The 70,510-nt window shown below is 40.2% G+C and overlaps 7 protein-coding genes across 10 annotated transcripts in view; 3 read left to right on the top strand and 4 right to left on the bottom strand.

Annotated features, from left to right (window-relative positions):
• Positions 1-5,838, top strand: part of LOC131879775 (protein disulfide-isomerase TMX3-like) — a gene marked incomplete in the record, with an annotated part of 20,709 nt that extends 14,871 nt beyond the window's left edge. Inside the window, 1 exon segment of the mRNA XM_059226189.1 lies at positions 5,400-5,838. Within this exon segment, the coding sequence (XP_059082172.1) occupies positions 5,400-5,425 (26 nt within the window).
• A 4,501-nt stretch (positions 5,839-10,339) lies between these two features.
• Positions 10,340-31,615, top strand: LOC131879777 (uncharacterized). 2 transcript variants are annotated; one of them, XM_059226192.1, is made up of 5 exons: positions 10,340-10,478; positions 17,814-18,203; positions 21,674-21,921; positions 24,963-25,250; positions 30,804-31,615. In XM_059226192.1, exons 2-5 carry the CDS (start codon positions 17,885-17,887, stop codon positions 31,095-31,097), a joined length of 1,149 nt encoding a protein of 382 aa, XP_059082175.1. In that variant the 5' UTR covers positions 10,340-10,478; positions 17,814-17,884; the 3' UTR covers positions 31,098-31,615. The 2 variants fall into 2 exon arrangements, with proteins under 2 accessions (XP_059082175.1, XP_059082174.1); XM_059226191.1 differs by lacking the exon at positions 10,340-10,478 and having other exon boundaries at positions 17,571-18,203.
• A 527-nt stretch (positions 31,616-32,142) lies between these two features.
• On the bottom strand, positions 32,143-35,236 carry LOC131879776 (pyruvate dehydrogenase (acetyl-transferring) kinase, mitochondrial-like). The gene is made up of 2 exons (XM_059226190.1): positions 35,116-35,236; positions 32,143-34,207 (listed from the first exon to the last, which is right to left on the bottom strand). Exon 2 carries the CDS (start codon positions 34,205-34,207, stop codon positions 32,897-32,899), a length of 1,311 nt encoding a protein of 436 aa, XP_059082173.1. The 5' UTR covers positions 35,116-35,236; the 3' UTR covers positions 32,143-32,896.
• A 673-nt stretch (positions 35,237-35,909) lies between these two features.
• On the bottom strand, positions 35,910-41,605 carry LOC131879768 (uncharacterized). Of its 2 annotated transcripts, none has more exons than XM_059226180.1 (4): positions 41,196-41,605; positions 36,589-36,740; positions 36,380-36,519; positions 35,910-36,148 (listed from the first exon to the last, which is right to left on the bottom strand). In XM_059226180.1, the coding sequence occupies exons 2-4, from the start codon at positions 36,731-36,733 to the stop codon at positions 35,990-35,992; spliced, it is 444 nt and encodes a 147-aa protein (XP_059082163.1). In that variant the 5' UTR covers positions 36,734-36,740; positions 41,196-41,605; the 3' UTR covers positions 35,910-35,989. The 2 variants fall into 2 exon arrangements, with proteins under 2 accessions (XP_059082163.1, XP_059082162.1); XM_059226179.1 differs by lacking the exon at positions 41,196-41,605 and adding an exon at positions 38,578-38,961.
• Positions 41,606-46,460: 4,855 nt separating this feature from the next.
• On the bottom strand, positions 46,461-53,950 carry LOC131879766 (PDZ and LIM domain protein 1-like). The gene is made up of 4 exons (XM_059226178.1): positions 53,712-53,950; positions 50,858-51,018; positions 46,942-47,110; positions 46,461-46,861 (listed from the first exon to the last, which is right to left on the bottom strand). Exons 1-4 carry the CDS (start codon positions 53,805-53,807, stop codon positions 46,709-46,711), a joined length of 579 nt encoding a protein of 192 aa, XP_059082161.1. The 5' UTR covers positions 53,808-53,950; the 3' UTR covers positions 46,461-46,708.
• Positions 51,904-54,113, top strand: LOC131879762 (uncharacterized). Its single transcript, XM_059226171.1, has one exon. It carries the CDS (start codon positions 52,081-52,083, stop codon positions 53,629-53,631), a length of 1,551 nt encoding a protein of 516 aa, XP_059082154.1. The 5' UTR covers positions 51,904-52,080; the 3' UTR covers positions 53,632-54,113.
• A 1,708-nt stretch (positions 54,114-55,821) lies between these two features.
• On the bottom strand, positions 55,822-64,274 carry LOC131879763 (regulator of G-protein signaling 7-like). 2 transcript variants are annotated; one of them, XM_059226173.1, is made up of 3 exons: positions 64,053-64,274; positions 62,535-63,815; positions 55,822-56,908 (listed from the first exon to the last, which is right to left on the bottom strand). In XM_059226173.1, exons 2-3 carry the CDS (start codon positions 63,302-63,304, stop codon positions 56,215-56,217), a joined length of 1,464 nt encoding a protein of 487 aa, XP_059082156.1. In that variant the 5' UTR covers positions 63,305-63,815; positions 64,053-64,274; the 3' UTR covers positions 55,822-56,214. The 2 variants fall into 2 exon arrangements, with proteins under 2 accessions (XP_059082156.1, XP_059082155.1); XM_059226172.1 differs by lacking the exon at positions 64,053-64,274 and having other exon boundaries at positions 62,535-63,995.
• Between the last annotated feature and the right edge of the window lie 6,236 nt (positions 64,275-70,510).

Below are 70,510 nucleotides of genomic sequence, written 5' to 3'. Positions count from 1 at the left end.
TCAAAAAGGTTTGGTTTGAAGGTATCTCATCAAGGATCGATTGTCTCGTAACAAAGGCAAAACAGTCTTACTTGCTGAGTCTTAACTTTGGAATCTTGTTCATTTTGATACAACTAAAACGAGGAAGAAAGTTGATTGCCTCAATGGAAAACGTAACCAAAGTTCTGTTGCTATGTCTTTTAATTTGCATTCAAGACGGAGGACAATGCAGAGCTTTGGAATATTATAGCCGGCTTGTCTACCAAAAATAAGCTCAAAATGGAGGGCCCTCGAAATGAAGTTTAAACTTTGTACATGGATCATTTCTTACAATTCAGAGGTCTGTTTCATATTTTGACGAACCTCCTATCAAGGCAGTTCTTTGTAATTAAGTGCTTTTTATAGTCAGCTGAACAAAAAAAATTCACAGATCAATGTCGTAATGATTGGTTTTGTCGGCGAACTTCATATTTAAACCCTTTTATTATAAGCGATCGGTTAGAAATCAAGTGGAAAGGGCTTTAAAAAACAAAGCTCGTAACTCTAAGAAAACAACTAAGGTTATCCATAGTACGCCCAAAACAATCGAGAGGAAAAACACAACCCAATAAGGGCCCTTATTTGCAACGTCACAGGGCCCAAAGAAAACGGGAAGAGGCACTGTAGATTGCTACATAAACTGCTCTTGCTTTGCCTTGAACGGAATTTGTTTTTCGGACAGTATGTGACCCGGGGCATTAGTTATAAAGAAGATTTTAATAGAATTAGCCAAAAATAACACAAACGCATTATAATTCAAGAAAAAGGAATCAGCCCAATCGGCCCTTTGTTTGTTAGAGGCTGAGTGACAAAGCGCCCTCTGATGTGCAGAACGTCAAGCATTTTTCGTGCAGCGTAAGGCGTCTATACTGACAATCAAATCTTTTTTCACCTAAGTAAGAACAACATAAGTCAGAAGTTGCTAAAGTTGTGACCCTTAAAGCAAGTTCCGAAAAGTGCTTTCAAAACAGCCCTACATGAGCCATGGAGTACTCCATGCATGAGCGAACAAAAATGTCTGACCTAATTCAATTATATCCTCAAAAATGTAAAGATTGAGTATTAGACAGTAAGTCAAGTTATCTCAGACATCATGCTTACCGATTCAGTGTTAGCTCAAAGGCTATTTGAGGGAGTATTTTTTGTTTGAAACAAAAACGGAAGCAACAGTTCTAGTCGAATGAATTTGTTTCGATTATCATAAACTAGTGTGTTAACTCACTTGAAATGCAAAAAACACTATTTTTCGTAAATATACTCCGATCGGATTGGAATTCATCTTTGGATGTGCGTATTACACTTGTTATTTCAAACAATAGTACCGCATATGAAATTGGTGACAAATTAAGTAATATGTTTTATTGTGGCAAGTAAAAATTCTATTTCAATGCAATGGGAAGGATATTGTTCCGATTTAAAACGATTATATGCATTCAACCCGAAAATCCTCCTACCAAACTCAATTTCAAAGTCGCCAATGTAATGCAAAATATGTTTTTCAAAACGAACAATCAAAGGTAAAAACGAGAATATAAAAAAGTATTAGTTCAATCTTTCCATTTGGTCGCTTAAGCAACAATGGCTTTTACTTTTGTAATTTGGGTGCTGGGGTTAGAGAGTTAAGCCTCGCCTTTTCAGCATTTCCAAATTTCAATAAGCAATGACAGATTCCGTATCAGATTAGTTTTCCGTTGTGGGTGTGTTTAGTGTCTTAAATTATCCTTGAGGAAGAAGGCCGGGGAGGAGGATCGAACCGGGGACCTCTCTCACATTAGGAGAGAGTGCTTACCACAACGTTACCTCTCCTTCCCATTTGGTAAGGGCAAAATGATTGTTTTTGGATCAAAGTACAAAAGAATAAAACTTTCGGATTGGTGCAGTTTTTTTATAATAGTCGATTTAAGCAAAAAATTCGGATTGGCGGAGAAAGAATTCTGATTCGTAACAGAAAAATTCGGAAGACCCTATTATATCGGATGTTGTGGTTTAGCTGCGAGGCTCGATTTCTTCTCGGATGGATGAAAATGGATTACTCAAAATGTAATTTTGGTCTTTTCCCTCTTCTATTTCTTATAAAAGTATGTACTGCGAGATTGCTATCGAACGGATAGCATACTATGATGAATATGAATAGAAAGAAAAACAAGCCTGGGTTGATAATGTTGTCGAATAAAAAATATTTGTTGTACCTCAGCCAGAGGGGATTTTGTCGTGATATGAGTCTTGGTGCGTCTCATGAATTGTATTTTGAAAAGTACTTTGTATTTAGTGCATGTTAAAATATTAATCGTCAAAGCACTTTTGATGGATGTTACTTTACAAAAACACGTACGTACATATACACTACTGAAACTTGTTTTGCTCTTACATCTGACCCCTTCAAGGACTTATCGTGTTTTGCTTGACCAGCTCTAAATTCCATCTGCACTTTATGAGGAATGAAATACGTGTTTGTACTCTTGATATTCAGTACGTTTTGTATGTAGAAGCCTTTAGAGGTGTTATCGAAAAGCTTTGATAACGGAACAAGCTGAGCCTGTTTTTACGGCGATGCATTTTTCAACATGTGCTTACTCTTCCATTAAGATCGTTCTAGACAGGTAAACAATTGGACATGGCATACATATTCACTGACGATCAAAAGGCCTAATCAATAAGAGTTAAAAATCCCAAATTCTCGTCACATTTTAGGTTTAATAATGCTTAAGATGTTATTACCTGTAAGGGAAAAAAATTAACAAATGCCCGCATTGATTGAAATCGATGTTCTTGATATTTGAGGCCCATTTTTTATTAAATCAACTTGGTCTAGGTTTTTTTGGGGGTGTAAATTTGAAGGGGATGAGCCAATTTTAGACATATTGGCTCAATTCGGCGAGATGCTTAAGTTTGCTTGAAGCAGATGTATTTCTTAACCAAAGATCAAAGTACGTCTTTGTTCGAAAGGCTTCGGTTTGGTAAACCACTTTGTTAGGGCTTGACATATTTGACCCGAAGTGACGAATACAGTTCTGTAAAGTACATGCGTGTTATCCAGTCGGTCATCTAATATGGAACGACAAGGTTAATTGATCTACACTCTCCAGTGTTGTTAGAGATCATGAAAGATAGATAAGACCACAAGCTTTTAGAAATATGGACTATGAACGAGCTTCCCGCCAAATCAGCTTGCTCATAGAGACTCTGAGCCACTTTTCGAATTAAAGTAATCAAATAAGAAACGTAGATCTCTGCAATTAAAAGCCGTTCATTTATCATTTACTTGTAAAGTGGATTGTTTCAAAGTTATGTTGTCAAAAACTGACCAAGAGCAGGCCGAAAATTCAAATTTTATGTAGTGTTTACTAAATAACTTTGACCATATCTCCTGAGTTCCCTAAGCATAGGTTTAGGTTCAAATTTGGCCAAGTTCATCTATTCAACAAGATCTTGTGGTCCTATCAATTGCTTATATGGAATAAAGTGAAGGATTTGGGAGATAAAAATGTTTTCTTTCGTTCGTGGTCCACATCTCTTGAAGTCCGTGATAAGACCCAGTCAATCTGTTATTCCAAATCAATGTGCTTTATACTAGAAATGGACAACCTCCTCTTGAACATTGTATAAATTCAACAAAAACAATTTTACCATTTGATGTGGTTACATCAAGAAGCACTGTTTAGTTTAATTACTAGTAATCGCTAAAGTATATACAACGTTCGATTTTAATGCCGTTGAGTTACTCCATGAAGCAAAGCTTCAAGTTACCGAATCAGTTACAAATTTGTGAGGCACAATTTGATCAAAAGTACACGTTGAACAATGCAAATAAACTGCAGAATATTTTTTTGCTGACTTCCTTTCCGGTACTGGGATTGGAATCCCAACAGTTCAAGACGAGAAATTTATTTATTTTGCTTAACTTTTAATTATGTATATTGTTCGATCGACCACCGAATTAGAGTTGGCTAATCTGGCTAACCCTTGAATATAAGGTTGATCGGGAATTTTAGTCAAAAACTTACCCAAATCTGACTTAAATCCTGCTACTGGATCAACTGATCAACTGAAACGGATCAATTTTGCCATTATTTGTGTAAAATGATCGAGAATTAACATAGTGACTAGCCAAATATAATGGATATCCAATGCTTTGAAGGTTTAAATTGACAGTTCAAGTCATGACAGTACGATTGTACAGGGTTGATCCAATTTAGAATGCTAAACGAACGAAAAAAATGCTGTAAATACCATGAGCAAAAATGTTTTTGTTGACAATATTTAGGAAAGAAAAGTACGTTGAAAACATTCCATCAAAGTATTTTGCTTATTGGTTGATTGGTTATGAAACTATGCACCTTGTTCAGGAATTTTATTACCTCCAATAGTGCGCTCGACTTTCGAAAAAAAAATCTTTTTCCTGGGAGTCCCTTTTATTGGAATATGTTTTACTTAAAAAGTCATTTTTCCCATAACCTGAACCTTCTTAAGTACATCTATCAAAAACCAATGTTACGCATGTGTTTGGCCAAAAAATGAAACTGAAATCGATGACAACCTTGTACCATGATGGTTAGTCAGGGACTCAAGGAAAATAGAGACCTGGCCTACTGAAAGTACGTTCTTGTCTGCAGAATTCTAAATTGTCAGTCTCAACAGAGGAATCTCTTCGAGGCTCTTGTTTTACTCTGTCTATTGCCCTTCACTCTCCCAAGGGAGCAAGAGTCGGCTTGGTCCAATTCGAGAAAAGTTTGAAATACTACGCAAAAGCTGACCAACCGGAAAATCAAGGACTCTCCCAGTACTTTGCCAAGTTAATATGCTGGATAGGTTTACCCACATGGTCCTCACAATTGAGAAATAAACTTTGCGCTTTGATGAAGTATGCATTATATAGAGAACGTGAAAAAAAACTGGTCCAATATCGCTGAGACTTGATTCCACTTTCCTTATGGGGATTTGTTTCAGTCACCTTGATATACCGGAACAGTAAGGCCTGGTCTTTGAGTTCCTAAGCCTATGGACCAGGTGATCAAGGATAACCTTGGAACATATGTAACAGCAGCCATTAACTCCTCCCGCGAAATAACCGCGTCCCATGGGGTCTCGTTCCATGATTTTGATCCACCTAGTTTCCGCTCAACTCGGTCCCCTTCACACTCAAGGGATTTGGTGAGAAATGCACTAATAGGGTTCCTGTGGATGCCATAATGCACTTTTACCGTCTAACCCCTTCCTAATCCCATCTACCAAGCTCAATAAATTCTGACTCGCTTAACCAGCCTTTCAGCCTTCTTCTAACTTTGTAACTGGTTCAGGTGGAAAGGAACATAACTTGATCCTCACTTTCACTATCGTTTTGAAATACTTTACCTCTCATCGTGTTCTCTCTTTGCTTTCAGTGCTCCAACATGAGAAGACTGAGTGAATGAAGTTGTCCCACTTTTATGCCAACCAAGACCAAGGATTTCTGGTTAGGGATCATGGGAAAAAATATTTGTCGTAGTCGTGCCTGCATTTCAAATTCTAGTCAATTTGTCCTCAAGAAGATCCAGTTTTCTCAAACCAACCCAACCCATGGACATGTTCTCACTGACCTCAAAAATAGCTTCCTACGCATTCATTAGCTAGAACTTGTTCGTTTCCCGTTCGTCGAGAAAGAAAAACCTTGATTTAAGGGATTTTTTTTTCTTGGTAATCAACGATAAAAGAACCTCGCTCCTTTTCACGGTAATTACGATGTAATTGATTTTCGACAGAACTTGGTGTGCCTGTCTCATCTGGTTATTTGTCTGTGATGATTTCCATCATTGAAGTGTTGTAATAAAAAATGATCTCCTATGAACGTATTTTCTTTTTTTTTGCTTCATTGAAAATTGGGTCTTTTAGGGTCAGCACTTGCTAACTTGAAAGCAGTATGTCTACTACATTACTTAGGATGCGTTTGATACCTCCTTCCCTGATTCTGGATTCTTCCCCTCAGACAAACAATGGGAAAAGCAAAGCGTAATAAATGTTCATTTATGATCTTTTTCGATGGTTTTCTTCGATTTTGTAATATGCTTCAACGAAAAGAATGAAATAGGGCATGTTAAGTGAAGGAAATTCAAGAAAAATGTAGTGCAGCAGCCCTGATATTGAGCATTTTGAGGAAGACAAACATTACAGCCAACCTGCACCGGGCATAGACTGAATTTGTCACTTAAGTCAGTTTCCCGGCTTGTTGAAGCAAACGGTATTCTGATATTGAACCAAGAGTTTAGTACACTGACAGAACTGCGCAAAAAAGACATAAGTTTGAGTTATGTAACACAACTCACTCGACAGTTGAAAATTCAATTGGATTCAAGTGTCAATGTTTGTCTTCTTTTTCCCTTCTCAACATGCTGAAAATCAGTGTTGCCGCACTACATTTTTTTTAAATTTTCTTTCGTTCATATGCCCTATGCGACCGACAGAATAGGAGTTAAACTGGAATCTTCAGCTTTTCCGGCAAAAAATTGATTCAGTATAAGTTATCTCTTGAATGAGTTACCAGATACTTTAGTCATCTCTTTTTGTTCCAAAAGTTGATGCAGTGCTAAATGTACAGTCATCTTTCGCCTTGCAATTTGTAACTACTTTTCAACATTGGCATAACACATGGAACATGGAACCTCCATAGTGATTACTCAATGTTCCAAAAATTTAAAAGAACTTATCAAAAATCCCAGATAAAGCAAAATGGCAAGTTTTCATTTATTGCGCATTTGGGTGCACATACCGCCGAATCTTCGACTTTTCCCCCGGTAGTCTCTTCTCGTGAGAAAAGCCGATACATACTAGATAATCTCTTTCCCATTCATACCAAATCCCATAGACCTTCCAAGCCTTTCGTCAAAACGTACATGGCCTGTCTTGGAAACCAGTTTCCCTCATGTGCTGATTACTCCCATTAATGAGTTGTTCCATGAACGTTTCCATTTCAGGGCCCTCACATCAGACTAGCCTTGTATTCTAGGAATTAACTTTGTTACAGCCCTCAAAGGTAAGTAATGGTTCAATCAAATTTAACGGGAAGTGATCCTTCCTTGGCTTGATCAGGAAGGAGTTTGAATTGCTTCCGCTCAAACAATATACTCTCTTTGGGAATGTTCCGCTTTTGACTATTTTGCCATCCCATGAAAATCGTAATCGATCAAGAGAGACTTTTGGATATTTCAATAACTAGCAATGAATGAATCGATCAAAATCTTTTAAGTAAGCATAAATTTGGTGGCACAAAAGAGAGAAAAAATGTTGATAAGTTTCTTTAGGTGATGGGATGGACAAATTGGCGAGAAGACAAACTTTCAAAAAGGATACCTCTAGATCAGGGAAATTCTTGTAGCCCAGTTGATTAGTAACGTGCGACCGAGTTGTGTTGGGGTTCATGGGTTCGATCCCAGCCCCTCCCCCCCTTTATTGTTGTAGCGGATCATCGCCTCGAATGGGTGCTCATGGAACCCTAAAAATGGTCAGGTTGACAAAGAAAGATCTGTTAAAAATCTGTACAAGATATATGTACCAAATGAATGAGAAACATATTTTCGCAGTAAATATCTTTTTTCAATCTCTATCATACAACGGAAGGGCAACTTACTTATTTTTGGAGAAAGTCAGACAGAAGTGCTGTTAGCATTAACCAAAAATGTAGATTGTTAGCTTGGGGAATTTTCCACTTTTTTAATAAGTCTTGAAAAATTATGAGGACATCTAAAATAAGGCAGACGCGGTCATGTCATTGCCTAATAGATTGCAATCTCAACAATTCGCGAGCAACGTTGGACAAGAAGTGGCTACCTGGAATGCCGTGGAGAAGTCTCAAATATTTTGCCACCATTTGACATCACGAAAAAAGATGACATGAGTTCGAACTCCAAGAAACCAGGACTTTTTCCACTTATCTTACTTTTGGCGAAATATACATCACAAATATTCAATTTTTGCTTTAACTACTTTTGGAAAAATGAGAAAAACTGCGCGGCCGAAAGAGTTCCATTTTCCCATCATACCAACATTGGATGTTGGCACAATTTATTTCCAAATATTTGGATAAACTTGAGAGTGAATTGCAGTTTTCGCTATGCATTATGGATTGATTTAGTGTGCAAGTCCTTTTTGTTGCAAATCCTGCAGTGAATAGTGTTCAAAATCGCACTAAAAACTTCTCACCGTTTGGCCGGCTTTTTAAGAAGGTTATGGATCATTCTACTTCTTCCGAGTATCTCGCAACGGAATAATAGTTTAGGAGCAGAAAAAGATTGATAAAGGAGAGCTGAACAACGTGAAAGTAGCTTCCCAACTGAATAGAGGAGATTCCATTGGTCGATATATTTTGGAACCAAATTTGAATGGAGAGATGATCCGCAATGAAGTGAGTGGTAAGAGGTAAAAGGAGTATTTGGAAATGCACTTGGGGCAAATCTCATTTGAAGACGAACTAGATGTTACCAATCGAATCGGAAATGCTAAAACTCGAGCTTAGCATTCTTTTTCGAGTTCCACTAGTTCCTGGATGAAGAGACCATTTGGTACATTAAAAATATTCCCACATATGTAAATTCAGTGACTCACTCCACGGTGGTTCCTTGGCTGAGCAACATTCGCTTCCAAAGGCTGTGGTGAATACGATCATCAAGGATCCGCTGTAGGGTATTCTTCGGATTCGCTCAGCCAGCATAGAAGTCATCTACAAATTGAATGAAAAGAATTCTTCGAGCTCCCAGAATAGCTCCTTCCTGGGCAAGACATTATGGGAGATGGAGCATGGAGAAATTGAACAAAATTGGGGGTGTAGGATAACTGTGTAACATCCTATTGTTTGATTAAACTGAAACCGAGGTTCTTGCTTCAACGAATATCTGAATTTATTCCATGCCGAATGATAACAAAATGAAAGAGACCGAGTGAGGGAAGTTAGAGTTTTTGAGATGTTCAAGGAGAAAGGAACGGTCAAGCAAGTCGAAAGCCTTCCGGAAGGCCACAAAGGACACATAAGTTGGTTGCTTTTCAGGAAGTCTCTCAGAAAATGCTTCCTTTGATAGTGGATCACCGTCTCTGTACGTACTTGTTGGCTTATGCATGGACTCTTAAGCATGTCCTTGGTGGCAAGGATACCTGTTACAACAGGATTGGACTGGTAATTGACGAAGCTAGGCCACTTTTTGATAACAATATTTCAGCTCCTACAAAATTTATAAAGAATGTTAACATACGGTATGAAACAGCGATTAAAAAAATACAGTTTTTTAATGATAAAATGTTGAGCTAATCTCTCTTTAAATGAGAGTATCTAAAGTTTCCGGCTTTTGAAAAAAAAATTGAGTTTCAGGAATAAGCAATTATAAATGTACTGAAAGGTGTGCAGTTTGGTCCCAAAAGACCACACCTTCCTGCCTGTTTCCATTTGTGCATCCATCAAAAAGCTTTGACAAAAGGTAAAATCGGCCTAGGTTTTCTGATGTCCACTCCTTTCATTAAAGGTCTCCCTGGTTTATGGTACGTATAGGATATACATTTTTCGCAGTTCCCTCTCCTTTTGTAACTTCGGAAACAGTTTTTTTTTAGCTATGCCCAAAAGTTTTGGATTCAAATTACAGACATGCGTTTTACTCAAATACCATCAGAATTCCTTTTATGGCAATTTTCGTAACCAAATTCTTGGAAGAAAACTACTTCCAATTTGTGTTTTATAAGTAATCACTCGCTCGATTTTCACACCAAAGTGGATGGTTAAGTTTTTCATATTCTCTCAGCCTCTACTGGCTGTTTTTGGTGGTGTTGGCCTAATCCTACTCTGTCACGTGTAACAATATTCATATGCGTGACAAAAAATCACGAGAAATGACTCAAAACGTATGGCACATCAGTTCGATTCATGCATATTGAGCATATAAGAATATTGGTCAAAGGCCACAGACGTGTGCCTACACACTTTCTTCAGCTTCTTTTACTACAACCTCACAGAAAAGCTCGACCATGGTTCCAAAATTCAATACTCTATACTGAACTTCCAAATCTAATTTAATATGCATTCTTGGGATCCATTCACTTTGTTGACAGATCAACAAGGTAATCTACTTCCATTAGAACCTCCAAAGAATAACTGATTTCCCACGGATCCACGATAAATCATGCCATGAGTTCCAGCGAGTTGTCACTTGGAACCCAAATGGAACAAGTCCTGCGTCCAACCTCGCTTCCTTTCCTGTTCCTCTTTCCTTCCTCTCTAAGGATTGTGTTCCATGTCTGACAGCAAGACAGTCTCGAGAAAACCGCTGAAGAGCGCAACCATCTCTTAAGAGGACAGACAACAGGAATCCAAGCGTTCATGGCCTTCATACAGTCTTTACAGCGCAGCCTTTGAGTTGAGGCAACCGTTCACACGGACCCGAGTTTGCCAGTGAATTAAATCAATGTGAGTGTGTGCTTTGGGAAAAACATTATCTCGGGCCGACAAAGTGAGTAAACTAAATATCCTAAGAGTTCCTTATAGAGGCATATTGCATCAGAGAGGGAAAACTTCAGAGGAAGAAAGTTGGAACAATTAAGACTTACTTGGGCAAGAAGGAAATGCATTGGGTGTGCATTAGCCTCAAAGACTCTTAGAGTTGGAGCACTCATTTGGTTTCATCCATTAGGCATTTTATTGTTAAAGGAAAGAAGCGGAGGACTCGTTTCTTCAATAATGAAACCACGTTGGGCAAGAACATATGAAGACGGATAAACAGTTGTTTGGGGCCTTTGAACGGGGTCGAAGAATTTCAAGAGGCCTTTTGAGTTGCTACCAGACTGAATCGATTTAATATGCTCAGGTTGGCAGTGTGGAAACGATTGGAACACGCACCAATAAATTCCCGTCTCGGGCAGGTTATTACGTCTAAAAATCATGTTTCTATTGATTCCTACGGGGAGATATGAGCATTGGCGCACAGATTTGATGAGGACAATCATCAAGGTCTCCCAGGACCCGAATACAAATTGGACCTTCGGGTTCCAATTAAGGTAATAATTGCTCTTCCAAACGAATGACATGAGTACAAGAACATGAGCCTCGATTTGAGTTGTTTGATTGTGAGACTTTCTTAACGGCACAATAAATATGAATGTTTTTGTGTACATAGAATAAAAATCAAGATTTATATTGCAATGTATAACGCAATATCATTCTGCCAAGTCAGATAAGAACTATCAACCAGATACAAGAATCTGCATTTCATCTTAAAAAACTCTGCAGCAAGCTGAGCGCTTTTGACCTTAGAGGAGACTAAATGCGACAAACGTCGGAGAAAGAAGGTGAAAGTTACAAACCACGCTCCAAACAAACTCACGATTACGCCAGCCAAAACAGCAGCCTTTTATATTCATGGAAACCAAGTTGAGAAGCTAATGGAACTTTCGGGAATTGAGATGCTGTTATGATCTGGTACTGCATGCCGAATTCATAGAGCAGATTCCATTGAGCGTTCTCGCAGTTCATACAGGGTTAGGCGCGATCACGCTTTCACGATTTCAATCATGAAATATTACGGGGCTTTAGACCATTTCATTCTTTTGAAATTTGATGCATTTTCAAAAAGGATTTTGCCTGCTAAATAGTTACCAACTCGCTAGGAGTGTATAACAAATTGGCCTCAAAAATGGTATGATTTGCCAGAGCCGAGTTGGGTGGTCATTCAAGATCACGATGGTCACAAACGTTTCTAATGACATCCATCTTTTCTTTTTTTCCTAATGTTCGAAAATACTTATGATCGAATTAGTTAGCAGTAAGCCCTTGAATGGCCAGAACTTGATCGATGGCTCCTCGCCAAAACGCCAACCTCTATTCTGACTTTAAAAAATGCACATTTCATGACTGACCATTGGTTCGTATTCCCTTGCTGACCAGACTTGTCAATTCTAGCAACTGAAAGTGGACTTAATGAGGCGTTATGAACCTTAAAAAAGCTGAGCGGATATGAAGATTGCATTGGCTAAATTTCCCCGTTTTCGAACTATATGGCTTCCGGAAAGTCTTGGCTCTACACTTGAAACTAACGTTAGCTGAGAACGGCGTCATCGCTGGACAAAGACAGTTGACGGATCTGGTCGAATTCGTCAATTTTCACCTAATCAACTAAATTCTGGCTCCTTCATTTGAAACTATGAGAATGCCTTCGCCAATTTTGATCCCGATCGGATGGATGCAGGGTGTTGCGAAAGTAATGGACCATCTCCAATTTTCAGCGTTCAATGATGTAATACGTCAAAAGGTTATTGTTGGCGCATATACTTATTAACATAATGTGCTTGAAAATTAACAATTATGGAATAGCTCTTTCTAAAGGAATAAATGTCAACATTAAAATTTAAAAGAATCGATTGGCAGGATATAGCTCCTACTCACCATTCTCCGGAGGCTCAACGATGTTTCAAATGAAGTCTAACAAGCTACGGGAACAAAGGTGTGGAGCTTAGCCATCCGCCAGAATTTTTCACCGAAATAAATTCAACTGGATTTCATCAATCAAACAGTCCAAAAGCTTTTCATAGGGCCCCTTATTTCTGACGTTAGACAGCCATAACGAAATGGGGAAGAGACCCGGTAGAATGGTTAACAAACCACTCGTCACATGCCATAAGCGCAATTTGTTTTCCGGATATTATATGACCTGGGTCACAAATTTTGAATAAAATTTTAATAGAATTTGCTAAAAAAAAACACAAAAACGCATTTTAATTCAATAAAGAGGAATCGGCCCAATCGGCCCTACTTTTGTTAGAGGCTAACTCACAAAGCGCCCTCTGAAGTGCGGAATGTAAACCATAATTCGCGTAGCGTAGAAAGCGTATTGCTGCAAATTTCGAATCTCTTGAAAACTACTTTAAAATGGTACAGTCTAAGGTTAATCCGAGTATGCAAAAAATGTGATTTCCTCGATATCTAAAGGCATTTAAAGATGTTATGGACATAAATGCGAAACGACTTCATGATTAGGTGAATGCAAATCAAATTATTTTCATTGAACTGCTGGTATTCCATTACTTTTGAAACACCCTTTAACATGATATTGTGACCATGAATTTCAGTTTGGGTCAGGAATGCGTTTATGTTGTCATTCGATTTTAATAATAATATATCTTTATTACGACTCGTGGTCACAATATTAACCCGTAAAATGGGAGTAATATACAAGGACAGATGAAATAGTAAAATGGTATAAACTTGTTCCCATCAGGTTCCCTGTTTCCAAAAGTGCTCGTTTTGCCAAATATGCGCTATAAGCACAACCTTGCGTAGATTGGGACCTTTATTTTGGCCTGACAAATAACCTTTGATCTGCTCACAAATCGTATTGTTCGATTCCTTCTAACTCGCTATAGTACACAAAGGTCTTCGCCAACATTGATCGCTAATGTGGTGTCAGCCAAGTGGAATATGCTTCTTGCAGGTAGACACTTCGAGGTTCAAGTATTCCATGTCTCTAGCCAATTAGGGTAAAAGCTTGGCCAAAAGAGGAGCTCTTGCCAAATGATACTCGCTCACATGACATATTCGTAATAGCTAATTAATCTCCTTGTGGCCCAGAATATCTTAACCAAAACCGGCATTCAACGGAGTCAATGCTCCTTGTCCACTTAGTTTGAAGCTGGGCTAATATCAAGTTATTGACACTGAGCCCAAAACGCCACAACATTGCATGCTTATGCATCATTTGGAGCTATCCTCATACTTAATAAGCTCGAAGGTGCTGGGAGCACTTTTCTTTGGCGAGTTCTTATTACAAGCTTGAATGCCATTTCGTCAATGTTGGGATAAGCTCGCCATTCTTTGGAAACGGGACGCAAATCCCAAGAGAAAGTTAGATCCATAGAGTATAGAGTTCTGCAAAGTGGGACGTGCTTTGCTTCTGGCCTTCAATGGAGTTGTGTGTCAGAGTGAGAGGCCCATTATTCTTTGACAAGAGGGCTCTGCATTCAATTTTGTTCTCACCAAGTTTGACTCTTGGGCCTCGAGTCTAACTTTCCTCCCGATTTGTCATAGGATTTAAATGAAATAACACTTGCATCCTTGGGGTCTTTTGAGAAAAGTGCTTTGACATGTGAATTGCACATTTGAGGGCTAAGCTTCTACGGAGATGGAGTTGAAAGCAATTGAAATGTGATTGACAACTAGGGAGGACATAATATGGAAAAATGGTCAAGTCGTTCGAACGACCATAGAATTGGCTTGAATGTAGCTTGTCAGTGGATCATCAAGCCCAATTGAAAGTACGACTACCATTGTTAGCGAGTTTCTAAGCTGCCGGATACACCGTATGAAGTAACTTATTGGTAATTTCCAGACCTACTACTTACGGCCCATGACGTCATATATGGGTAAGAGGCAGTTGGCCGCCATGTTATCCTATTCAACTTTTGAAGTTTGATAAAACTTGCAACATTTCCCAGGAGATTGTTGAGGTTTTTTTACATTAACAGCATCAGACAGGCCTTGAAAGATTGAGTTGTTGGGCGTGGCTTGCCCAATTCTGACATTTAACAACAAAGTTAACAATTCTCAGCTGACCAATGTCAATAGGCGTATTCAAGTTGGTGTCAGAAATTTGAGAAGTTATCGCCATCTACAGTTTAAAAGAGTTCTTTGCGACCCATTTGAAAAGCTAAAACCAGCACTTTTATCTAAGAAATTGATAGTTATTAATGTTCAGTGTGGCCAAGAAATGGAGGAGTTCATCTATTTCATTTTTTTATTCTTTTGATCAGTGGCCTTGATGCATTAAACATGGTGATTTTTTACCTTCACTCATATTTTTGAATTAGACATGCGAGTGTACAGAGGGAGTTAGTTATTTTTTGAGTAACGATATCGGTAACGCGTTAGATTCTGCAAAAGTAATGGTATTGGTAAAGGAAGAGGTTTTTAGCTCTCCCGTTACCACTACTTTCTTAAAAAGGGAATGAAAAAAACGTTTAAAGGGTTCTCAAGTGGTGTGATGCATTTGCTACTGATAATAGATAATCACGACAGGCTGCGAGGCTGCGACTAGGGTTATCAATTTACGTTATCTGTGACGCATGACATCACTAGTTGCATGACGAAAACCCGTTAGATAACCTCAAAATGTAACCCTGATTTTTCTCTCGTCTAACCAGTGGAATATCTGCCTCAAGTTAACATTTTATACCCATGAAAAGAAAGATGAAGAAATGCTTGCCAAAATGTTTAATAAAAACTAAACCCAATTAATCCCTAATGCTTGAGCCCTGATATTCTCGTACCCTTGTACCCACGTATATTCGTCATTTGTTTCATGTCATATTAACTTAATGGTAAAAAATCGTATAAAACTTTTTTTTCAGTTTTAGGCCATCGTTTTTGCATTAGTAATGGTATGAGTAACGGTGACGCTTTATTATTTTTTCGGCAACGGTTCAAGTCCAGTTCAAAACTAAGGTTGACAGAGACCTTAAAGGGTAAAAGCTCACCAGATTCCATGGACCTTTGTGACTTTGCGGCTATTTTAGCACTACCATGGCCTAAATCATGAATCTTTTAACTTGTAATAGAAAAAGGGACCTGAAAAAAAGCTTCAATTGCCTACCTGCCACATTTCTGCGAAATGTACGTAAAACATATTCACTCGACTTTTATTGTTATATCGATGCAGTACGAGCCAAAACTACAAGAGACAATCAATTGCGTTGATTTGAAGAATTTAAACTTGAAGCCCAAAGATTTAGTTGGCAGGCAATTAATAGCAGTTTCAATAAATTGCGCGTTTTGGTGCATATTTTTCAATTCAGAGCTGTCTTCTGGAGTAAGTTCACTTCGTAGTCGAAATCTTCTATCTGTCGCAAATAACTCTAACGCAAGAAATTGTTTCAAAAAGAAGCAAAGGAGCTGACAAAAACATCAACCCGCCACTCAAGGTGTCAAATCAAATGTGAAGGTTCTGTATTTAAAACAAATGATCCTTCTCCACTTCAAGACTGCACAACTAAGAGACAAAAGAAAACTCTAGTCATATATCTTTTCTCTAATATTTGGACTAGTTCCATTTCTATGAAATCCATTACTTACTTACATTAGACACCTTCTTTAGTAGCAAGTGCTGCAACCGCTGTGTTTTAACGCTAAAACATTCAGATATGTATGAGTGATTGTGAAGCCATCGGCTGAGTAGTAATGTCAAGACTAACAAAAGCTCTAGGGAAAAAGATCTCTATTTCACTTGGGTGAGTAAGGCTTGCTAGCAACAATGGTTCGGATTAGTTTGCTTTTCAGTTCTTCTGAAGTTCATTCACTGATGTATTGTACCTTCTCGGTTTAACGCAAATAACGTAATCAGGAGTAGTAACTTTAAGGAAACGGAAGCCGCTCATTTTTCTTCCTTTCAGCTGAACAATAGGCTCTTTTGGAAAGTTGGAGGAATATACAGGGTTGTCGAAAATTAGTGACCCCCTTATTTCGTTCAGATTGAAGGGGATATCCCATCATAGGTAGAATGACAATACGTTCACCCAATTAAATTGTCAATGTAGGAACATCTGCTGTAATTAAATACCACAAAGAAGAATACATATTGTTAGCCGGAGATCGAACTAGGGGAAACAAAAAAAACGGATGGTCTAATAATATGTTTGCACTAATTATGAAGGTAAAAATAGTTCATTTTATACATCAATGGAATATGTTTTTTTCAAAACTACCGTAAAAGAATTTAGATTTATTTGTTTTGCAATCAACAATGTTCCTTCAATGTAGGCCCATCCACTGGGCTTTTAGAAAAGGAATGATTTTTCACCGTAAAATAGTCATGCTTTAGGCGTGAGTGTTTTCTCTGAGTGAGGATCATGGTTTCATTAACGATTAAAAAAATTTGCAAAAAAATTTGTTAGGATGTAGCCACAATACTGTTAACAAAACCATATTCGTTGATTGCGTTCAGATTATAAGGATTATCAATCAATCGGAACAACCCTGTATGTGAAGCCAAACTATGCTTACCTTTCAATTATCCATCCACTTCGAACTCTTTTCTTACAAAGAAGATGAATGTCTCAAATGTTGAGAACCCCATTAAATTACGAGCAAAACTTTGGCCACAACTCCAAACATTGCGTAATACAATTTAACGAGGTTCAATTCTAGAACTATTTATCTCAAGATGCCACTGAACTAACAAACTGAACGACTTAACGAACAATAAAGTAGCAAACAAGAGCTTCCTATTTAATACAAGTTTGCTTTAGCTACATTCCCGCAAAGTTTCCTCTTATTTTGCATAGTTCCATTTTGTTCCTTGAAGAACAGCGTCACAAAGTCCATGAGCGGAATTCAGATTTGAGGATTTCCATTTTTTCTCTCAATTTCCAGGGCAGGTTATAGAAATCAAGTGTTATTTTGCATAGAAATATTTCATAGGCCTCGAGCTCTGCGGTTGTCCGCAATTTTTTTTATCCATGTGGACCAACTAATCCAATTGTGGCTCGTAAAATTTCTCCATTGGGAAATCTCGCGCTTTGGTCCAACTTTTTTCCAAGAGTTCAGTCTCGGCCATTGAAGGTCGGACCCCTGAAATGAGATTACACGCTCTGTTAGTCAAAATGGTGAGCAATTATAATTTGAGCGAGAGGAAACTTCCGAAGGCCTGAGCAAAGAATACCTATTTCTGTATGGAAAAACAACATTTCAACCAACAATCCCCAGAGAAAACGTAAGATCCCATTTCCGTTCCATCTCAAGACTTTGAAGTTTCATTCGGGATAAAGTGCAAGTAATTCAGTTCACTGCCTTTTTCTTGTTCTAGGAAAGATCTCAAAACGCGGGACTGACGAGAACCCCTTTACCCATTACCACTGGCCCAACCCTCGGCCAAAGATGTCCCAAGGCGTGACAATGATTGCCATTTTTGATGACGTCAAGTATTATGGTGAAGGCTGGACCCTGTCCTTCATCGTGTTCTTTGGATTGTGTGCCAATGTGTTCGCTATCTTTGTGATTCGAGACTCGGAGCTGAACCTTATCCAGAACTTTTCAAGGCTCCTCCAGTTTCAAGCCGCGTGCGACATGGGATATCTCATTACGAATGTTCCAGCCTTTGTTTTCACTGGATTTGGCTTCTCTTTCGCCGCCAACGAAGTGTCCTACTTCAAATATTCTCGTATTATGATCCCTCTGCTTCATATCTTCCTCACCGGTAAGTCTAGAGGCATTTCAGAAAAGGATCCAGGCACCGCTGGCCTTGATCTTGGAAAGTACTAAAGGTGCCATCAATGAAGTCTCAGAGTAATTGCTTGCATGGGAGTCGCATAAATTTGATTTGAAGAGAGGTACAAGTGGAAAGCGAGACTTCATAGCGAACTCGTATGAGGTTCTTGTACGTACTACAGATGGCCTTCATTGCCGGGAGATTTATGAGGGAAAATCCCTCGCTTCGTCAATCTCACTTCTGGGTCATGGCTTAAAGGCCACCTTTTCGGCTTATTTGGAACAAAAAAAGGCTGGCTTTATATGCTTCGAACTAGGAAAGAGAAGCCTTTGGAGATGTGGAATTTTTCTTGGTTAGTTGCTGTTCAATTTATTGGGCAATAAAGTGGCAATTTGCGAACCCCTGAGGTTTTGGGTGAATTACCTCACTTTTCGGGTTAGAGACGATGTTCAAAGTCCAATGAAAGCAATCGATTCGTGTTTGAATAAATATCACAAATTAGCTACTCATTGAACCATAATTCTAAACCGAGCTTGCATGCAACCCCACTATTAACATCTTTACATTTTTCAATGCGAAATCAAAAAAAGTCCCTCTTATGGCTTATATTGCCTAAAAGCGACCTTTGGAGTAGAAAAACATCTCGTTAGCAACCCTTCAAGTGGCTATGAAAAGGTCATCTGACAAGCTTGAAAATCGTTTCAGTTCAAAATCGATCCTCTCCAATAATACGTGGAACGATTTTCCTGCAAAGACAGCCAACAAACATGTAAATAAGTTGTTAGGAATCCTGCACCACCCAAAATCCTCGAAACCCGAAAACATAGACAAATGTTCATTAACACTGCATACATTCAACGCTATAATTACAAATGCCTGCACTGAAAGAAATATGTACCTTGGAATATCCATGTAATTGCTCCTCCCATTAACAAGCTTTACACTCACTTGATTGAAAGTGTTCAAAGCAAAAAAATGTCACTTCCAGATCTGTTTCTTTGACTTTTCGGGTTTTCCACATAAAATCTTTTACCTACATACAAGTATCAATGTATCCTTTTTCTTGGAGCAGAATTGCGACATAAGTTCTGTCACTTCCACCAAGCAAATTGAAAGACCAAACCCTCGTCTTTTCATTTGACTCTCATAAGCTTTAGGGTTAAGTTTGTTTTAAGAAATGCTTTTTATTTGATTGTTATGCATGATAATAAGTTTCTTCACATAGAAAATCTTTGACCAGTTTGGGGAGAGGAGACTTCTTGGCGATTAATCTTAACATATTACAGTTAAATACAGATTGCGTGATGACATTCATCATTATCTAATGTGGCATTATTCATCAAAATTGCGTTTTATTTCATTCCTACTCTTTCATTTATCCAAAACAATTGCGTCCATCTTGGATTGTCAGTTTTTAGTCTCCTATATATATGGAGGCCATCAAGGATACTTATTCAATTGTGAGAAAAGACCTTGCGCCTCCTTGAAGCTACTCTTATTCAATTATCATAGTGGAAACATGTTGGACCTTGGGACCTTTTGTGAACCACTACAATATGGACGGGGATGGTGGGGTCTAGAATTAACATTTAGAAAGCGAGTGAATGCATTGCATTTTCCTTCAAGTGAGATCAGATCGTTACAATTACGTATCTTAAATTTCAGCTCAATCTAATGACTGGGTCGAAATCTATGTCCTGTCAAACATGGAACATAAAATGTAACAGAAAGAATGATTTGACCCTCGTCTGGTAATCAATTGCTAGAGGAGGGCTAGCCTATTCATTCTGTGAAGAGTTAAGTAGTGATCTTCCGGCATAATTTTTGATCCAGTCCCTCGATCAAGGTGAGATTTTAAATATGCAGGTGTAGGGACTTGGGACCAATTTCATATGAAGAAAACCGCAATATTTTTTGATTCAAGCATCCATGTCCATATTCCAGGGGTTCATGGTCCATCTATGGACAACAGTACCCTGGACATGCTTGACGTTGCCAAACGTACCTGCATAGCATTTTGGAAAATTTAGAACATGGGAATTAACCTAACAACTAGAAATTCTACTTCAGGTATCCAAGCCAGGCGGATTCAATTGTCATAGATCTAAAATTAGTGGGAAGAGTCATGATCTTTTGCGCACTAATTGGAAGACTTCCTTTGAACTCATTTGCTTTTCTACGATTGAAGTTTCCATTTGTCCAAGTTTATTTTGAGCTTAACAGGCAATACAAAGTGGACGTTCAAATTTAATAGACTTGCTATCAGATTAGAATGAAAATAACGAGTGAATTGAAATTATATCATGTTCCAAATATTTCCGGTGTCAGTGGTTACCAGAAGGACTGGTTGAAAGTGAGCCAAGGCTGTTTTAACTTGAAAAAAAGCGAAAGAAAGAAAACAATTTCATACTCGTAGATTTGCAAAATTAATCATCTTGTTTCAAAAGCGGTTGAATAATTGAAGTCGATAAACACTACAAGCCTGGGCCAGAGGAAGAAGGGTGAAAACGGATCCATGGTAACGTAGACCGGAGTATCCAGTAGTGCTGGGGCGAATCTGGACTCGAGTCCGAGTGCACTCGAGACTTTTACTCGATTTTGGAGAAATTGGCCCGACTCGAGTCTTTTAGAAAGGGCTCTTGTCCGGACTCGTCAAGAAAAATCATTTTTTCCTAGAAATTTGCAAGACGAGTCTTTTTGGTAGAACTTTTGGTTAGTAAAAGACTCGAGTCCGGACTCGGCAAGTCTGGCAAAAAGTCAAAAAATCAGAGGACTCGTACGAGTCCGACTTTTGCCGACCAGCGACAATTGTACAGACCTCCAGATTAATTGCGACTGGCCGGGCCGACCCTTTAATGAACATTGGGTTTGTCATTGAGAATTAGGTTCACTTGGTTTCTTCCTTACAATGTTGACGTAACCTTGAATGGGGCAAGTCAGCCTTGATCCTTCGCCGTAATCAAGCTTATGCACTAGAACGTGTTCGTGACCGTAAAATTACAATAAGAGAAACAATGACCAAGTGATGAGTAAACAATTCAGATTTTGAGACAGATGAGCATGTGAGATAATTATGTATTATTGTTGGGACAATTACCCCATCCAATATCTGGTTCAAAACCTGTTGTACAGTACCTACTCACTATGGCTAAAAATGCTCTGGGAATTAGGCCAAACTTGATTCAAAAATCTTACTACAATCCTTAGAGTATACTATGTGCAAGTCCCCAGGGATACATTAGCTCTACCTTAAGCACTTTGAATGTGTTACACATGCCCGTAGAAAACCAACTGTGACCATTAGGATCTCCATTTCAATAGCCAAGGTCATAGCGTCAGCTTCAAAAACCAACCTTTCACTTCGTGAATGATGTCTGATGATCAGCTAATCAGTTCTGTCTAATGAGCCACCATCATCAATTAATTAGCCATTTCATCAATGCTTGTAATGGTTTCAGGTTCGAGTTACACGACCGTAGCTTTGGCTGTGGAGAGATTGGGCGCCATGAAGATCCCAAATAACCAATCGCGGCGAGGTCAATTGGGCCAATATCCATTGATTGGAGTCCTGTCCTTGATCATATGTGTGAGCGTTGGTTACAACGTTCCTCGTTTCTTTGACACGGAAATTGCCTTTCACAAGGAAACAACGCTTAAACGAATCAACAATACGGGCAACCCCGTGGTTGATCATGATGTTTTCCAAGTGAGTTACTTTAACAAAGTTACGTGAATCCATCCATTAGCTGGATCAATAATGAGGTCAAAGTATAGTAATTAGATTAACTTTATTGGTGATGATGCGTACCAAAATCAAGCAATGATTTAGATAACCTGGTCCTGTGGATCATGGAGGTAGAGAAAGCTGCCATATGCTTAATTCTGTCTGACAACCAAGTTGTTTGTTCATGGTAGCGGTTGCATAAGAGACTCATGTTAGACCAATCCCAAAAGCATATCTACATAGAACTGAACGAGAAAGCCCAATAGTGTTCAAAACTTCAAACTCAGCAATTTTATTTTGCCAACTGTCATTAAGGCCAAAATGTGCAAGTTGCAAATACTGCGAAAAGAACTTGCATGTGCCAGATTTTCCCACATTTTTTTGCAATTTTCATAACAAATATAATATCAGGCTGCAGCCCATTATGTACAGAAGTTTTGATACGTAAGGCGGAAATTTTGAATTTTTCGCAATTCGTGATAATCTTTGTTACATCTTTTCAAATTTGCGGAAGTTTTGGATGTTTGAGATTCATTTTTTCATATGTTGTGGACACTAATGGTCATGAACATATAAAAAATATCATAGAAGCTGGACATGGCAACATGAATTTTCCCTCTTGTGTGCACTGATAAAACTCTAACACTATTTTGACAAAGAAATCTGACTTATTTGTGAACCTTCCTTCTTGTTATGACATTGAACCTATCTTAAAGTTCGCAGATAATAACAATGAATATATGAAAAAAGACTTGTTTGGGAAGTAAACTTTAGGTTTAAGCACGATAACAACGGACTTCAAACCATAATAAGATCATAGCTAACCTCGAGTTGACTAAAAATCAAATGACAAATAGTGTCCAAGATATTCATCTGGAAGCAAAATCAAGATCAAAACTGCTCCTTTTTGTCATTCTTACGTTGGAAGTTTTAAGAAAAAACTGTTCCTCCCTTTGCATATCTTTCGATTATTTTTTTGCAATGATTTCATTCATTTTTTATGATAAAACCTTTCCATTTGCTTATTGTTACATATGCAAGCGGAAATAGTCTTTACAGGCCCCTCAACTTTGTCAATGAGTATATTTTGGCTAATTTATCTGCAAATTTTGGTGCAATGTTGCTGTCAATAAAGATCATTTTCATTTTCAAATTTTAGCCGGGCTAGCTTTCACAAGCACATTAACCCCAGCATAATGTATGTACATGACCCAGTCTAGGAATTTTTATAATCCCATACTCTGTTCCCTTGAATTTATTTGCAATTTGATTTGACTACCTCTCGGAAGAAATTATATCGGAGACCTTCCAAGCCATTCCCATCAATCTTTGTTGATGGATCTTCAATGTGGCCGAATTAATTCTTTTAAAATTAGAAAAATACGAAAAGAGGTGTGAAAATGCAAAAAAAGCTAATGGAAAAGGCCATTTTTAGCCCCCTTGGTTGTGTTTTTCTTTTAAATGTTAGGCACAAAGCTGCAGTAAATAAGTTATCCATTGGGTTTCTTTATTTTTTGAACAAAAAAAGGCATAAAATATTTCTTGCAAGGCTGGCAAGGCTGGCTCTTTGATACATAACTCATAAAAGCCATAAAACCCTCATTTACATGCTCTAGGAAGCATATCTTCTGAAGTCGTAGTTCCCTCTAGGTAGATTCAAAAAGAGAGAAAAATAACACCTTGATGCGATTAAGGCTCAGGTTTAGATTTTAAGTAATTTGCGTTTAACTTAAACAATGTTAGAAATAATCAATATCGCTCAAAATGTCGTGCGCTTCAAGACAAGACACGTAAAGGAAACAATTCACAAACGTGCAATTAGTTCATAGCTTATATTCGTGAAAGCCTTGGTTCCTTTTTGATAGAATGGAATCTCCGATTGCAACCCTCATCAACGCTCATCTACGATCGACTGCATAGTCTGTAGCGGATATTGTTGTTTGTTCAGAATGTTACATGATGGATTTATTCCATGCACGGTATGGCGTTTCATATCCGAACCAAAAACGGTTGTGAATGAATGAATTGGAGCGGTTTTCCTGATATTCTCACCGTATTTGGTCATTCATCCCTCTCACCAAGCTAGAGCGGGCTTTGTTGAACAAATAAAATAAAATAAATAAATGAATGAACGGTGAATATTTGATTACTGTGAACTTGTACTATTGTTTCATGAAACCTGAGTGGACACATAATATTAAATGGGTGAATTTCCCAATTTAATATTGGGGCTTTGATAATGAAGGGACTTGAAGGGTCAAGTTTAAGTGTCAATTTATTTTTGGTTACATTACTTTTGATCTGTCATATGTACGTGTAAGAATTCCGATGCATTCTGCAATGCTCGATTTTTGAAAAATGTGAGCTTAAAACGCTTCAAATGCTTCTCTTCAGACGTTAAAAGTCAAATAGAGTTTTTTGAGTGAAAATCGGCAAATTAAAAAAACAATCAGCAATTCAACCAAATTTTACATTTTCATTGGTAAACTCCCTCAAATTGTGTTCGCAAACTTTAATGTTTCAATTTTGTTTCTTCTTCTTTCCCATATATTGTATGTGGTTTTTTTTTTCGTTGCGTAATTTCTTTTTTACACATTGTATTTTACTGTGCCATGTTCAATAAACAATGAACTGACCAGACTTCACAAGGGATTAGTAGATATTTTCAAGTTTACGTATTTCATCACCAAAAAGGCATAGATATATAGGTTCAAATCGATATCGAGAATTGACGAAAGCTGCTTTAAATCTAAATTCAATTGCGTTCCTTTTGAGTCCTTATCAAAAATAATTAGAAATCAATTGCCCCAGACGAGAACTTTTAATCGGTCGGACCTTCAGCAATAACACGGGAGCATATTTTAGAAATGGCATGCTTTAAAGCTATCTTGGATTGGTTAGTGTGAACTCTTCCCACCGAAATGCAACCTCCGTTTGACTGAATTAGGTTAATGGCAAAGAGTGATCGTGAATACATTAATCAGGTTAGTGCTCCTCCATTAATTTGGTTTCACCTCTTCCAGGTCGATGTGCCACACTTGGATCATTCTCAGCTGTTCCCACTGAGCTATTTCATCTATTACAAGCAGGTTGGAGCCTTCATCTTGACCAGTCTCACTCCATTCATGGCCTTGACAGTCCTGAACGTACTCATCTCGAGGAAGCTCGAGATTTTTCGTCGAGTTTCCATTCGCTTGGGTCGGGAACAGCGAAAAACGGTCCGCGCGACGGCCTCATTGATGGCCATTGTCTTTCTCTTCCTCGCCTGTCATAGTGTCAAACTGGTCGTCAATGGATATCAAGTCATTCAGGTACTATGCTTCCCCCGACATTCGTGATACGGCGTCTTCATAGCCATGCATGAATGAATCTTTTGCCTCCCAAATCTGGTGGGCCCTTAATGGGCTCTCGATCACCATTTGCGGTCCGAGAAACTCGTGGGCAGCGATTCCAATTTCCAATAACTCGTTGAACCACCGAACCTATGTAATGAATGTCATTTGCACTGGATACCCCGAGATAGGATTTCCAAATGATCGGAGGGTGGGTGAACCCAATTGGTGGAAAGGCTTTGTTCAGTGAGTCGCTTAGCTACACCTACTGCAGTGCCCTTTTTTTATCTTTTGAGTGAGGTCAGAGACTTGGTGGTCAAAAGAGCTTTGGAACCTCCTATCGTCATTAGTTTCACATGTCTCAAGGCAATCAGAATCTTTTGTTCCATGGGGAACATTGGATTCCTTCCATTATTGATAGCGGACCCTACGATAGCCTTCAATGGTCCTTTCAGTGGTCCATGTTCCATGAATATTAGATCTGCCATCGAGAATTGATTGCCAACCGCCGACTCACGGACACTGCTGTTTTTTCTCCGTCCATCTCAGACCTAAATTCCAATTGGGAAGGTGTTTCATTCGTCTGCTTCCAAGACCATCTCACTCAAGGAGCCAGATCCAGTTCCTAATTCAACTTTTACCGTCTCGATCCCGGAACATAAATATTTGCTATAGGTTGGGCGCGCAGTTGAGCAATTCAATGGCTCGCGCCATCGAACCTGATAAAACATTCACCATTTCTTGGCTTGAACCATTGACCTTCATTCTAATATCATCCTTAAAAAAAGCACGCTATTTTCTGTAAACAATTTATGACATCTTTTAAAAATGAATGTTTAAAAGATAACCGGACCCACATGAAAATGTTTTTGAGCGCTTGGTAACGGCTGGATTCCTCTCGAATGTCCGAATGAGGCTTGCACATACCCTCGATTGGACATTATTTGTCTTTCCTAATTGATTTGGCTGAAGAACGAGGTTGAATGACACTCGAGGAACAACAACGGAGAACCAGTCCCACGCTATGTTCCAATAACGAATGAGATGATGGAAGGATGCAAGGAAGGGATGGAATGTGGTCAACAACTCGTATCGCTTTGAGCCTTCTTAGCGTAAAGGCATGTTATATTGATAGAATACTAATATAATTGTGTCGTTGAAAGTGGTTCAAGCGGGGAAGAAGTGATTGGAAAGTACATTTCATAACGAGAGAATGCTTTTTAATGTTGTTGACACAAATGATCCAATTAAAAGAGGGCTAAAGTCAGCTTAACCCTATTTGCGGTTGACAAGTTCTCATTTAATGGACCACTAGTACGTTCAAGCACACTTTGGTGGAACGAGGTCCAATCGGAGGGACTCTTATGTTCCAATGTAGACTTCAAGGCTTTGTATTCAAAGAGTATACAAACGTTTTGTTCTATATGCTAAATGTTAGGCGTCAAAGCAAACAATAATTACGTGGAGAAAATCACATTTTACAGGGATGACACTATTTAAGGTCCCCTACAAAATAAGAATGTACACCAAATGCAATGGGCAGACAGTATTTTTAGGCTAATATAGTTTGAAGATCAAAGCCTGTTCATTATTGCCAGAAAAAATCATTCAAAATGACCGCAGCGTTTGGAAACCATTGCTTCCTACCTGAAATGAAACTTCTTAACCAATTGAGAACTTTGCCTTTGATCCCAATCTCAAGGAGTCTGTTAACTAAAAGACCATGATCTACCTTGTCAAAGGCCTTGGTAAAGTCGAGATAAACTACATCGACTGATTCATGGCTCTCTAGTCTCTCAAGAAACTCTTTGGAGTGGAAAACACCCTAGAGAACTGATCTCTAAATATGTTGGCCATACCCTCTACCTTGCCTACGGCTTCCCCATTGACCTCAAAAGGCCCAACAGAGTGTTTCATTTTTCTCTTGGAGTTTGCATAAGAGAAAAACGCCTTTGGATTCGACCTCGCCTCTTGAACAACTCTACTTTCCTTGTTCAACTGATCTGTCTCAATGGAGGCCTTAATTCTACCTTGGATTAAATCCAACTTTCTTTGAAGGCTAGCCACAACTACTGGATTCAAAGTGCTCTGGAGCCTTTTTGCTAGTTTGCAACTCTTTTTGAACAAATTCTTCCTATACTTCGGAATTTTAGAATGTGCCCCGCCCTGTGAAACACATTCAGAGATTGCTAGACTGGAACAGACGTCCTCAAAAACTAGAATCATTTTGTCTAAGGCTACATCTATGGACGATTCCTTTTTCAGCATTGAAATAAGATCAAGCTCCCCTAACCTTTCTATAATCAACGGCCAATGTTCATCTTTGAACTTGAACTTAGCCAGACCGACCTTTTTGGCCGGTCTTACTCTAGAGCACGCCGGCTTTTGAGTAATGGTCGACCCTATCTCGAGAACATGATGATCTGACAGATTACTAGGTGTCACATGGACATACTGGATCAGATCAGGGTCATTGGAAAAAAACAAGTCAAGAACGCTATTCGCTCTGGTGGCTACACCAACATGCTGAGAGAGATTGCGCAAGATCGCAAATTCCTCCAGCTTTTCGAACGACTGAGACGTCGATTTCGAAATGGGAATATACCCATCTGGACTAGCCTCCCACTCTACAACGCTAGCCGGAAAATTGAAGTCCCCTACAAAGAAAACCTTTGAGCAAACTGACTGGTCCAACTCATTTCCTATGAATTTGAGAGCTGACAAGAACGAGCTTACTGAACAAGAGGGGGGCCTATATATTGTCGCAATGGACAGATCAAGACCTTGAAGATGACAAACTAAGACCTCTACTTCTCCATTAGACATTTTTACATGACTAGTGTGCAGGTCATTTCTAACATATAGACATACGCCCCCATGCGGAAAAATGGGATTGTCAGGGCGTACTCTATCACATCGAACTAAATTGAAACCAACCATGGCCAGCTCTTCATCTAAGACTCTTGTTCGAAGCCAGGTTTCTGTCATGGAAATGAACGAGACCTGCCTATCTAAAGCTAGTTCCTCAAGAACCTTGATCTTTGTGCTATCTTTTTTGGAAATAAGACAATGCACATTCAAATAAAGCCCTTTTATGGGCAGATAGCCCTTCGATGGACTAGAGCTATCAAATCTTTGACTAGGCTCTCTAACCTTAAAAAATCCTGTTTTTGGACAAAACTAATCTTAGGTGGAGGATAAGAGAACCTTTGAGGAGAGGGTAAAAGTTGAGTATTAGTGGGATAAGGAACTCTGGCCGCCACCTGAGCATACGATCTAAAAGATGCGTGGTCCCTCATGGCGACCAGAGGGGGGCTTGGGTTAAAGGAATTGAGGTTGAGGGTGTAGGAGAGAGAGGGGAACAAGGGGAGGGATATAGCGAGGGAGAGAGTAAAGGGGTGGGGTAAGTCTGTTGAGAGACTTGACAATTAGGTTGAGACAACTGCTGTCTCTGCCTCCTAGTGCCCCTGAGATGGGCCTCTGTGCATTTGAAATTGAGGCATACCTTGTGCCTCAAAGATCTCATGCACATAAATGGGTGGAAAAAAGCTACACCCCTTCTTGGAACAACCCTTCTCATTGAATTTGAGAAGGCCAAAGTCTCTAAGTTTGGGACACCATTCTGGGTGAGCCAGTTTACATTCAGGTCCTTCATGATGGATTTGTACGTTTTTATCCGAGTTGAGATTGGCGATGACCGAAGAACGTCTACTTTCGGAGTCCATATTAGGACGAAATACTTGTGGTATCTATTTGGTAAAAAAAAATTGAAGTTGTAGACAACAAACGGAACATATTTCATTATCTTAACACAAAACATCTTAATCATAACTGTTTTATGCATAAATGTAATTGAATATAGGGGACGCTAAATAAAATCCTCCCAGTAGATTTGAACATTTTAGAAAAGCAAAGCAAGAAATAATCTCTCTGCAATGGTCATTATCAAACATGAGAATATTCATCAATCATTGCAGCTGTTAGTTAAGTTAGATCTTTTCATACAGATAGATCATGGGTTGAATCACCGAATCAGGACAAGGTGACCAATAATATGTGGGACTTTGACCCCTTTCGAACTTAATTGGAGTGCTTGAAGCATATAAATGAAATATTTTTCTTCATATTTTTGCATTTGTCGAGCTCCTCGATACTTTGTTACAGATACAATTTTCAAAATTCAAATCAGGCACCAAACATGAACCCCCAAAAGACTGGTTGAAAAGTATTTTGAGTAACTAAGCCCCCCCCCCCAAATAACTTTGAAGACTGAAGTCCGAAAGCGGAACGGCAAAAATCTTCATTTAAAGTCAAAACCTTAAATAATCGTGCGTTAATTTCAAGAATTTGATTCATTTGTGAAGGCTTTAGCAAACATATTATTGATACGCTTTGGGTCCTGCTGTATTTGTCGACTGACAACTTCGGATTTCTACAGCCTTAAAATATATTTGGTTTGAGCTTGTCCTAACAATTGCTTGTCTCCCTGTATAGGGATAAATTTTAATCAGCTCAAAAAAAGAATTGTTCTCTTTTGTTCTCTTGCAAATAGTAATCTTTTCAATGGCTTAAAATGTTAACTTATCGTCGCTTAATTGAAGAATATTTTTGCCTTCATATTCAAACCAGAATGCATACAATTTAGCATCCTCGTTAGATTAAAGAAACATGAATCGGTAAGCTACTTCTCAAATTAGCTTGCCGACAAATCCTGATGCTGCAAATGTTTCAATGCTTTATTTAATCAAAGAAACGTACTTGTGTATTTTTCTCCATTTCAAACTCGATGCAAGTGACCACGTCATGTCATCATCAAGCACTCTAATTGGTATTTACGGTAATCACTTATCATTTTCTGGTGACTTGCTTGGCCCATTTATTACTTTTCATCTATCTTTGTAATGAAAACATTTTCATCCATTTCAATTAAGGCACGGGTATGGCTATAAAAAATCCATCCCATATCCATTGGAACATTCGAATCTCTGATGATTTCCCCTCAATAGTAAATGTGCTGGTTCCGCCACGGACTTCTAGAGATATGGACTGCAAACGGAAGCAAATATATCCTATCTCCTAAACCGCTCATCTTATTCCAAATAAGCACTTCATACGACCACAAGATCTTGTTGAATACATGAGCTCAGCCAAGTTTGAGCCTAAACCTATGCTTAGGGAACTCAGGAGACATGTTCAAAGTTATGTAGGAAACACTACATAAAATTTGATTTTTCGGCCTGCTCTTGGTCAGCTACATAAGCTTTTGACAACATAACTTTGAAACAATCCACTTTACAAGTAAATGATAAAAAAATTGGCCTACCGTTAATTGAAGAAATCTACGTTTCTTATATTATTACTTTAATTCGAAAAGTGGCTCAGACTGGCTATGACCAAGAGCAGGCCGATTTGCCGGGAAACTCGTTCGCAGTCCATATTTCTAGAAGTCCGTGGTTCCGCTCAGCAGGAAGCGAGTTGATTAGGGAAATGGTACAGTATTCTCACAAGTACTATACAATGTTTTCATTGCAGGTTTTGAGCGTGGGTGAGCAAGTTCACACTTGGCATGCCTGGTTGGAACACAGCACGACCATCTCCCATTTGCTCTTGGCCATCAACTCCTCCATCAATTTGCTGCTATACTGCGCTTGTGACCGTCACTTTTGGGTCATTGCTCAAAAACGAGTCAAATTACTCTTCGTGTGGCCCATCACCCTTCGTCGGGAGTTTGCCAGTTTCGAGTGTGTCTTCACCAGGAACTTGGAAATCCAGGAGAATTACATTGGATCCAAGGAGACAATGCAGACCATGGTCACCGAACTGTGAACGTGTCCGTTTTTTAAGTCGGTGGAAAGTAGTTGGAACTTTTGAGTATTTTTCTACGCCATCTCAAACAGGGCACAGACACACACACTCACATACACGAACACACCTTGCCTCGTTCGTTGAAAAACATATCCAATTCTTTGGATGTCGTCGCCACTTTTTTCCCTGGACATAGTGCTTCAATTCGAGACGGAAAAAAGGTCGGGAGAAAGAAGACTTTGCTCCTACACTTGGGAACGGTGAAACTCCCACGAGATTTACGAGACCCTGAGGGCTTGTTCGAATGTCAGAATCCACCATTTTGGTGTACTATATATACATATATCTAATTTGTATACGTACATAGAAATCTTAAAAATGTTTTATGGTTGTTGAATATGTTTCGATTCCGTGTGTTTAATTCCGAATATATCCCGGTTTGCAAAATTCCCAATGCTCAAGTGTGATAGCATTCATGTGATGTCGCCGAACGGAAAAACCCTTGAAATATATTTAGTCTAATATATGGAACAATCAAACGTGGGTTCGGCTCATTGGTCTTTAACTGACACCCCCAAGGCCGAAATATTCACATTGGCACCAATGAATTTGCATTTCTCGTAAGTTCTACCATCAAAAGAAAAAATTGTGTCAAAAAATGTATTGAAAACAAGCCTGAAAGCAAGATAATGGTTTGATGAACCTTATGTCTTGGCAATGATTGAGGCGTTGTGATGGAATTCCAAACACCAAGGACGACATCACAATTGACCCGAACACATTACAAATATACTATGTTTAGATCGGGTTGAAAATTGACAGTTTTAACGGTGACATGGTCATCAAGCTACCCAATGGTAGGGAATAGGAATAGACAGAGAAATATCACGTTGTATGACCATCTTTCTTGAATTCCTGTTGCCCAAAATACTGTTACGGTAAAAACGTCATGTGTCATCATAACACTTTACCACACACACTGTCCAACTTTACGGATCAAGTTTTGATGCGATTATTTAATAATAAAAAAGTCACAGATTAATCAATGGGAGTTTTTCCTGCCATGTTGTTACAATGTAGACATTCAGGTTTATTGGTCTTCTCGGGGGAATTATGTTACAGACACAGGGGTATTTAATGCAACAGGCACTAGACGTGCATACAAACACAATTATAGTTATCGTAATTTGTTGGGTCCACCACGTAACAAGTTGATTCACACTGACAATACTGTCACAGCCTTGAGTGCTTAGGATAAAGTACAACATTGAGGAAATATGGTCGTTACTGATCAGAGCCCTTTGATTTAAGAAAAAGGTAGGGAGATAATACACCCACAAGAAACACGATTTGGGTGGTCGGGGTGATACCTGTCACCATAGCAATACCAGAGATATCCTGGTTGTCCCAAAAGACTATTGTTGTAATAATACAGTTGCGAAGATCAAATGAAAAATTGGGAAAGGCACCAAAAGAGGGGAAGGAGGGAGTTCTCTTGAACTTTGTGGGAGAGATGGGTTCGAATTCATCGGATGAAGCTAAAATTCAAGATTGATTGTTGATATTGGAAGAGTTTCGGGAACAAATAATAGGAAGGTGGCGAAGGGACAAAGTGGTTCAATCTGAGAATTCCTGGTCCAAGTGGTTCCAAATTTCAAATGGACCCCTGTTCGATCTCACCTGCATGGGTGTGCTGCAAGACTTCATAGAAGTAGTCTATGTCTCAAGTTCATCTATGGTTGCAATTCGATGACAATTGTTAATAGCAATGGTATTGCTTTCGTTGACGCACGTATTATGTCGATTTCAGGGATGGCTTATTAATGTCGCCCGTTTCGCGTGTAGAATCCCGGAATAGGATCCGTCCAATCTGATCCATTGGATTCACTATTTAGATACGATTTCTTGGTGAAGTTGTTGAACACGGGTAAGACCTCGGCCGCGTCCTCGGCCAAAGCGCGAAGATACACAACCACATCCGTGCCCACCCCATGAAGTGAGGTCAAGGCAATATCACCCCTGAAATAACGGGCGTACAACCTCGACAATGGCAATCCATAACCCAATCCAGCCATGGGGGCCTGGCCCCCGCCTCCACTACCCATATCCGGACGAGGGGCGGTACTGTACATATAATGAAACAAGTTCTCCGAGATCTGACGCGGGACTCCGCCGCCTTGGTCCGAGATCCGGATTGAGATATCTTGCTCAGATTTGACCACGAGCACTCGGATGGCCGGATATTCATCCACGTCCTCGCCCAGATGCTCAATAGTCGCCCGAAGAGCATTCTTGAACAACTCGAACAGGATATGATACAAGTGAGCTGGCACGTACACAAACTCGACCACGTCGATGGCGGGATCACATGTGTTGGTGATGTCCAACGTCATTTCGGGTGATCGCATGTAAGTTTGATCGCACAGGAAGGAAGCATTCTGATATGCCCTCTGCACAATATGTGCCACGTTGCAATGCGGGCTGATGCATCCGATATCGGATTCTTCCTTGGGAAGCTGTCCTCCGTAAAGCATGAGGTGCTGGTTGATCAACATGCGGATACTAATCCGGGACATGTAGAGACGATCCAAGAAGTACTGAGTCTTGGCGTCAATCTCGGTGACCCCGTTTTGGGATTGATGTGTCACACTCATGACAGCCTCGGCCATCATCTCGACCGTGTCAGAATGGCGATTACGAATCCGATCCAGGGTTTCGGCAAACTGGGCGAATGTATCTGAGGATTGAGGTGCATTCTCATATTCGATCATCTCGCCAAAGCTGAGCATGTAGAAGTCCTGGATGAGGCGACAGGATTGCTGTCGAAGGAGTTCATCAGGGAGGAGCTCGATCTCCTGCATCATGTTGGCCAAACGAACAGGGATCTCTCGATGAAGAAAATCATAACTCCGACTCTCCGGCTCTTTAACACCGAAATGGAGAAAATGCGAGAGACTCACGGGAGAAGGAGAGTATTCGGCATATTTGCGATACTGCTCCAAGACCTTGGAGGAGTACGTGGAAAGCGATCTGTGGTGTCGGTCGATGGGTCTGAATGGCTTCTTGGCCCTACTTGTAACCAAACGACACAATTGGTCCCTCAAACGAGGTAACTGCCTCAAGGACAACATCTGGAACAAACGTCAATGCCAAATCATGGAATGATGATAATGAGATGTTGGCGTGTCTCTCCTTCACCATTCACCCCGCCGTCAGTAATACAACTGTGCGTTGTGTCGGTAGACAGTATAAACGTACACTGAGAACAGCAACGACAAATGTGGCTTCTCCTAGTTTCATGAGGAATAATGGAGAGTGAGAATGTGCCCATACATTCAAAATGAAGAGAGCGAACAATCCGGTTTGGCAGGTTGCTGAGTCGTTATAAATTACCAAACAACAACAAACTTTTGGGGGCTGGAATGGACTTCGTAACTATTTGCAACAAGATTAAGGCTACTATAACCAGATTTTTGCCATTCCGCAAAGTTTAGTACGTCTTCCTCATGTTCTTTAAATTACGAGTGAGAGAACCTATATGCGTATTTTGTTATTGATGATTTGAATGCGGAATTACATCAGTAAGCATTCGTGTTCTTGATATTTAAAAAAAATGTGTCTTCTTGCTAGGATTATCACTCTAAATCTCGCCAAACAACACGAATTCACGAATTTGCCAGTTCGATGCTCATTGATTCGTTTCTACTTCAATCTTATAAAGACATTCTATACAAACACCCAAGGCGAATTTGAGTAACCAAGAGATGTCACAACAGTTAATGTAATCCTTCATGAGAAGTTCTCACGCCAGATTTCGGACGGACTTCAATGCCGCTTTCAAAAATTCTCCTTCAAAAAATGACTTAACCATATACAGGCTTTGTTTAAGCCATACTTTTATTAGTGTGATACAAATTGGAAACTCTGTAACAATCACATGGCAAACGAAGGCAGGAAAAGTACGCGCAATCTTTAAATAGACTGTTCAACGCAAAAAAACGTGTTTCTTTCGACAAATCTTTAAATAAATAATTATTACCTTTTCTCAGCAACAGAGGCTTTGGATCCCACGATTAATTCAAGGGTTGCCAGATGAGGGTCGCAAAAATGGCCAAACTTATTATTCTTATCTTTGTTATCTTTTGCTTGCATTTTCCCGAAGAACTTGATATGGGATACTTGAACGGAAAACTCGACATGTTTTTATGTCCTGACCCATTCCCCCAGTTTTATGATTTGGGATTTGGGCGCCAGTTTCAGCGTCACTGTTTGGAACTTTGTCAAAGTGGGACAGAAGGTCACTCTAGAATGAAATACCTGAACGGTCCAATAATGGACCAATCAGAAGAAGTTCAATCGTTCACTTGGCCAATCAGCAGACAGAATGGGAAGTCGTACATGTTCCAGAATCCAAAAGTGGTTTTTCGGAGTAGAAACCAAAAAATTCACCCAACCTTGCATTTTTCTTACACTGAAGTTATTTAATGTCCAGTAACACTAAATGAGAAAGAGAAAAGTTGATTTCATAAGACCAATCATTTTCTTTGGGGGGTTGATTTGACTTGGGATAACAAGTGATTGAGTACATAAAACTTGTTTTCGAATGCAGGGCAACCAAATAGAAGAAATATTTGGAAACCATCAATTCCTTCTGATTTCAAAATGTGATCTCAATGCATCTTTAGAGGCAGTTAGCTCGTTTGATGGACCGATTGCTTTCCTTAGTTTTAATATCAAGAGCTCTTCTTAGTCGTCCGCATTTGTTGCACTTCATATTTTGAAATCAGTCACAAGTAGCCCCTTGGGCATTTATAAGAACATAAGACTGGAAGATGGGAAAAAAATCATATATTTAAGTTAAACACACATGCATAATAAACACCAAGGTGATACTTCGTGTCCATTTTTTCTGGTTATTTTTCGCCTTTTTCTTGGATGGTTGGTGGTGCAACCACTCTAGACATGGAAATTTTCTTGTGCCTTTGATATAGGTTCAAGGCTCCTTTCAGGGATTGCATGTCAATTTGAACCGGCTCGAAAGATTCAGCATCATCTAATGAGTCTGTTGAGGCCTGAAAATAAGCATTATTTTTGGGCTCATTATTCGATCTAATAGTTTCCTCTTGGGAAATATCGGGGAGGAGAATCGAACCGGGATCCTCCCCATAGTTGAAAACTTCTCCTCCAAAAGATTAACTTTCGTCTTCAGGATTTGAATCCAAGACACTTGAGAAGGAGACCCTTTTGCCTGGTTCGACTCTTAAAGTTAGATTGCGCTAGTTTCAAAAGGTGACAATTTTTACCTGGGATCCTGTGGACGATTTTCTTTGCTCAACTTGGACTGTAATCGTGTCGTTTGGAACATCGTCAAATCCACTTTCATCTCCATAACAACTGAGTCCATCCTCGGATTCCAATTCCCAAGCATCGCCCACATCGAGATCTATTGAATGATAACAAAAATCATTGCCAATGATCATTGTTTGATTATCATTGCCATAGTTGGCCATACCCAAAATGTTTTGGATGGTCGACTTAAAGTCATTGGGATCCATTCCTAATCTTAATGAAATATCCGAAACATTCGAGCACGTGGAGATGGCCGAGAGTTTGCGGTGCATATCCGTGGACAATTTCCGTGAAGTCTTCCGCTCCATCTTGAAACTGAAACAGAAAAAGAACCATGTCATGCATCTCTTTTCAGAAGCGCAAATTCATTGAAAGTAACAGCATTGACGTTGGACTACCAAGATGAGAACCGAGCTCGGGCAAAAAAATCATAATGATGATGAGACTTCCGCAAAGTGCGCAATTTGCCATTTCGAATGTGTTTATGTTCTTTGTTCAACCATAACGTTCGATCCTGATGTACAATGTCCATGCGAGGTTGTTCGTACGACAACAATGGTTATCGGAGTTTTTGCACTTGCCAAGGCTCGAGACGGACATTTACAACCATGATGTCCGTGACCACCGGCTAATTTATCCAATAAGTCCTGTTTGCGAGCCTTCGAGAATCCAGAGTTTTTAAACCGTCCCCCTGAAGAGACTAAGAAATACCTTGCTAATGAAAATACTTTTGTTTTCGTCCGTGTTTTATTATTTTACTCCTAAACCAGCGTTACATTTCAAGCCCGAGGATGAAGATGTTCATTGTTGTTATTAAAGTTGAATGAGAAGGATGGTGATAGCATGATAAAAAATTGGAATCTTTGGGCCGTCTTTTTCTTCGAATAAGTCTAAGGGCATTAGGCTCAATACTATTTTTCTATAAGAGGGGTCTTATTTCATACGTCAGTTCAAATTTTGAGGGAGTGACCCATGTTAGATGGCTAAAAAGATTTCTTGTGACATGTCATGAACGGAAAAAGGGTTAGTTGCTGATTTTTGGCTGATGACGACTCAGAGAAGTATGTGATAAAAAATCAAGTAAGACAAGTCGGCCTAAACTGCCCTTTTTTGGAGGAGGACAACGCACAATAGTTTGATAGCGCACTCTGACGGGCAGAATATAAACCATTCTTTGCGGAGTGTTGCGACGAATACTGTACATTTGTCTAATGTTTTATGTCCTTTTAGGCGTTGTTACTCTAGAGAGTAAGTGTTATTTCCATTTTAAGTCTAATATAAATGAATCATTTTCTTATGCAAGCGCCAATTCAAGTAAACAACCGCCAGCTCTGCGAATGATATCTACATAGTTGTCACGAAATAGTTTGGCTTTTGTGATCAAGATTCACTGGGACATTTTCTTCGATATACGTATGTCAGCTTGTCTGGTTCTACCCCCGTTTATTCTTCTTCGTGGTTTAGCACCGAGGTCAGCTTAAATGCGTTTTTTTGTGCCTCTGGCGCTTGAGGCAAAAACTGATGAAGATAAATACCCTACCATGATCTTAAGACGCGCAATATCACTACACTTTGTGCGTCGGATCATCAGATCTCATGACAATGGATAGCCACAGATAGTTGACCGTGCCCTGTTCTAGTCCCGTCAATTTGGCGGCCAGCATAAGATGGTAAGCAATCCCTCTGTTCTTATGGTACACATGGGCAAGTGCTTCAAATTTATGACAAATTTGGGTTCATTTCGTTGGGCTTTTCAATTGAGTGATATTTAATGCGTCAAGTGAATTGTCATTACTCCGAAACAATTGTGCTCAGAACTTTGATTAGGGCATTTTCAATCAGAGGTCGTCAACCAGTAACCAAAAGCCAACCACAAATTAGAAAGATGAATGGCTTTTCCGAGCGGAACCAAATGGAGCCTAATGAGAGATGTGACCTCATCTCGAATCCTTGTCATTATCAAGTGGAGGCATAAAAGTCTGTTATCATAATGACCGAGAAAAACACGAAAACAGACCAGATCTGTCAATGCCGAAATATCGGACTTTTTTGCACTTGCCGCGAACATATCTGAGAATTGCCATACACGACAAGTAGAAGGAATAGAAGGAAGCAAGGCTAGTGTTTCACAAAATATGATGGCAAAACTTACTTGAACATTTTGAACATGATGTTGCTTGACTGATCTTCGATGTAGTAATTAAATTTTATCACATCACTCCAAACGACTGGAGTTTTGAACATGTGCCTGCGAATGTGCACAGGTTGAATTCTACTGAATAGGTTAGAATAGCAAGCCGGGGATCTTCTTTTCAAATGCTCGCACGGTTTTTTGCTCGAATGTCCTCGAAACTCAAAATATAGAACACATGTACTGAAAAATTCGACACTTTGTAAAGAGTGGCTTTCCTCAGTCCATGCAATATTCGTCCAATCTTCACATTGATACTCAGGCAACCCCTTCAACGTTGTCACAGCTACTCGCAACGCCGATCTTTCTCAAGTGTCGCTTCCAGCAAGCTTTGATGTTTAACCCGCCTGGAATGTGGAAGAGGTCTTTTTTGGTCTCCATTGTCCAACTCGATACGTGATCTGAACGACAAGTATTCGAACGTCGCTCAAAATCAGGCCAACGCATTGTTTTGACGCTGAAGTTAAGCAGAGAGAGAGATGATTTACCGATTCCTTATCTAGATCATGGTGTACATCTTATACCGCACAATGAACTTCTGATTGCTTTGATGACGCCCTCTTCGGCAAATTGTACGATGAGTGTCTACCATTCACCAGAGCTATGGCAAAAAGCCTCAAGGTAGCTTCTGAGGTAGGCCTGATGTCATTAGGACATGTAAAAAAGCAGGGGGCCCATTCGAACGAACCATTCACATTTTGAGTGCAAATTAGATGGAGGGTGCCGTAGAAATATGAACAACTCTAATGATGGACGGATAGACAGAAGGTTATTATTTCTTATTTTACATTTCAAGAAAACATTTTTTTTCTTTCTTTTGAATGAGCAAATTGAGCAGTGGCCTACGCCTTTTCACTATCAGATCAATAAAACATATATGTCAAAAATTATGCCCTCTCAAATGATATGGCAATGCTACACACCCCTTTGAAAATTGAGAACCTCTTGATGTCCATATTCACCTGAAAGGTGCTAACTCTTTTGGTTTCAGAACTTTGACAAATCAGATTTTGATAGTGCTTGGTCTAAGATTTGGGCATTTGATTGGATTACCAATTTAACCACACAATCCTTTTTCTCATGTTTTCCCTCTGGTAACTACATATTTTATTTGTTCTTTTCAGTCATTTGACTTAAGTCTGGTCTTCTTATTTTTCTCTTTGTAGTTCATGAAATCATGATGGTTAGTTTATTTGATAGATTCAATTACTCATTTTGAATATTGTTTTTGTCTTCTCTTCACTTGTAGTTCTCAGTTTTCACCTCAAGTCAAATATTTTTTTTTAATATAGATGTTTGATGAGCAGATAAGACTTTGATTGATAAATTCCTATAGATTTTAGAATTGTTTGCTGGAACTCTTATATATCTTTCAGTTTTTGGGGTCTTTTTGTTAAAAACAAAGATTGATATTTACACATACAAGTGACTATCGGTCCACTGAACGATTGGTTGACTAGTGAGTAATACTGGGAGTGTATCACACAAGGAGTTTACTGTATTATATTGCCAACCAAGCACTCGACCATTAGACATCCATTCTCTAAAAATCTATGACTCAAGTTTAGATTTTAAGGGAATACAAGTTTTCTCGAGGAAGAAGCTGTATTTGAATGATTGAGAACATATCATAACAATTCTAGATCTCAGCCAATCAGTCCACTCTTGGAGAAGTTCTTAACCTCGCTATGACTTGTGTTGCAAAGGAGGCAGCAGAAGGCGGTTCACTTTTGCCAGGCAAACAAGTTCATATCCAAGTGACGGTGTACTGCCCGTGGAAATAAATCAAATTTAAAACAACCAACCATTAAAAGAACCTCTCAGGGTTCGACGAGCTCCGTTGATAAGACAACAAAGCCCGTTGAGCTTTTAGGGTGAACTGTTCTTGTGAGGCAGAGCCAGTCCCCTGACAGTTATGAGAAGGAAATGTCGAGCTTTGGGAAATATTGTCCCATTTAGTCAATCATATCCAGAAGCTGGCAATTATTGATCAAAAATCCTGTTGTGGTGAATCGATTGCCATGAACACCCACAGACACTCACTCAGGTCTTGCATGGCAATATTTCATGAAATGTTCATTAATTTTTGCCATCGATGGTTGTTCTTTATTAATATTTAGTTTTAAATAAATTTAGTTGTAAATAGTATTTATTTAGTATTTCTATAACCCTAGTTCTTTGCACTTGATTTCAAGGCTTGATTACATATCTCCAAGATATTGCCTCCTACAGGGTGATACAAAGAAAACAGAACTTAAAGTTATGTCCACCCGTAACTCTGGAGTGAAAAGCGCGAGCTCAAGTCAAAAGATTGACTGAAGATTCCCGATTGGTAAATTCGATAACATTTTGTCAAAAATGGGTTTCTAGATCAGGAATGCACAGTCAAATATTTTGCTTCCATTCTTTTAAAATCTTAGATACTTTAGTCACACTCATCATCATTTTCCCCAAAGACACAAAATTACAAAATCACAAACAAAGACAAACGTAAAACTGTTCTCCATGAATCCGTGGAACCACAGATTATAAATGCCATCCTTCTTTGAAAGTGTGACATGCATGGAGTGTTATCTTACCTTGAAGGAGTTGCCAAAATCAATCACCGCAAGAAGGTTCCTGTATGTATGTGCGTATGTAGTCCCGGAATTATCGATTGTTATAAGGACTGTGAAAAGTGTGGCCGAGCGTCCTGACAAACAAAGCAAGACTGTGGTGGTTGAACTCGAAACACGGCGACAAGTCTTGCGGCAAGTTTGATCAACACGATCGCCCCTAGATCTACTGCAATACGTAAAAGGCACCGTTGAACACAGACAGATCTGCTCGTTCGTCTCAAGATCGTTCGCAACCGTGTCTCAAAGAGGGCACAAAATGTTTGCCCTTCAAATCGAAAGAAGGCACTACGGTTTGATGGATGTGTTTGGGCCAAGATGTTTCGTTCGAAACATATGAATTGAATGAAATGGTTCGTATGCATGAGAAACCTGGCAGTTGGTTTTTTGTCCAAGGTGTTTCCCTATGGATAACCGGTGTTGCATGACATTGCACCCCTCTGAAGCCCTGAAAGCTCATTTATCGCTATTGAGGGTGAAAAAAGGCCACAGAGATGGCTAGAACGTTGAGGATTCCGACATGAAGAACAATATTTTTGTTTCCTGACAGAAAATTCGTTGTGTAAAGTGACTGATTCAAAGATAGTTCAAAAAGCGGAAAATGTCTCCCAGAATTCATCCAGTAACCCCAACCTTGTGTATCATATTTACAGTACTATACACAGTTATAAGCCAACTGATCTTCTCTTTCAATGATTAAAATTTGCTTGCTTTAAAAAGATATATGTTCCGCCTAGCACCACTTTATACTTAAGACAATTACACAGAATGTGAAGTGTTTGCAACTAAAGTAAAGCATAATATAAAACCTAAAAGAAAACAACATCAACTTTTCATTTTCCATAGAAATACACCATTGGTCTTAATCCTTGTTATTTCCCAAGTTTGGCCTTGGGCTCCTTTTTGTCCACGAACTTATTCTTGAAACAAAAACATGTCAATTCTAGTGACCGTAGAGGCTCAATGTGCCTTTTGAAAGCACATTTAAGCCCTCTTGAATCCAGGCTAGTTCAAACCATGAAGTCCACCGCTCGTCTTGCTCGGGCGCTTTTATTGTTTGATTCACTTCCCTCTGATATTCGTAGGCGTCGTTAATATGGCAGCTTGTTTCAAGTCAGACATGGACAAATTTCAGCTAGCCTTCCAGATCAACCCTACATACAAGGGCTAACCAGATCTGCTCATATAAAACAACAAAAAAACATTAACAAATGAGAAAAAGATGAAATATCATGTTTCAATTTGTTAGTACTTGGGATTACATTTCCTGCAACGTTTAGAAAAGCCCATGAAGCAAAAACAAAAGAAAACACTTGTTTTTTTTGTCTTCACTTTAGAATTCCTTCTTGTCTTTCGTGAAAAATAGAATCAACTAACTAAAGAAAAAAATGCATGCATTTTGGGGAGGATACGAAGAATAGAGTGGGTCCTACTTTCCCATTTCATTTGCTGTGGCACCTCTAACCATCTCTTTGAATGAGAGGCACCTGAAAAATAGACACAACACGGGACAATCGGACATCCTGTCAAGGGGAGGAACAGAAGGGGGAGAAAGAATCAATATCAAACTTGCTTTAAGCCAGCCGAATAGCTGTTAAATAGAGGGGCTAATTTACTTTTTGTCTGAGAGTTTATGGCTTTGGCCATTACTAACCCGACTCTTATACTCGGTCTATCACAAGTGGAACTAAGTCGAGAAGGGCCTGGCAGTTCGTAGTTTGGCAAATTATGTTTCGTCGCCGCAAATTGGTACATTCATCAAAAAATGAGCGATTAACCCGTCGACAAAGTCTCATGGTGACCTAATTTTGAGAACTGCTCACAAGCTAAAGAGGATCTTTAGCGAGAAATATCGTTAATTGAACCGAATAACTCAGTTGCACATGATTCACTCTCATAACGTAATATGGGTGAGAAAACTCTCAAGAGAACTTGTTCATTTCCTCGCTCTACCGCGACTTCTCATGACCTGAGCAGATTGACCTAGATTCTTTGTCGTCTCGACAAAGGCCGATATTTGCTATTTGTTGGCCTCCTTTAACAAAGGCCTGAAATTGAGGCGAAGGGAGCTATCATTTTTGCCCATGATTCATGGGTCCTTTTTGTTGACGTCGGGAACAAAATGCAATTGCATGTCAACCGCAAAACGAAAAATGCTCGTTTGTTGAAGGGCATTGACTTCTTGATCAGACCCTTTGGAAGGGAGTAATATTCTCTGAGTTCGAACATGCTGTGCATTAAATTGCGGAGCGAGGGTTTTAATCCAAAACTACTGCAATAATTCATTATCAAGGAATTCTTAGAAAAGGAACTGTTCTGACAATTTGGGCGGATGAACATCACATAATATTCGTTCTTTTGTGACTTGAAACGCTTTAAAATTATTTTTTTAATAAGGTAATGAACCGTCAGTTAGAGTTTCTAAGACAGCCAACATCGAGAATTTCATTTTTAGCTACGTACTGATACCAATGGCAATGTTATTGAGGAAGGAATGGTTTTATTGTAAAGTGTTTTTGTCCTATCTCAACTCTTCAGGGCGAAGTTCTGGCAATTTTATCCAGTCGAAAACAATTCCTTTTGTGCACTGGATGAACAAAAAGCTCATAAGGCAGAGAACGATAGCCATGAGTCCAGAAACTTAAAGAAGTAGGTCAATCATGAATCGCTTAAAAGCGAGAGAACAAGGAGTAAGTTAATCAAAAATCAAGCAAGTCCCCTTGGCTTAAAGACTAATCAATTGTATTAATCCGTTAATCAAGATAATATGTGGTTTTCCACCTCTAAGTGAGGACAAATTCCTAGAAAACTGTGGTCTCTCAATGAATTAATGAGAACTTGATATTACTCTCTTAATGCAATGCGCGGTCACAGCTTCAAAAGTATATGAATAATATTGTAATAATATTCGATACCCTGGCTTGCCGTTGCGAAAAGAAATAGCAACGGTTGTTTCTTTTTGAAGTCACGAAACCTTTTCAAACAGGAACAGAACATCTTGTTCATTGTCAATCTCGGTGTAACTAGAGCCACTATAATAGAAGAGTACGCGCATGAGATTTTTGGTCCCAAAACGTCGTTTCCATTGTACTGTGGTTCTTCAGTTCACCCCCAAGGCGGCTTTTCCTGTGTTATGTATTTACTTCATTGTTCTAAAACGTAGCAAGAAAATGAATTGTGTGCATTTTTTTAAAAAATCTATCATCTTTAAGGCCTTTAAAATGACAAATTAGTCGTGCCGGAAGGTTGACAATCTCTGATAACGCAACCCTGCTTCCGGCTGTGTTCACAGGGATGCCAAAATGTGCGCCTACAACATTTGTCATAGCAAATGCCAAGACTTAGTTTCTAATTCTAAGATGGAGTAAGAAACTCATTTTTTTCACCGAAATATTTTTGTGTGCGTGTTGTTGAGTCAATGGAATGATTTTTTCATCGCCTTTTTCTGAGATGAATTGGGCCATGTTTGAAGTTCACTTTGGCAATCCTGAAGGCAAGTCAAAGGTTTCTAAGTTCAATGCTCATGAGCCGGAAACGGCGATTCTGAAGGGTGACTGTATATAGTTTTGTAAGCTGTTTATAATGATGATGCTGAAAGATTTTAGGTACAAGTGGAGCCTATTTTCATTACATTTGTGTTATCTTTTTTTGGCTTACTTGTCTACATTTATTCATCAAACAAAGTTTTCGAGTATTGATTCAAATATGTAATCAAACTCGACCTGATTTAACCTAATGTTACCTCCCTGGTCTGACGCATAATGTATGCCTGAAGGCGCGTTGGAATTTAGTAAAGAAGTTTGTGTCCACCCATTCAGGAATGCCAAGTTCGTATCGGTGCATGTTTTTGAATGCCAACATTCTTGTTATTTGATGTTTTCAACAACACTTTCAATTTTTACTCCACTATCAATTCCATTAAAGTTGACATTTTTAAACGAAGGAAATGAATATGAATGAAATTACACTTACCTCTACCTTAAGTTGAAGCTTGCCAAATGGTAGTTTAACAAAATGTACGCATCACTTTTGCCAATCCAGGGTAAGGTTGCATCAATTGTGAATCTGAACCTTCCGGATCATCTAAATTATTATATTTTACGGTCGTAGAGACTATAAAATTAAAAAAATCTTGCACCCGATTTATTTTCTTGCGGAGTTCAACAATAATGAAGTAAATACATAACACAGGAAAAGACGCCTTGGGGGTGAACTGAAGAACCACAGTACAATGGAAATGACGTTTTGGGACCAAAAATCTCATGCGCGTACTCTTCTAATATAGTGGCTCTAGGTGTAACATCAGTTTGTTACATCCAAACACAAAAACAGTCTATTTGTCTGATAACCTGACGAGCTTATTAACATTCATTACGTATGCAAATGTTATCTCTTTATCCGACACTAACCGGAACTTGTGCAGTTAAAAATAAGAATTTTTCGTTCTGCACTCTCATCCCAAAATCGTTTCACGTGTAGAGTCTTCTGGTTCGATGAAAAGCTCGCTTTACCTCGGCCAGGTGCGGAAAAACCACCTTGAAGAGGTCAGAGCGTAGTTTAGGACTCTGGCAATATAACCTTTACTTTGTTGGCAAAAAAACAAGTACTGTTATGGTTAAAATATGTGATAGACAGTTTCAAGATATTCCACGACTGATATGAATTGGCAAACACTCCCCTAGAGAGAATAATTAATTCAAATTGTATCAGATTTACTGTGTAGAAACATTTAAAAGTATTTCTAGAAACGTGTTTAATAGCCACAAATGATCGCGAATATCGAATCACTTAGCTCGAATTTTCAACAGGTTTCTTCTATGACACTAAATAAATGACTTTTGTTAAAGTTTGCTCAAAAGGAAACTGTTGCCTCCTATCTTTTGGGTAGACATGAAATTAGGTAACATTTCGTTGCTTGAGGGACTATTTGTTCTTTAGGTAAGATAAAAGCAAATTTACCATAGGTATAGGTTTTGAATTCTTTCACAATTAATTTTTCAAAGCACACAAAATGCTGGGAATTTTACCACTTGTAGGACTTAAAATATTTCCAGGAAGAGTTGGTTGTGGAAATGCTTAAATTATTTAGCAATATTATCTTGATAAAGCCTGGCATCTTAGGGCATAGTCTTTCGTTTCTACGTTTTGGTGTCCGCACCTAGACGAAGCAGAGGGCGCTACTTCCGCCCAATGAAAAGGTCTATGAGTCTAAAGGAGCAAAACAACAAACATCTTGATAATCTTTAATAATCTCCGCAAATCGTGTTCATGTGCTTGTATTGGAACATTTAGAGTCAATTTGTCAATTAAGGTCAAAAATAACATGTTATACAGTAACGTTGTCAAGACTTACATTAACATCGCCCTGCCCTGCTTAAAGACTGCTTTGAAGAATGAATGGACGGAACTCAATAAATTTTCAAGAAATGACATGGATTAATCATTGTATATGTAATATAACCTCTCCGTTTCTGTAATTAGTGGGCTCCCAAGATGAGCTTTCCATGAGCTTTGTTCTCATGGAGGATCTCTTGGTCTGCAGCCATTTGCCAGTTTCCTTTGTCGCCCATCTCCTTGATCACTTGCTCGGAATAGCAATTGATGGGATTGTCGTACTGATGACATTCAATCTAAAGAGACAAGTCAACCAATCAATGCATGAGTCCCCAGAAACAAATACACAAATGGAATAAAGATTAACGACACGCACCTTAGGCTTGCCCACTGTAGTAAACATCTCGTCCCTTGATCCTGGAACACCTTCTTGCATCGCACTCAAAACGTAATTGATGCCCGTGTCAGGATCGCACTCCTGATTTTGCTTGGCCAATTTGCCAGATGGCCAGATCTCCTCGAAATTTGGGACAATATGATCGCCCCTGGAAAAGTTCGCTTTTATAATTAAAAAACCATTATTTTGGATATGCACGAGTAGGTGGGATCAAGGTTGCACTTGACAATAAGTGAGGCTGAACGGAATGGGAGGTTTGATTACAAAATGGGCGCTGGATTTTATTGATCAAACTTTATTTGCTCAGTTTGCCAGGAAAAAATCAATAGGGTGTTCTTTTGCTAGGAAACTCCAAGTATGTCAAAAATGACGACGTAAAAACTACTACTTTGAGAATTTTGGCCAACTATGACGTATCAAATGCCAAATGAAAGCTTTTCATATTGTTATTTGATTATAATTTGTGAGATGTGACATTTCAAAAAGGCAAAAATCAATCAAAAAGGCCAATCTCAGAACGCTCCACATTGGTGTGAGTAGCTAACCACAAAAGGGGGATTTTTTGTTCCAAAGTGCTCCAATTTTTGTTCACATTCCAGTATTTCATTCAACTTCATATTGAAAGTCCATCATTGCATGGAAGTAGAACTCTTCAAGGAGCCTCTAAATCCGACTCCCAATAAGATTTTCCGTTGATTTCACAACGCCCTCGAAAACTGTTCCAATGTTCCACATCCACTCTTAAGTGAAAGCTCGGAGCTTGACATATACGTAGAATTAATGTTGTTCACTTGAATATTTCAAGCACGTCACCATGACATGCGTCCAAAAATAGCACACACACACTCCAGGAACTGTGTGTGCGCATGTAAGTATTTTAAATAGTCGTAGCTTTGTGGAACACGCCAATTGTGCATTCAAGTTGCCGCCACAAGACCACAGCAGTGAGAAACAGCCTCTTGGAAGTCAACATCGCAAGTCGTTCCACTTGGAAACCCTACAACCAGAAAGCCCTTTGCATGTTCCAGAGTGAAACAACCATGATTGATATCCTATTCGGGATTCTATCGAACCATGTTGAGTCAGCCTTGGATGGTTGACAGTGAAGGTGCGAGTGGTGCCATCTGTGGATCACTTTCTCATCCGATTATTCGTCTTCCAGACAATTTTGAAATGCACTTGTTGTTTAGATCAAAATTCTGGTAGCGGGCTCATTCTCATAAAAAAAAGCTGTCTTATTTGTCAACGGAGACATTTACGAGCTACATGGCAAATGCAAATAATCCATTGAATTAGCTAAACAAATCAGCAATATTTAAGATCAATGCTCTCATGGTGCTTTTGAATAGGTTTTGGGGTGGGTATGAACCCTTAACTGCATTTCCTCAATGACAAAAAAGGATCGGCTTGTTGTTTAGAGAATCGTGATCTATTGCTACTGCACTTAGCTGAAATTCAATATGCCCTCAATTGGAAATTCTGGACAAAAGTGCAACACTCTATGTATGTACTCGTATGAGCGTCCTGGCTGTCTGGTGTCTGGAATTACTCGGGTCCGTGAAATAACTTAAAATGTACTTGTCAGCAACTCGATGTTGGATTGGCACCAACGTTCATGGCTTTCGATATTTTCGTTGCCAACCGTCATCTGAGATCTGGCAAAGGATTGCCATTGGCTTGCTAGACTTGACACTCACTCATTGGATTCTAATTGTTGGCATATTGAGCGCTGATTTCACTTGAATGAGAACGAAAAGAGTTTGAACTATTTCGTCTATTGATTGGTAAGGACTTGACAAATTGTCTTGTTTTGCCTCACAAAATTGTTTTTTGAGATTTTCCTCAGCCATTGTACACAATTTATGTACTTCGAAGAATGCATAAAACTGAGAGTGAGGGCAACAAAAGCGAGATTGGCTTCGATGGAAATCAATCATTCAGGTCGTTTTTGTTCTGAAAACACAAATAGCTCTTGCAATCCATTTTGCAAAAAGTGTATCAAAACTACATTATTTCTCCCCTTAGTTCAATGACAAGCAAACCAATGGCGTTAACTATTGGGTCACATTCAATATCTATGAATTGAAACAATTTGATTTCCATCCACCTTTAATCTCTTTCTCTACTTAAAGCCAACATGTGAAGTCAAAGAGCGCTAGAGAGATGTAGTCCTGGGTGACCCCATTTACCTCAAATATTAGTGCTAGGGGCGAGTCCGGACTCGAGTCCGGACTAGTCAAAAAGAATTATTGTTGTTTTTTTACTTTAATTTCGCAAGACGAGTCTTTTTGCTTGACCTGACTCTACGAAAAGACTCGGCGAGTCCGGCAAAAAAAAAAACAAAAAAATACAGAGGACTCGTACGAGTTCGACTTTTGCCGGACTCGCCCCAGGACTACTAGATATGTTGATTTATATGGAGTGTTCATTGGTGCAAGTTCGAATTAGAATTCAAGCTCATATCGAGCCATCCAAGCGTGTGCCTCAAGTACTTTCATTTACTGATTGGAAGTTAAGAATGCGTTTGAAAAGGTCGTAGATGGGCGATGAGAAGGTTATTAAAGCTACGAAGGTCGTCATCGATATGATGAAAAATGCGCCTAGTTTACCAGGATGCTACAATGTTGAACTGAATGAATATTGTTCGAGAACTCCAGACTTATTTCTAGCTTAACTACATGGTATTGCATCCTTTACCAAAGGATCACCTCTCAACCATGTATGAACCAAGAACCTGCTCTTGGTCATAACGACTCTGAGGCAGTTTTTGGAATAAGAAAAAACGATAAGAAATGTACATCTCTTCAATTGAAGACAGGTCATTTTTATATCATTCACTGGTAGAGTGGTTTGTTTCAAATTTATGTTGTTAAAGCCTTAGGTAATGCACCAAGGGGTGGCGGCAAATTCAAATTTTATGATGTGATTACTACATAACTTTGGTAAGATTTCCTGACGACCTTAAGCGTGGGTTTTGGCTCAAAATTGGACAAGCAAAGTTCATACCTGCAATAGGATCTATTGATCTGATGAACTGCAAGTCTTAAATAAAAATAATAGTTCAAGGGATAAAAAACGTTTGCTTCCGTTCACAATCCACATCTGTAGAAGTCTATGAATAAACCAACCCAATTGTAATTTCTGTGTTAATTAAAAGTTCACCTTTTCAATATCATTCATATCCAACAAAGTTACCTAATGCCAACCGCATCCAATTTTCTAATGTCTTAGTCCAATTTTCGACCTCATGTTGAGATTAACTACGGCAAATATGGGACTCCCAAGTTGCATTAGATTAAAGCCAGGCTCCAGCCGACACGAAATATATAAATCAAATAAAAAACAGAGCATCTATGTTGAAGTGAAATTAAAATGATTTCATCTATTTTTGGATTTTACATTGTTTACCCTTGTTAGAGCGCCTTGCAGATCTATTTCCAGTGAAGTTAAAAATTGAACTGCATATGGTTAAAGTAAATCCACATTGGACGGATAATATTAGAAAAACTTCAAAATAAAAAGTGCAAAAAAAACAAAATTGCCCACCAATTAGATCCTGTGATAAAACACTTTATAAGGTAGAAAGAATGTGGAAAATACATGGTGCAAATGCTATTCAATTGGAACCACTTGGGACGCAACATCCAATGTAGTATCTGAAGTCATTCAGCAAGACAAAAACCAATTGATCCTCCGGATTTCCTACTCCCCAATAAAGGTTTTGGATATTATATTGGTATTTTAGAGGCATTTGGGAACAGCTCCAAGTCTGTGGTCAAGAAGTGGAACAAGGCATGGCTTCTCGTGATAAGATGGAACGTCGACCAAAGTATTTGGTACTCCATCGTATAAACAAAAGATGGATGGGCCTCCCATGCGTAACAGATATACGAACCTCTCAATGTCGAGATTAAGCGAGTTCCCCGCATTTCTTATGAGCTGCACCACTTGGTGATGGGTCATTTCCAGAACTTTTTGCCCCTGGACACTGACGAGGAAGTCTCGAACTTTTAGGCCTGCATCAGTAGCTGCAGATCCGACCACAATCTTCTCAATCTGGAAAAGTTGGGGCATGCAAACAATCATATTGGGACCAAAGTGGGTGGTACTGGATGGAGTGCTTAAGCTTGTTTGCCTAGATACATTAACTTTGTCATCAAGGGAGTTATCTAGTACATGTGAACGAACACTCTCTAAGCACTCTCTGGATATGGATTGGGTGGAACATCCCTCATGTCCCCAGGTTAGCTTCTAGCTTTATTTGAGCTATTACTTAAGATCGCTTGTATATCAATTAAGCGATAAGAGATATGAGAGTAGCTTCCTAGCTTCACAGGGAGGGCATAGCCTTGAAACCAAAAGGTTCGATAACGTGGTGCTTCTATCTCTCCCATGGAATTCTTGAACGTAAAAACTTGACCTTGAGCGATGCATGAGTTCGTTTGATTTTCATCACCATGTCAACGAGAACCTGTTTTAATTGTTTCATACTGACGTCATGAAATAGCTTGTCTAATAAAGTACTTGTAAGGACAGCGGGTTACCTTCGTAGAACAATACAGTGACCGTGTAATCCTCGTTTGTGTACTATACCTAAGTAGCTTGCGGCGCATTGTGTTCCATTTCCTGCCTTCAAACTTTGCCATTATTCCTCGCGGAAAGAGTTCGTCCTGAAGCCGAAACGAGGCTCATGAATTAGCATAGCAAGTGGTTTGCTTGTCTTTACCACAGCAATGCATTTCAACCTCCTTCTTCCCCACTACATTTCTCAGATTCCTCCTTTGATTCAGGGAACAACGGAACAACGAGCTGTCATTATAATGCAGAGGCTCTTCGTATTTGTACGTAAGACGCATTGTGCTCAAGGATGAATCACTGATATCCAGATTGTACTCCTCCTCCTCCTCCTCCTCCTCCTCCTCCTCCTTGTCTGAGTAACGTACCCTTTCAGGGCTAACGTGTTCTTGAGTTTCTTCTCGCACTACTTAGACAATTGTGAACAAATGGATCTGATGAAATCTCAAAGTCCAACTCAGCTTATCTAAGGATTCGCTTACGACGTTTGCTCTTCACTTGGAGTGGATGTCAGTTAGAAATGCACAGTAACAGTGAGTCAACATGACGACCTCCTGCTCCTCCTCTTCCTCCTCCTCCAGCAACAACACCACCACTTCGCCTCCATTGCCTTATGTTATCCAAGGCTTCGTCCAACCAGGATTTGAGCCAGTTCGAGAGGCCTTCGAGGAGAATTTCCGAGTAGGTCGAGACAGTAAGGCTGCCTTGGTCGTGTACTGGAAAGACAAAAAGGTCATCGATCTCTGGGGGGTGGATGGACCGGAACGAACGAATGAAGCGGGAAGAGCGTATGATTCGAATGCTTTGACCGTCTCATTCAGCACGTCCAAGACGATCACTGCGATCTGCTTGGGAATGCTCGTGGACAAAGGATTCATCAGGTACGAGGATCGGATTGTTGACCATTGGCCCGAGTTTTCCCAAACTGTTGCCGAGGCGTCCCAAAGTGCATCGAAGGATGTCGAAAAAGAAACGGCCACCGTTGCCGATCTATTACGCCATGACCTTGGACTGACAAATCCGAAGCAAGTGTTCCAGACGTCAGATTTCCGAGTGGAGAACATACGCCAGAATCGCGTGGGACAAGTGTTTGAATCTGAGGCCCTCACCTACCCCGATGCCAATTCCCGGGGTGACGGGGCTCTCCGAGAATACCATGGCATGACCTATGGCTTGATCGTGAGTGAGCTGATTCGGCGGGTGGACCCATTGAAACGCACCATTGGCCAGTTTATTCATGACGAGCTGTTTGTCCAATTGGGCCTGGATATTCATTGCGGTTCCAAGGATGAACAAGTCCGGGCCAATACTTGGGACCTGGAGGTGCCTAATCCATTCAAGGTGATAGGGATGGCTTGGACACCCTCGTTCCTCTATGAGAGAGCCCGCCAAGTGCCCTCCATCCTTGAGTTGTTGAAGTTCAGCAAGAATGCCATGGTTGGCTATACCGCCTTGATGAAGAAGGTAGACCGATTGAGGCTACGAGACTTTCAGTTCTTCTTTGGCATGTTGTGGAGGAACAGGTTTTGCCAAGACGAACACGGAGAAGGCTTTCCCAATGTCAGTTTGAGCCTTGTCAACCACCAAGAGTTTCGAGAAGTTGAGTTCTCGAGCATTAATGTGCTGGCTTCGGCTCAAGGTCTGGGCAAATTGGCTGCTTTCATGGCCAACCACGGTTCCTTGGGTTCGGAGCAGATTCTTCGGCGGTCCACGTGGAACAAAATGCATGGTCAAACTCGAATAAAGTCGGACATTTTCTTTGGCGGAGTGCGAACCGAATTCAGTCAAGGAGGCATGAATCACTTCCGATTCTACCAAGACGACGAGGTTTTAGAAGAGCAATTCAAAATGGGTCGCTCTGGATTTTGGGGCTGGATCGGTTTGGGAGGATCCACGTTCCAATGGCACCCCAAGCACAACATTGGATTTGCTTTTTGCCCAACCAAAGTCGCTTGGTACGACTTGTTCAATGAGAAAGCTGGATCTCTACAGGAAATCATCGTCGAGTGTGTTCGGAGCCTCGAGGCCAAATCAAATAGAAGAGCTAACAAATCCTCGAAAAAATCGGCCGGTTCCAAACGGAATCTCGCTTAAACTCGTCAGATTGCTTGCCATACTTGTGTTCTACAACTATCGAAAAAACATGACAATCACAATAACAATGATATACGTACCTTCAAACTCAACCCTTCATCCTTGCCACCGATGAGTCGGAATCCGAATGGTTCGTTACTCTGTTTGGTGAGAACAAACTGATGGATTTCTTTCATTGCGTCTGATTTCTTGGAACTTCCTCTTCAGTCTCGAACTCTTTTCAAACTGATTTTGAACGAAACCAGACCGATGCATGGGGATGAGCGAAATACACCTGACAATCAGGCAGACGAGCAGGGCGAGAAAGCTTCTTCCCAACTTATTCTTCGACTCATTCCCCTGTCAAATGACATTCCAACACTGCTTATGCAACTCTTGAGAACCGAACAGAAAAGGACATAATTTCTGCGCAGTACAAGATGCACAGCCAGTTTTAATCAGTTTGATGCCATGGCGTTGCATTAAAATTCCAAGAAGCTTCACGATAAGATCGCTTAACAAGATCCGACTCTTGAGCCATGTCCCTAAATCAACGCCGACCACAGACAGACAGACAGACCTAGAGCATGTGTACCCGAGTAGATTAAGGGCCAAGGGTTGTTGCGTATTCCCCCTTTTTCGACTCACTTCAGACGCATGTGGAACCGTCAAGAGGCTTTTCCAACGTGGCCGTGTGCCAGATTGGTGGTTGGTGTTGGTGGTTAGTGCTTAGCTATGAGGTAATGGCAGGATCGAGCGAGTGAAAGAGAGAGACACACAGAGAGATCTCGACACACGACTCGTTTTGTATGCATTAGCTAAGGAACTTACGTAGTGTATGGATACTTTGTACAATGTTGAGCTTTCGTTTCCGACGGATAGACAGGCAGACAGATCCCTCTGCCTACTGTACGTACTCGTCCGTTCGTTCGTTTGTTCGTATATGGTGGCTCTCCGTGTCTGACTCTCTAGCTCTACATCTGATCAACTGTTTGAGCAAGATAAGCCAAGCAGGTCCAAGGGAGTATTACCAAGCATTAAATCCACTCTCTTATGTAAACTCAACTCACTTTGGTGACTCTTACTTATGGACAATCGGGTTGACTCTGGGCGCACCTAACTCTCCATGAGACTGGAGAGAGTTTACTCCACTAAAAAGAGTTCGGTCCGTTCCTACCCATGTCTAGGAATGTGTGTGTGTGTATGTAGATCCATCAAAGTGATCCCGGAATTGACGTGTGGGAGGTGGAACAAAATTGAAGGTGGGACGGAGTTGTAAAATAAATATATTCTCTTGTCTCAACATATCAAAAAAAGTTGAACACAAATCATGAATGAGACTGGGGTGAGTGTGTCGTTGGCGTCAAAAAAGATAATAATATCCTGATTGAGTGGGTGGGTCTCTTTGAAAGTTTGGCCTTTCTACAGGTTCTTTTAGCTCCTGAATTTTTACAGGATTCGCCCTTCGTCAACAATCATCATCATCATCATCATCGTCATCATCATCCTCTTCGTCAAGGCTGGCCGTCCTAATTTGGCCTTGAAAGTTTCTGAGGTTGCTCGAGAAACAAATGGAACAAGTCCGAAAGAAATACTGAAGCTCTAAAAGGAGAGAAGAGGCAGGAAAATGCTATGGAATGCCTTTCTCGAGGTCGTATTTTTAGCGAGCATTTCACGGTTAAAAAAAAGATACCAAAAAGAAGAGAAATGATCCCGCGGGGACTTGAGTGCGAGTGATAAATCAAACTTGAAGCAAGGCCACAAGGATTGTTAATGAAAACCCCGAGATTAGGAAGATGAATAAGTAGGTGGGTCGATCCGTAGGTTCACCAGAGAGAATTGACTAGTAGAGGATGATATTGACGATGACATGGCTGGATGGGCTGTGATTTGGCTGGCAAAAGATAAAGTGAAGATCATCGATCGGTCGGTCGATTGAACGATACAACGAATGTCTTCTTCAGTGTACAGAGACAAAGACACAGAAAGCATTGAACGTTGGAATGATTGGAATCATATCGGTTGGGTTCGTGTGCGTAGTATGTACTTACGTTTAGTGTCACAGTTCAGCCAAGGGTCTTGACGATCCAAAGATCTTGGGCATCAGCATGAAACAGGGAAGAGGGGGGAGNATCATCATCATCATCATCATCGTCATCATCATCCTCTTCGTCAAGGCTGGCCGTCCTAATTTGGCCTTGAAAGTTTATATTGGTTTTCGTCGGGCACATCAAAAGAGGAGCTTGCCATTGGATCTGGGAGAGACAGACATTGGCGGCCTGGAACCTACCAGATCAAATCGGGTCTAAAAGCAAGGTAATCTCATCAGTCTGTAAGTATTTAATTTGTGTCTGATATTCAAGCTGAGATGCGCCTTGTGAATTGTGGCTCCCAAATAGCGAATCTCAGCAGCATTCATGACGTTGTTTGTGCACAATCGACACATCGACATCGAGGGCGGGCAGCCACTTGGCATGGGAAAGTGGTGGGCTGTCAATTGGCATTGGTCGAAGTGTACCCACCCATGACCGGCAACCCTTGACACAGTCCCTCCCAAGAGGGTGAATTCACATGGACACAAAATACACACACGCACTCTCTTCCTTATGAGCCTGAGTTCGTTATGGCCAGTTTGGCTCCGGAAAGCTTGGCGAGGGCGAAATTCCTCGTACATTTCTTCTTGGCTCCTTCCAAGAAGTCCTTATAATGCGAGGAACGAAGATATCTGGAGTAACTATCACTGGTCATCAAATAGTAGAGATGCGCTGCCGCATCGTCAAACGTCCATCGATCCGGCTCGTTCATGTTATTGTCCGTCACTTTATGAGTTTTGGAATCCACGTTGACCAGCATCTCGGCCCCGGGACCGAGGAACTGCTTCCAGATTCGTTGACACTCTTCGGCCACATCCTTTTGGGCCAGTTTCTTCATTTTCCACACGGCCTCCACGAAGAGGAGGTTCTCGGTGGCGTACTCCTTTTCGAGAAAGGCCTTGAAATGGTCGTGACCCACGGGGTCCTTCAGCATCTCCCAGCAACTGAAGGCCCATCTTCGAATGCGCCTTTCGGCCACTTGTTCACGGGAGCACTTTTCGAACATTTCCCAATATTCGGTCGAGTCCGAGATCCACGGATTACTCGGCTCAGTGGCCACCAGGAAGGCGTCGTACTCACGGTGAAGGTTGAAGTACTCCACATAGGTCTCTGCACATTTCGATACCCGTATCGTGCACTTGTCTACTCGAGATCGGAGGTTGGAGGCCTCTGCGAGAAGTTGCCGCCTGAGCGCAGCCAAATCCCTGCAAAACAAGATCGATGCTCTTTTTTATTGAACAATCGGGGTAACATAAAGCGGGCTAACATGCTTTAACATACACTGGCCAAAGCACACCTGCATTGCACAACCCTGCACCATTTCCAATGTAATGTACTACCACGGACTTCTAGAGATATGGACTGCAAACGGAAGCAAAAATATCATATCTCCTAAACCGCTCATCTTATTCCAAATAAGCACTTCATACGACCTCAAAATCTTGTTGAATACATGAACTCAGCCAAGTTTGAGCTTAAACCTATGCTTAGGGAACTCAGGAGACATGTTCAAAGTTATGTAGTAATACTACTTGAAATTTGAATTTTCGGCCTGCTCTTGGTCAGCTACATAAGCTTTTGAAAACATAACTTTGAAACGATCGACTTTGCATGTAAATGATATAAAATTGACCTACCGTTAATTGAAGAGATCTACGTTTCTTATTTTTTTACTTTAGAGTCAGAGTGGCTATGACCAAGAGCAGGCCGATTTGCCGGGAAGCTCGTTCGCAGTCCATATTTCGAGAAGTCCGTGGAACTACATACAGAGAGTACCGCAGAGCACAACGAACAATGAGACAAGTAAGTCACTTTATCTTTCAATTAGCGATGCTCGAGCCATGGATTTTTGTCAAGGAAATATTTTGATCAATTGTAAGACTTAATATTCGCATCTCCAAATCTCCAAAGACATCGTTAAACCTTGACACGGATAAGTGGAGAAATTGTCATGATTTCGTTGGGAGCGTATTGAGATGACTGTTTATTTCTGACTAGATTGGGTTTATATAGGGGTGACTAGAATGATAGGTGCGAGCATGAGCATGTAATCACACCAGAAATGGACTAACAAGGGACGCAAAAAATTACTGTCTCCTAAGCTATATATTGAAGAATACAAAGACTCCATACGCTTTTGACGATAAGACTTCTGACCCAACTACTTCACATGTATCTTTTAAAGATATGACAAACGCATTTTTCCAACTTTTTCGCATTTTTCGTAAAAGAAAAATATCTCGGCCAAAAAATCACCTTTTTAGGTCTACATGTTCATCACTAAAACGGCTTTAATAGCCGTGAACTCCACTGCAGTATGATATTAACGCGGTTTGTACTCCATAACTTTGGGAAAGCATTCCTTGAAAAGACGTAAATGAATTTTATCTCGCTCAAACTCCACAAAGCATGGGACTGGGTTCAAAGTGTCATTGCAGTTTCTTTATGTCTTATGCAATCCCAATGTGATTAGAGCGATACTCAACTCTTGCGGCGAAATCTAATAGAAAATCCCTTGGGATATCTCTTCCTCGCTTTCAAAATCTAGCTGAGACTAGAAATAGTCTGAATTCTGCATTCTGAAGGATTTGAAAGCTCAACAGATTCATCGCAGGTTTCCTGTCGTCAAAGATCAAATTTACTGCTTCAATATAGGTCCTAAAATGAATGTCAGATAGTACTAAAATTGCGTATTTTTTTCTCCCAGAATGTGCTTTCCCCTCGGTGGAATCCTCAATCTTGCTTTTAAGAAGCTTATTTATGGTGCTTTTATTGTCCGTCAATCCTTTATTTTGACCAAAGGCCCAATTACGAAACTTCTTAATTTCCTGTTTCAACTGGTGTCAAATGGTGAGGAATGTCAAAGGTGAAATGACATGTGGAAACCCAATTATTCTGAAGAACAAAGCTTACTTTTGGCAATCAAGGTCGATTAAGCAAGCCATTAAGGAAAGTCTTCAATCTGTCGTCAAATCTCATTGTACAATTTCTGGTGCGAAACCAAGACAACATACGAGATATCCAGTTTTTTGAAAGATCATTGGTCACTTCAACTTCAGAGGCTACTTTCTTAATTAGTTTGGGAGAAGGTTTTCACAAATAGATTACGTAATATGTGATGTTCTCCGAACATTTAAATAACAGGGTGTATCAAAAGAAATGTACCATCCGAGTAGTCATTTTGCATTTGCTATGATAAGAACTAATGTAATTGCTCAATCTTTTCTCATTTTCCGGTCGTAACATCTTTCAGTCTACCTAAACATCGAGTCAACCAGATGCACGTGTGAATTTTCGACCATTTATTTTCCAATTCCTTTTCAAGTGGTCCAAAATTTCTAACAAGAAACTTGTGGACCTCCTCCTTCATGAATGCCAATTGAATTTCACGTCGTGAAAATCTCCAAGGCTTGCCCAGGCCATAACTGGTTGTTCCAAAAGCTTGTTCGATCTCATTTGAAAAGCTTTTGCCCTCCAATGAGCAAAATGAGCGTTTTCAATGTGTTTTGACCTGTTTTCTTTTAATTTAAAAGAGCTGGTCCTGAATTTTATCAGTTTAAAAGCTATCACGACGGCTTATCTGTTCTCTATAATCACCTTTGTTTCATTTCTTACAACATTGACTAATTCAGCATGACAAGACATCTGGAAATTGGAAGTGGCCCATTATTTTCGCGACACCCTATAAGTCAAAGTGAATCCAAATGAAACGCATTGTGTTGGTAACCCTTGACCGTTGTGAGGGTGCTCATTAATTAGTGTAATGGTCTTCGTGAGGCCATAAAACATGCTCTTAATCTTTGACGAGCCCAAACTTTGGCACGCGAGACTGTTTCTCGTTTTACGTAGAAGAAGGAGCACTTAATCGAGGTATGAGAACAAACATCTTTGATAAAGCAAAGGACTCAATGATTGCTCCTTAACATTTTGTTCACCCTGAAAGATACCCGGAAATTGTTTACGAATTGTTAGACAAGAACATGTGTTTTGAATGCTTGCACTCTTTGCCTCTTGCTTTACTCTCTAAAATGTTATTTAAAATTTGAAATATCTTCCGTAACTCAATACTCTTCGATTCGTCAAAGATATCAAAGGACAAACTAACGTGCTTAGTCTATGTATTTGAAAGTTCAACCATGCATTCTAAAAAATCCCCATTTAATTTCACCCTTCTAAAGTTGCACAGCGTGTTTCTTGCAAGTTCTTGAACGGATTCTTGGTTTGGCACAGTCGTAATATTTTCTGGAATTAGCATATCTACAAGATTAGCCAAGAGCTTTTGAGCCTTCCAGGTTTTGCTCGGAAGGGAATGGTTTAAAGTTGTGTAACCAAGAATGCTTTGCTTTCTGAGATTGACAGGTCCCAAAGAAATATTTCTTATATTCTGAAGCGAAATGTGAAATGCAACTTTTTCGTGAATTATTTGAATCGCAGGAAGATCGTTGACCTAAATGAATTATATGGACCATCCAGTCGAAGTGTGTTGATGGGAAAATCAAACCCAAAAAACAATGGCAACAAATCAAAAATACCACAAAAATTTAATGTTTTTATTTTTTTTTCAATTGCCCAACGTGGCGACCAACTTTCAGCAGATTTTTTAAAAAGTTACGCAAGTCCGGTAATGATTTAGGAAAATGTTGACGTTGTTAATTAACACTTTGACGCCCACCTTTGGTTTCTACCGGACTATTAATCCCAGGCGCAAATATTTTTTAGAGATCTAAATGGCACTGCTATAATCTTCGGGAACGGATATGTCCGATTTCATTTTTAGCTCTAAAAACGTCATCTGTTGCAGACCCTCTACATCTTAATTGATAACAGCATGCTCGCTTATTGCTCACTGTTTTCTAATCACTCTTTAAAGTTGACAGCTTTGGGTCGGCTTTAAAGTAAAGTACAAGTCAATCTCAAAGCACATCAACAATCATTCAAACAAATCAATCCCGACAGGTAACAAATTTTTTCACAATAAACTGTCTTGAGCAACAAAACTTTTTACCTAAGCAAGAGCCCTCCCTTCAATTGTAAATATCTTGATTAGTAACATTGATTCATAACACAGGACACAGTACACCCATATTCACTACAAAGCATGAAGCAAGAATCCAGACTCGAGTTCATTTTGCTGAAGGCTTTATCTAATGAGTTTGTCAGTCCATATCTTCTCATGCTCCTCATCTTGGAGGGTGATGTGTGAGCAACTTGAAAGGATCGAAAAGCGAAGAGGACGAATCTCGCTCAAGATAGCAATTGGGACGGCCTTTTCGACACATACCGTGTACGGCAGAGTGAAAAGCAATTCATCTTCCCCTCGTTTATCATGCATGAAATCGGGAGAACTTTCGCCAAAAGACCGTCTTATTTGGTTGGGGACCCCTTGTGTGACCAGACCTGCCATTTTCGGCCAAACCACATATTTTTGTTGTGAGCTGTTAGATCTTGGAATGCGATAATTGATCAATAACAATGTGGTCTTCGTGATGAAAATTGTTCGATAAAAAGAAGGATTTTTTGTTCAATAATGGCTATAAAGGAATCCATTTTTCAAGGGCCACTTTCTAAGATTTGATGATTATTCATTGTATATAATAAAGTCCATCTGAAAATGTTTCGGACAGTCACTGAAGAATAAGAAAACTAATTCCATGACTCTTGTATGGACGTAGGAATCGAACACATTGTATATTTAGGGCACAGATTTCTATCGTCGGTAACGATATCATCACAGGTTCATGTACGGTTGACCGTTAATGTAGGTTGCATGTACGAAAAAAACAATTGTAATCAATCTAAAACGCGAAAATGATAAAATGAGTATGAAGACATAGAGCTGGAGAGTCATAAGGTTAACTAAAAAAACGAAGAAAATAAGGTGGAAGCGTGATGCCGCAAATTTGATACGTCTAGGGTGCAAAAAGGGGTTTCTCTTAAAAGTATACTTTTGGAAGCTTGTTGCATCATTCATGATATTTGCCATTTACAGATCTGGACGTCATGATCCAAGACTATTTTAAATAAGAACTTGCGAGTCAAGGGGTTAGCAGGAATAAGTTTTTATTTTTAGACAAAGAGTGGATAAGGGCTGTTTTAACTCCCATTTTAGCCACGTGAGACTTTTGCAAAAGCAAACATTTGCAACTTAAGAGCTGGGAGAGGAAACAAAGAAAAAGATTTCGAGAACAAAGAACAGAGAAAGAACGGAAGGAGAAGAGAAGCACGGATACCTGGTTTTAAATATTTATCGCCTCCTCGTTCTGCCAAGAGGCTATCAAAATGCCCCTAATTTAAGGCCAGATTGAAAAAAGACACTGACTCGTGAACGTTGTTCCATTTTATGGGGCACATAAGAAATGATATATCTCCAACTAACTGAGTACACACTGCCAACGTTCTTATCAAATTTCACGAGGCAGGCCATCTGAGGGTGTAAAGTCCTTGCCAAGCATTGTGTGTGCGTGAAGCATTGCTATTGAATTTCGTCTCCGGCGAGGCGTGAAACCCTTTTTTATTGGTGTGACGTTCCCCTTTTTCGAGAAGCTCAAATCATTGACGTCAACTGGGCCTTGTCGAGTTGATGACAAAAGGGGAGCAGCCACATGTTTCAGCCGCGGTCATTTATCGATTAACTGTTTTTAGCTCTACAAATCTTGAATACTGGCAATCATGTGCATATGTATACTTGTACATATGTTTGGTCGTCCGTGCATTTGCGGCCTTTAGTAGGTGCGAGGCAAGAGCACTTTCTTTTGCGGCCGCCACAAACCTCCATAGAACACAGACAGCCCTGTCCATTTTGGACGGACTCAATCTAGAACCACGACCTACCTGAGGTTGTCCGTTCGGTTATTGGTGCTGTATTGGTTCATACGGCACACTTTCTTGATATCCAACTCTGTGGTGTTCACACATCCTGGAGGAGGTCGATATACGTCCCAGAATGCCCGCTCCTGGGTATCGAGGATCTTCCGTTCCTGTTTGTCCCGCTTTTTGTCCACTTTGGACTGGGCCTCGGCCTGCATGAATATGTATTCCCACTTCCGACTGAACATCTTTTGTAGACGGGCCAGGTTTTCGGCCTCATAGTCGGCCAATTCTAACCTGGCTTTGTTCTGCATGGTCCTTTTGCACAGATACACGGCGTAGTCGGTGTTTTCAGGTGCCCAACTCTTTGAAGGCCAATAGTAGGGAGTTTGGAAGCGATAGTACGTGTTGTCATTCTTAACTGCCAACACGTGGTCGTCGATGGGGAAGAAGTAGCCGTAGGCCGCCATGCGGTTGGCCAGAATAAGGGCCTCGCCCGTGTCAGTAAGGTCAAGGTTGTTCAGGAGCCATTGGACTAGGTCCTGGCCGGTGAACACACTCGGGATTTTGCTCATGAAACTTTTGACGGTCCGGATCGGCACGCCCGTCTCCTCTTTCTGCATTCGCTCGATAATGTTCTCCATCTTGAGGTACACCAACAGATTGGGGTTGTCATCGAGCGATACATGAAGAGCTTTGGTGGTGGAGAGCTCGCTGCAGGAATGGGACGTGTTCAAGCCATACGGATTCGGAAAGGCATGAGAGGCGTGGTGTAAAGCGGGAGTGGTGGTCATCCTAATCTCATGAGGTATCAGAGAATGCGCTAGGAAGGGGAGGAGAATAATCTTGGTATGCTCTGAAGACCAATCAAAACCCAGAGTTCCTGGCTTTGTTCCTGGAACAATTTACTTCACCCGATCCTCAGGGTTGGAGTGATTAGCGCGCCTCCAACCTTCTTCTTCAACACCACCATCACTCACTGTTAGACGGAAAATCTGGCCCAAGGTTGGTGTGCTCAAGAATATGGCTGATGATGGGGTGTGCGAGACTCACTGGATCCAGAACGCGACCACTCACACACGGGAACACTGACTGGGATCAGTCCAAGGGTAGAAGCATCATCATCCGCTGACATCTTGAGAGGCTCTTGTGGAATCGAGTGATTTTCACCTGCCTCTCATTTTTCGAGATCACTTTAATCCAATGATGTATGGAACGAAAGATACAAACACTCACACACTCACATTTACTCCGAGCGAGCGAGGGGGCGGGAGACGAGGGAGACACAGACTGAAAACATAAAGTCTGAGGCCAAATATTAGAGCACAAGAGAACGAACGAGAGAACGAGAGAGAGACGGGCAGAGAACGAGAGAGACGATCCGCGGAGAGGTGGAGAATAGGAAGAAGACGAAGAAGACACGGAGAAGGAACGAGCCGGAGAACGAGAGAGAGAGAGAGAGAGAGAGAGAGGGACAGAAAATGGAAAGGCTGTTTGTGTGACTTTCAACTGACTTTGATTGTGAACTACTACACCACAGACCTTCTTTTACGGACTCCCAAGACTTGCCCACCGCTGGCTGTCTGTCAGAGAGAGCGAGAACCCCAAAGTATCTCACACACTACGTACACACGTATGAAGTACGAAGGGTCGTCGCACCACGAGTGGGTCCTCGGGCACTCATAGTGGCATATCGTCTTCCACACCAAGACTGGTACAGTAGACCAACTTCGAGTCAACACTAAACACATGAAAGAAGAGAGAGAGAGAGAGGGAAGGGAAGAAAAGCCGAGGGTAGTTCCTCAATCCTCTCCTCCTTCTCCTTCACGTTGTTCGCAACCTCGTTCGTTCAAGACGGTAGAACACGCCTCTTTCTCCGTCCAGCCGAGTTTTGCTCCCGAGTGTTGTTCCCCTTGCCAGGTTCACCATTTCACCACAAGGCCGCTCAACTCACTTACATGCAGTACGGTGGAGCGGACAAGGGACAAGGGGGGGGGACAAGGGGGGACAAAGATGAGCAAGCCCGATCCGCGTTTCGCGTGATGGACTTTGATGTACCATCTGGATGGATCGTGGATTGTGCCCAACTCGTACTCGAAAGTGCATCGAACAGACCTCAACTCGCCAAGGCAGGAAGGGGACGAAGAGAAATCCTTGTTGCCCGTCCCTCGGTTATCGAGTTAGTTGGTCTGGACGGGACAAGGCCAGCTGAAAGGGCATGAAGCAATACGATGAATGGTCCATGGCGAAATGGTCCACAAGAGTGTTCCCTTGCCCTCGCTCTCTCTCTCTCTCTCTTTCTCGCTCGCTCACACACACACACATGTTGGTACTACAAGAAGCAGTATGGTTGGCGCTCCGGTTAAACCTTCTTCAATTTTCACATGGGATCTTTTCCTTCCTATGTGCAGCAACAGAGCCGGAAGAAAGCCATGTTCCACGAACCAAGACCAGGCAAGAACATGAGGACACTCTCTGGGATAACGGGACGAACGCTAAAGATGAAGAGGGGAGAGAGGGCGATGCTTCTGGCACAAGGAACAGAGGCATTTCTCGTCGATGTTGTTCCTCCCTAGGTGGGAAATTATGGAAGACCATCCAATGATGTGGGCTCGGGAGCAGCACATCCACATGGATAACATTTTATGAGCAGGCTTGTTTGCATGTTCTTCTCTAAGGAGTTCACCCGCGGATGGATGTACTCTTTGCACTTGAGTGGACCAATGATAGTTGCGTTGAGGACACTATTGCATAAGTCCCTCTCCGTGACTCAACCCCTGACATAGGGGCTTCGTAGTTTATTGTGGTATACTTTTATGGAGCGTCGTTGGAAACCACAAATGTACATTGCAATGGTTTGACTGACTGAGAGCATGGTTCATTTTGATCCTAATCTTCCCACATTCACTAATTCTTTATGAGCATATTCAATCAGTCAGTCAGTCAGCCATGTGTTTGGTAGTGATACTCAAGCTCCCGGACGGATCTATATGATCCTCTTAACTTTCTATCATTGTCAATTGCTTCAAGCAAATTCTCGACTCCGTCATGGATTCCCATGCGTCGACTTCAGTAACCAATCCGAAAACAGGAAGCAGGTTGAGGTCCAGATGTTCACAAGTCCCAGGCATTCATTGTTGAACATCATGCTACCAGAAGTGCTTTGATTAGTCGTTACGCGTCAGACGTGGGAACACCCTGATGTTGGCTGATGTTCCATTCTATTCATCAAAATGGGTGTTTCCTGCTCCATTGTGAAGCTGCCATAACAAGTACGTTCTATCTGTATGTAAATATATACGGGTACACCCTAATCATGGGTATCGACCTTGGCTAAAAAGACAAGAGCTACCTTCTCTTATTGAGAGTTATATTCAATACATCAAGAGGGCACGTTCATATCGAATGTCCCTTGCATACTACGAGTGCATACAGCACATAAGAGCAGTCTATGCTTTCGTCAGGAATCTCCCAGGGTTCCCGACGGAGCTCGCTAAAACAACATCATAACGTGTAAACATGTAAATGCATTCCCTCGAGACTTCAGTGTGATCAATCCATTTGAGGTGCACACCGAAAATCTCCTTCGGTGTTACAATTTGGATCACGGTTGCACCAGATACCCTGACTATTGTTCTGAATACACCAGATCCTAACAAATTGTACATGCCTAATACTTGCTGGGTTGTATGTCGCATACATCGACGAAATGCACAAGCAATCTTGTTCAGAGAACGGAAGTCAACCTAGTGTAAAGGGAACTCGAGCCCCGACCAATGTGCAAGAAGTGGGAAAACTAAGCCACAGAGGAAGATCAAGTGGGTGGAACAGATTCAATCACAAATGAAGAGTAATGTCTGACATAAGTCTGCAAGCGTATATTTTCTTCTTGCTGGGGTATGTAGATCCACTTGACCCGTTTACACCACCGAATGTATTTCCCTGATTTGCTGGAAAGAAATGGAAATTCATGGATCTTGTTGCTCAAGTCAACCAAATCCTTTCCCAGGGTACAAAAAATAGTTGTCGGACCTTGAGCAGGAAAAGGCAATAAGGTAAAAGGAAGTGTGATAATGTGTTCTGTGGAAAGATTAAAAATATCAAAGATTACAGTTTGGGTAGGGAACACTCCTGCACTGCGGTCATTTTGGCGCAATCGGGAAACTTGACACCTAGGTTTTCATATGCCAATCAACAGGAAAAGTAATCCCCTTGTTAGATGAATCCCATTTCGGCATGATATTACACTGTATTTTGATTTATTAACGGGGCCAATGAAGCTAGGGTGTCAAACTTTCGTTTAATCAATTAAGGGTTAAAGATGGTACGCTAATTGAAAATTTGGATTGATAACAATTGTGATTTTGATTGAATGTATCAGCAAAAAATTGATGATATTTGAACAAAAAGTAACTAATGGATTACATTTGAACAAAAAAGCAACAAATCAATGACATTTGCACAAATGATAACTATTAAGGAAAAGCAACTAATTAATCAGATTTGAACCAAAAATTCCCAATTTATTACATTTGAGGAAAAAGTCACTAATCATTTTCATTTAAACAAGTGCTTTTGATCTTTTTTTTATATTTTTTATTTTTGTTTTTATTTTATTTTATTTTTGTGCGGACTTCCTTACCGCTACCGGGATTGGAATCCCAGCAGTTCAAGACGAGAAGATTATTTATTTTACTTGACTTTTATTTATAAATATTATTTGATCGACCAACGAATTGGAGTTGGCTGATCTGGCTAATCCTTGAATATAAGGTTGATCCGGAATTTTAGTCAAAAACTTGTCCAAGTCTGACTTAAATCTTGCTACTGGATCAACCCCTACATAAACCCTACGAATATTTGAGGGCAGCAAATTGAACAATGAAGGAGCCCGAGAAAGAAGAGAGTTGGACTTCATTGTTTTAACTAGCCTGGATTCTCGAGGGCTTGAAGGTGCTCTCAAAACGCACATTAAGCCTCTACGGTCACTACAATTGACCCTAAATCCTGGGTTGGGACAAAGCTCATGAATGCTTTTGAAAACGTACAATATCAGATACCTTTCGTACCTTCTCTGAGTACTGTACAATCCCAACCTTTCTAACCTCTCCCAATACTAGAGCTCTCTCATATCTTCAATGTTCCTAGTAAAACATCTTTGGACCTGCTCGAGCTTTTGCAAACCTGCTGAACTCATTGGAGCCCAAATGGGAGAGGCATATTCAAGATGCGGCTGAACAATCGACTTGTACAGAGTTAGCATCGTGACACTATCTCTGGACTTAAACGTGCGATATATCCAACCACATGTTTGAAAAGCCTTACCAACTTTCAACTGGATATGCTCATCGAACTTTCCATTATCTTGGAGGACTACACCTGAATCCTTCATGGATGAGACCTGCTCAATGTCCTTACCTTCATCATCTAATAGTGGAGTGTCTAATGGCGTCGACCCAAAGGTCATTGAGCGGAATTTCATTCCATTCAAGGCCATGTTACTCGCAGCAACCCAGGAATAAATTTGGTCTAGGACCTTTGCCAGGCAACCGGAATCCTGACCATTCCTACCAACTACCAATTTTGTATCATCAGCATAAGAAGAGATACTGACATTACTACTACCAAGCTTCTGAAGCGGAGCAATGAAGATAATGAAAAGGAGAGGACCCAAAATGGAGCCCTGAGGGACACCCGACTTGACATCATGTATGTCACTAAGGGATCCCTCAACCTTAACTAATTGTTTCCTACCACAAATGAAACTTCTTAGCCAATTGAGAACCTTGCCTTGGATCCCAATCTCATGGAGCCTGTTAACTAAAAGGCCATGATCTACCTTGTCAAAGGCCTTGGCAAAGTCGAGATAAACTACATCGACTGATTCATGGCTCTCCAGTCCCTCAATAACCTGCTCTATATGTTCAATCAGTTGGGTAACCGTGTTAAAATGTGCTCGGAACCCATGCTGGCTAGGAGGAAGGACTTCATGAATATCAAGAAATTCAACAAGTTTGAACTTCATGATCTTCTCAAACACCTTCGCAATATTCGAAGTGAGAGAAATTGGCCTGTAGTTACTGGGGAGTGACTTATCTCCTCCTTTGAAAATTGGAACAACATGAGCTACCTTCAGAGAAGAGGGGAACTTGCCTGATGTTTATTGAATTAATCTTTGAATCAAATTTTTGAACTGCATACTAGTTTTGTCATGCCTTCCTCTATAACATCATACATTGGCCGTACATGTGGTCTTTTCAATTTGATGTTTTCTTTTGCTTCAAATAACAATATTCTTTGTACCCATTGTGCACTCGAGTGCTACTAACAATGAGCCAAAGTAGTTGATGCAGCCATAAAGACTTGAAGAAACCGACTTTTTCCTTGAAGTACAATCAAGCATCAACAGTGAATTATATCTAGCATTTTGAAAGGACCAAAAGGTAAAACAGAAGTCATTGGTTGGGTAATCATACATTAGAGCCCTTCCAATTTCTTAAGTAGTTCTGGCTAAACAATGAAATAACTGGCATTTTGTAGAAGCTCAGGAAAACTCGTTTTTATCATTTTTTGGCCTTTAAATTGCTTGTTAGAAAAGGAGTGTCGTCTTCTACAACAGCAAAGCGTGTTTCATGAGGCGGGCAAATGACATTCTCAGAATGAGCACAATTATGGCTTTACAACGAACGTAACAATTTGGATGAAACTTAGCGAAGGCTCCGAACATTTACATTTAAACGGCATTTTTATTGTATTGCTTACCGAAATATTTGAGACGACTCAAAAAGTTTTGAACCAAAATATTGTTAATGATTTTTAACATTCGCCTCCGATCAAACGTGATATTTATGTCACTTGAATGATCCATGGTGATTCATTGGTATTTTCCATATCATGCGTATCCAATATTGAATATGATACATGCCATTCAATGGGAGGAATAGAGTGTGATCTCATGGGTATTCCATTTTTATGAAAAGAGCAATAATCATAGAGGTATTTCATAGAAAGGACTTTCTTTCCCCCCTTTACATGACTGAACAAATAGGATGTTCAAACCAATTTTAATTAGAATAAATGTACGTGCATGTGCATATCAAACAAGGATAAATCCCAAGTGAACTAACATATGAATAAATTAAGAAGAATATTTGAAATAAGACAACAGTCGGCTCGCCATGATTTGAAGTTCAATATACATCCATGAACTCTACTTAACACCTTGTTTGAAATGTTCTTGAGGAGCGTTCGATAATTGATTACGCTTTTCTATATTTGCAGTGAAACCATGAAAATGTTCACCAACAAACATTTCAGATAGAAATCTAATCTCTCGAAGCTCGTGAATCCTCTGTTTTTTGTATTTATGATTAATCAACAATCATTCACTTCAACTCAAGATCATGTGACAGAGGAAAATACATATATCTTTTAATTGCCCCGCCTTTTATACTTTACCTTATGTATTTTCCTTAAGCATGAAGCTTTGCCTGCTTAGTCAAATGGATTTATGGTCCCAAAGAAACTGGTCTTTTATTCTCAAAGGGATACCTGAATTGATCCATCCAATAAAGCGATGTTCATTTCTATACATTTGTGCTTGTTGTCCGCAGATACATTCCAAAATACATTTTTTGCTTCAATTCATCTTGAACTTGTTATCCAAGGTTGTCATGCAATAATCCATCCATCTAGAGGGCTTGTCAGAAAAAAAGTCACTCCAACCAAACCACTTGAGACTTTGCTTTGAACACATTTTGGTAGTTGGGCAGCAGGGTGTCGGGCTGATTGACTTCTCTTGCGTTAATCAGTTTCAACCAGAGAAGACAAACGAGCCATCAACCCACTGGCTCCCTGAAATCGGAACTTGATTTTGAGAATCACGTAACTAAATGTGTTCAAAGCTGATCCCCATCGTACTCACCAGGCAGCCATGAGGGAGCCAAAAAATCTAAGAAATCCCTTGAGTGTCGTTTCTCTGACTAGATTTCTACATCCAT

The sequence above is a fragment of the Tigriopus californicus genome, chromosome 4 (genome assembly GCF_007210705.1).
Source record: "Tigriopus californicus strain San Diego chromosome 4, Tcal_SD_v2.1, whole genome shotgun sequence".
Lineage (NCBI taxonomy): Eukaryota > Metazoa > Arthropoda > Copepoda > Harpacticoida > Harpacticidae > Tigriopus > Tigriopus californicus.
The sequence above is the reverse complement of the archived record's forward strand: the minus strand, read 5'-3'. Positions and strand labels throughout refer to the sequence as shown.

What these genes read in the sequence shown, in the direction of transcription:
- LOC131879777 (XM_059226192.1), top strand. Translation starts at nt 17,885, where the DNA reads ATGTCCCAAGGCGTGACAATGATTGCCATTTTTGATGACGTCAAGTAT. An exon ending in GCTTCATATCTTCCTCACCG is followed by an intron (nt 18,204 to 21,673) that starts GTAAGTCTAGAG and finishes TAATGGTTTCAG; the next exon opens with GTTCGAGTTACACGACCGTA. An exon ending in ATGGATATCAAGTCATTCAG is followed by an intron (nt 25,251 to 30,803) that starts GTACTATGCTTC and finishes TTTTCATTGCAG; the next exon opens with GTTTTGAGCGTGGGTGAGCA.
- LOC131879776 (XM_059226190.1), bottom strand. Translation starts at nt 34,207, where the DNA reads ATGTTGTCCTTGAGGCAGTTACCTCGTTTGAGGGACCAATTGTGTCGT.
- LOC131879768 (XM_059226179.1), bottom strand. Translation starts at nt 38,669, where the DNA reads ATGTTCAAAACTCCAGTCGTTTGGAGTGATGTGATAAAATTTAATTAC. An exon ending in ATCATGTTCAAAATGTTCAA is followed by an intron (nt 36,741 to 38,577) that starts GTAAGTTTTGCC and finishes TTTCTGTTTCAG; the next exon opens with TTTCAAGATGGAGCGGAAGA. An exon ending in AATCGTCCACAGGATCCCAG is followed by an intron (nt 36,149 to 36,379) that starts GTAAAAATTGTC and finishes GCTTATTTTCAG; the next exon opens with GCCTCAACAGACTCATTAGA.
- LOC131879762 (XM_059226171.1), top strand. Translation starts at nt 52,081, where the DNA reads ATGACGACCTCCTGCTCCTCCTCTTCCTCCTCCTCCAGCAACAACACC.
- LOC131879766 (XM_059226178.1), bottom strand. Translation starts at nt 53,807, where the DNA reads ATGAAAGAAATCCATCAGTTTGTTCTCACCAAACAGAGTAACGAACCA. An exon ending in CTTAATCTCGACATTGAGAG is followed by an intron (nt 47,111 to 50,857) that starts GTTCGTATATCT and finishes GAACTTTTCCAG; the next exon opens with GGGCGATCATATTGTCCCAA. An exon ending in CTACAGTGGGCAAGCCTAAG is followed by an intron (nt 46,862 to 46,941) that starts GTGCGTGTCGTT and finishes TTGTCTCTTTAG; the next exon opens with ATTGAATGTCATCAGTACGA.
- LOC131879763 (XM_059226173.1), bottom strand. Translation starts at nt 63,304, where the DNA reads ATGACCACCACTCCCGCTTTACACCACGCCTCTCATGCCTTTCCGAAT. An exon ending in AACCGAACGGACAACCTCAG is followed by an intron (nt 56,909 to 62,534) that starts GTAGGTCGTGGT and finishes CTTGTTTTGCAG; the next exon opens with GGATTTGGCTGCGCTCAGGC.